This window comes from Rhipicephalus sanguineus, chromosome 10 (genome assembly GCF_013339695.2).
Source record: "Rhipicephalus sanguineus isolate Rsan-2018 chromosome 10, BIME_Rsan_1.4, whole genome shotgun sequence".
In the NCBI taxonomy this organism is placed as follows: Eukaryota; Metazoa; Arthropoda; class Arachnida; order Ixodida; family Ixodidae; genus Rhipicephalus; species Rhipicephalus sanguineus.
Window position 1 is genome coordinate 59674887 of NC_051185.1, and position 72089 is coordinate 59746975.

Genomic DNA, 72089 nt, shown 5'->3' on the forward strand with positions numbered 1-72089 from the left:
AGAGTCTCACTCGTCAATGTCGTCTTCTTCTTCTACTGCATACCAGAACGCGCGGTTCTCACGAACTAGAGGTGGCTACTACAAACAAACAAACGGAGGATGGACAGACCAATGGCATAAGGAGCTTCGCCCCTAAAAGAGGACGACGAGGTAGCTCCTACGATTACCACAGTCTTTTTGTCTCAGTGCCCACTAAAACCACCCTTAAGCTACTCCGGAGTACGTAGCAATGTAATTATTCGTGTGATTTATCTCAGTAAATTGTGGCAGTGAACAAAAAGTAAGAGGCCGTCAACGCGCCGAGCTTTCTGCAGTGCTCGACTGTTTGTATTACCGACGAAGACGAGCGTTGCCTGCTGTCCGCTGTCGAAGAATGAGCTCGGTCGGCTTAGTCGGTCCGTCTGTCTTGTCTTTACATGCGCTGCTGCCACTTTCGTAATGGAATACAACCTAGTGCGTACCCAAACCTTCACTCGGTATGTTCTTAGGTTCCCAGTTTATAAAACTCGGCGCAACAGCTTTGAACGGTATTATGGAGTTATTATGGCCTTGTATCACGACTAGGGTACGCAATGCTTCATGTTAGCGTCGCCACTGCGCATATCCTCTTGCAGGCCCCGTTTAAGTCACGGAAATAGTGGGCGACCGCGACGAACGCTATCTTTGGGTGCGCTATTCTAAAACACACAAAAGGCACAAGATACAGAGAATGAACCATTACTTTTCTCGTTTCACGGCCGCAGAGGACCAGAGATCGTGGACTCTTCGAAAAAACCTTCTAGAGGCTGGCGTCGAGACTAGAACATTACACACACACACACATTCTGGGCCGTCTTCCTGGGTCGTCATCCAACGCGCCTAAACAAGAATGTTAAACTTTAGACAAACGGAAGACGTCGCGCTCACCGCCTACACCAAGCAGATATTATGGGCGGTGCAGGACAGCCCTAATCAAAAAAGGGTCATCCAGTAACGGCTGCGCACACACTCACCGCGCGATAGGCCCATCTCTTCTGAAGCCCACTGGGCCTTCCCGCTGCCTTGTTCCGAAAGGAACACATGCCTCGGCATGCCACAGAGTACTGTCGACACATCTCCATCTGCCCGCAGACCGATGACGATAGAAACTATTTTGGAATGTCGTCCTGAGAGGTCATCGCGGACAAAGGCGACGAAGGCAGAGCTCAGATTCTTGAAGATATCAGTTTTGCACCGGCGATTATAGATCATTGGCGATATCGGGACTGTGGCGCGACTTTGTGCGTGCGTGCTCCCCCTCTCACTCTACATCCATCCCTTTCCCCGATGTAGGGTAGCATACCAGTTTAGAATGGTTAACATCCCTGCCGTTTCTTTTTCTCCTGTTCTTTCTTTTCTCCACCTCTTCTACCTTTGATGAACCTACCTTCGTCCTATAAGCTACAGCAGATGTAAAGAGCACTACGGATACACGCACCTTCCCGGCGATAGAAGTTGTATCCCATCCGACCTTCAGTGTACCCGCGTTTGCCAGCTGCTTTTAGCAGTAAGCCTGTAATGGCATTACGAGTATCTTCCTTTAACGACTATGGTCATTACATCCTCGCACCTATACTTCGATCCAGTACCAAGGCTTCCATTTATTAATGCACTATTGACTCTACTGCCAGCAACGTCACTTTGTTTTAATAGACCAAATGCTCTTGACGTTTGCACAGGCGGAAAAGGTAAGACTAATAGTAATGAATAAATTACGCCAGAGTGATGGCCTTGTATCATCTCCATTTTATAAGTGTGCAGAGAAGGGGCCTTGGGCGTCACCGCTTTTGCATTGCGGCCGCATGGTCGACCCCGCAGTAGGTCAGGCCGCGGGCGTCACAGTCCCATCGCGGATGCCAAGACTTGAGGCGTTATGCCGGGCGGCTGGTAAGAGGCCGCCACGGCGGCGGCCGCAGCCTCGACGGCCTCCTTGCGCGTCACGCTCTTGAAGATCTGCTCGAGCGACGTGTCCGAAATGTAGAAGTTCTCAAGCTTGTGGCGGTGCTTGATGCGCGACATGCGCATGAACATGTCGCTCCACAGCATGTTGACCCGCACCATCCGGAACTCCAGCAGGCCCTGCGTTGTACGTCACAACGCGGCCTCGCATGTGACACAGGCCTACCTTAGCTATTTCGGCTACTGCTTTCGGGGATCGAATGCGCACGTTAGAGTTGTAGAAAATGCTGTAGCTTCTGAGCAAGTTAATGTTAGAAATTTGGGTCGTTTTAGGCTGAAATTAGGGGCAATGTTAGGATAAGGTTGACGTATCTTCAAGGATGCGGGTTTCAAAGATTCCTCTACCTTGTGTGCAGGTTAATGCCAAGAATTAGGGTTAGGTTGCTGGGAGATTAGACGAGGTAACGGTTAAGAAATCTCGAACGATGCGCATACTAGGGCTGCCGAACTTGCTGTAGCTTAGGGTTACGGTAATGTATGTTCAACGTACAAAATTTTAGTAACGGTGTTATTTATTTATTTATTTATTCATTTATTTATTTATTTATTTATTTATTTAGAGATACTACTGTCTCAGAAAGGAAATATAGGAACAATATTGTGCAACATCACCAGCGCCAAAGAGCCAAAAGCTTTGTAAACAGACTGCGAGTGTCCGATGTAGGTTAAAAGTGGCGAATATACCAGCTGAAGATAGACAAATCTAACGACTTTCTTCTGAATAGATTCGAGTTGTTTTATCTGGGAGAAACTGTGAGGTGACCAAACCAACGCAGCGCATTCTAGATTTGTCCCCGCCAATGTTCTATAAGCAGTTGCTCTGCATTCTTTCGTTGGGTGCTTTAGAGTACACTTATGGCTCATTCACACTGAGGAATCCGCCGGCCACAGCGACCGGAATTCTCGTGCCGCCGAAATTCCACATTGTTCACAACACTTAGCAACCGCACCGCCGAAACTAGGGCTCCTAGTTGTCACCGTCGCTTCGCGCGAAGGAACGCTGGCATCGACGCGCTCTGCGTTGTGTACGCGTTTCGTTACGGCGAAGCGCATAAACAGGAGCAGGGTCGTCGAACTGCTGGGCCTGCTGGAAAGCCACTTTCTGGCGATGTCTGACGAGGAGAAACATGCATTCGCCGAACGAGAAACGACGCAAGCAGTTGTGGTTGGTTCGTTCTGATTTGCAAGACGCGAGAAGCTTGGTGGAGCCGAGATAATGCTACCCGTTTTGCAAGATCGCGATGATGTATTGCAAAGATGCTAATCACGACAACACTTGGCAGTTATCGAGAGCTACAGGATGATTACGAAAGACTTCGCTGTTGCTGCGGGCTTCGACGACTGCGATATCAGCGCGCCGACATTTTTCGAATATTCGACTCGCGATCCGATTGGATCGCGGTGAGGGAATCCGGCGGCAGCTGCCGCAAAAATCGGTCCAGGACCGCAAAAATCGGCCCAACGATATAACAAGCACTCAAGAGAGAACGCTGCGAGCCAGTTCAACCTAAATGTGTCTACGCCGTGATGCTGTGCGGTATGTCTGGATGCACTTCATATCCGACTCTGATTTCTCGCTGATTTTGACGCCGCCGATGCTGACGTCACTACGAGTGGAGGCTATAAGGAGGTGCCGCTTACGCATGCGTACCTCGTAACAGTACACCACCTCGGCTTCCCGAAAAGCCTTGCAGACGTCGCTGGTGACAGCCTGCTGGTAGGAGAAGTCCAGCTTCTTGTCGGGGTACGTCTTGATGGTGATGGTGTACCCTTTGCCGAACTTCTCCTTGAGCTGACCCAGACTGCCCAGGCACTGTAGCTTCCCGGCGTCCATGATGGCGATCCTGTTACACAGGAACTCGACGTCCGCGAGGCTGCAGGTCGATACAGCCACGGTGCGCGTAAACGGAAAGGCGAAGACACGTCAAGACGGTCAACACGAGACTTAAATATTACACAGAAAACACGAAACGTTATGATGGCAAGAAATACAGCAAGTTATCGGAGTGCACCCCCTGTGCTCGAGCTATAAGCAGAGACGATGGCGACCGCCGCCAGTACAACGACAACACAATCAAAAGCAACAGCCGGCAACAAGCCATCCGTACCCGGTCCACTGATTTCGCGCTTTTCGGTTACTCACTGTTATCGCCGCTCGCGCATGATAGTCATGCGACAAAAGGTAGAACGGGCGTGCGACTACACGGCAAAGCAGGATAGGAGACATTCACAACTGGTATCCCTCGTATATGAACCAATCGAGAGCTTATTTCCTCGTGACGTCACGGGAACAGACGGCTGGCGTCACGAAGTGCGTCGAAAAGACGGGAAACGCGAGGAGAGAATAAAGCGAGCTTTTTTTGTATTTCCAGAGGTTGTTTAGGCGCTCTCTAAGCTTTTCGTTTGTTTGAACAAGCCGCAACGAGTGACCGGCTTTAGGGCTCATTCACACTGGGGAATCCGCCCGCCACAGCGACCGGAATTCGCGCGCCGCCGAAATTCCACATTGTTCACACCACTTAGCAACCGCACCGCCGAAACTAGGGCGTCTAGTTGTCATCGTCCCTTCGCGCGAAGGAACGCTGGCATCGACGCGCTCGGCGTTGTGTACGCGCTGCGTTATGGCGAAGCGCATAAACAGGAGCAGGGTCGTCGAACTGCTGGGCTTGCTGGAAAGGAACTTTCTGGCGATGTCTGACGAGGAGAAACATGCATTCGCCGAACAAGAAACGACGCAAGCAGTTGTGGGTGGTTCGTCCTGATTTGCAAGACGCGAGAAGCTTGGTCGAGCCCAGGTAATGCTACCCGTTTTTCGAGATCGCGATGAGGTATTGCAAAGACGCTAATCGCGACAACACTTGGTAGTTGTCGAGAGCTACAGGAGGATTACGAAAGACTTCGCTGTTGCTGTGGGCTTCGACGACTCCGATATCACAAGCGCGCCGCCATTTTTCGAATGTTCGACTCGCGTTCCAGTTGGTTCGCGGTGAGGGAATCCGGCGGCAGCTGCCGCAAAAATCGGTCCAGGACCGATCGACGCGGAATGGGCTTTTCCGGCGGATCTCGCTGCCGCCGAAGCGGATTCCGCGCGCTCTCGCCGCCGAATGTCTCGGTGTGAACGCGCCATTACATTTGGAATATATGGACGATGTGTTAGGTTAGCGTCTCGTGCTTGACCCTCTCTGAATGCCCTAATCACTCCGCGCCACGTACAAACGTACCATGATTTCAGAATGGCACACAATCTAAGCTCTTTCTGATTCTTCAGAAGGATTGAAACCTTTCGCGCGTAATTGGAGGTGCCGTGCTGAAATCTTTGCCGATATTTAAGATTGCAGGTTGTTCAACTATACAGTACTGAACCCCGTGCGGCGTCATTCGCATAAAAAAAAATCACCGCATCTCCACGAAGTGAATGATGATGAATGGGCGAAGCATGTGAGGATCACTGCAGCGTGCATTGTGCTGTCACATGCTTGATTGATGGGCGCCTAATGTTGGTGTCTTTACGGTGCTTTGTCATTTATTTTTGTGCTTTATCACCTTTTGTTACCCTTTAGATGTTTTGTTTTTAGTGTTTTGTCATTTTATTTTTGTGCCTGTTCCCCTTTTGTTAACCTTTTTTCACAGATGTTTTCCGTTTCATTGTACACGGTGCTGTTAACTATTTTTCACAGATCTTTTCGGTTTCGACTGTCCACGGTGGTGTCGGTTTCGGTGTCGTGTACCGTAACGGCCCGACGCGGATGGATGGACAAGCCTCTGTCAACAAGAGGAAGAAGACTTCTCCTTGGCGCGAGGGCGCGCTCACTTATCATCAAGGCGCTCGAAGAGCAAGAGGAAGAAGACTTCTGCTTGGCGCGACCAGAGCCTGCGTCGGGAGCGAGCGCTGGCACCGCAGCTCCCCTAGCGGACTCCGTTCAAATGAGGGCGACAACGGAGGGACAAGGCTCGGCCCTAATTGGTGCTTCCCCCTTAAAAGTTTTAGATGTGAAGCTTCTTATAGCGGAGTTCAATCCGGTGGTGGTGGTGGTGGTGGTGTGCGGCGTGACCACTCTTACTGCGCATGCGCAAACCTTCTCCACTTCCCCTCTCCACTCCCCCTCTCCCCTTTCCTTCTCCACATCACCTCTCCCCATCCCTTTCCCCTTCCCTTTCCCCCTCTCATTTCCCTTTCCCATCCCCCTCTCCCCTCCCTTCTCTCCTCCCCTCCTATTTCCCTCCTCTCCCCTCCCCCTCTCCACATCACCTCTCCTCTTCTCCCCCCTCTCCTTTCCCTTTCCCATCCCCCTCTCCATTCCCCCTCTTCACTTCCCCTCTCCCATTTCCCTCTCACCACTCCACCTCTGAAACGCGGGCTCTACATGCCGAAACACTGCTTCGCATCGCCTCATGGTCCCGTTTAGCGGGAGATGGTGTGACTTTCTTGTGAGACATTCCATGGGATCGTACCAACCTGTGCGAGCTGAGGAGTATGGCCATCTTGCTGACTTTCTGGAGCGCGGTGACGTAGTTCACGATGCGCCTGCGCGCGCTCGTGGAGATTTCCGCGTACGGCTCGTCCAGTAGCACAATGCGGGGCAGGCCCATCATCGAGATGCACATGGAGAGCTTTCGACGGTTGCCAGCGCTGCGAAAGCCAAGGGTGTTAGAAGATTAGATAGATAGATAGATAGATAGATAGATAGATAGATAGATAGATAGATAGATAGATAGATAGATAGATAGATAGATAGATAGATAGATAGATAGATAGATAGATAGATAGATAGATAGATAGATAGATAGATAGATAGATAGATAGATAGATAGATAGATAGATAGATAGATAGATAGATAGATAGATAGATAGATAGATAGATAGATAGATAGATAGATAGATAGATAGATAGATAGATAGATAGATAGATAGATAGATAGATAGATAGATAGATAGATTTGTGTGAACAAACAACAAACCTAGACTGACAAATATTACAGACGTAAACTGCAGTCCTGCGCTCAAGTTAGCAAACTACCCTTAGGTGATATTATGTGGCGCAAGATTTCGTGTTGCTAATTGGCCAACGGAACACCTGAAGTAAGCTTAAGAGTCATAACGTTTCGTATAACGAGCGTTTGCTTTTTTTTGCATTATCTTGTCTTTGTTAGGTTCTTAGCCTTTTTTTCTTCGCGCGTCAGATCAGAAGCGACAAAAGAAAGGTCAATAAGTAAGACAGACGTCGCTCAATATTGGCGAAAAAGCCGGAAAAAAAATGGTAGCCCTTCTCATACTCGGAAAATTGGGAAGGGCTCCTATCGATGCAACAATAAAATGGCCACCTCAACAAACGATCATATTGCCACATCAGGAACGGCTGATCGCCAACAAGCCCACGATCGAGACAGCATCGATTATTGAAAAATGGCGCCTATAACAGGCATGCTATCGACGCATCTTCGATGGCCGCATTTCTCTACGCTCGCCCGCTTTTCCACGTGCGACGCCGCGACTGAAATCCGCGAGTCTTAGCTTCGTTCGAAAAACGTTTGTTAGACACGAACCTGTACGTGCCGACGAGGTAGTCGGCAATCTCCTGCAGGCGGAAGATGTTGAGCAGCACTGTGAGGTAGTCCTTCGTAATGGGAATGCCTCGGAGGCGCCCGTAGAGCAGCACCGTCTCGACGCCCGTCAGCATGTCCAGGAGACCGTCCCGTTGCGGGCAATAGCCCATGTAGCGCCAACACTGCGATGGAAGGGCAAGCGCGGGCTCCGTCACATGCGCTCATGGTTTTACCAAGTTACTTTCGGGGAAGCTCTGCGCGACCGAAGCTAGTAGCTACGTCTCGGTACACCTTGACGCCGCTATCAGGGTGCACCTTGATGCAACCGTTTGAAAGGTATACCTTGCATCGAGCTACGATTTGATGCAACTGTTTGAAAAAAATCTCACAGGGTCCCTTATGCATTCGTTTGAGACGACTCGGTAACATTCTTCTTTTTCATCTTTTTTTTTTCTCTGCTGTACCTTAAAGCTACGCACCGGTTAATAAAGTGGCGGGTGTGACGCCCGGTGTGATCCTACGCCTCTCCTACACAACATTATATAGCTGCTGACGTGACTCCCCGCACGACATGACTTTTGCTGGCCTTTTAAATGTGAAGCATTTCTTAGTCAACGAAAGGCACTCTGACCGGTCTATCTATCTATCTATCTATCTATCTATCTATCTATCTATCTATCTATCTATCTATCTATCTATCTATCTATCTATCTATCTATCTATCTATCTATCTATCTATCTATCTATCTATCAACCCGCCTACGTCTCGGCGCTCTCGTGGTCGTCTCCTTAGCTTGATAGACCCGCCACGGTGGTCTAGAGGTAATGGTGCTCGACTACTGACACGAAGGTCGCGGGATCGAATACTGGGCGCGGCGGACGCATTTATGATGGAGACGAAAATGCTTGAGGCCGGTGTACTTAGATTTAGGTGCACGTTAAGGAACCTCAGGTGGTCGAAATTCCCGGAGCCGGAGTTCCTGATACGGCGTTCTACGGCGTTCCTGATAATCATATCGTGGTTTGGGGACGGTAAACCCTAACAATTACATCATTATTATTATTCTTAGCTTGTTAGATACCAAAGTTGATATAGGAGGACATCAGTGTATCACAAACACGATTCGAAGGTCAGGGCATGAATAACGTGCCGTGCAGAATTGATACAGGACATGAGTGTATGACGAACACGATTCGCAGGTGATGACATGAATAACGTGACTTCCCTGTCGCGTACGTCATGAAACCCCTTCCACCAGTCACGTGTGGCACATACCTGCATACCTTGACTCATGGTATGCGGGTACGCACAGCAAGTGATTTACAGTCCATATATCAACCCATACTTAGGAAATCTTAACGCGATAGCGCTAAGGGGCGAGTATCGCGGAAAATGCGGTGCAAGCGTTGGCAGAGTTCTCAGTGAATGAAAATTCACAATGGAAGCAAGTAATACGAATCACGGCTTGAGCCGGAATCGAACCCAGGCATTCTGCATTGCCGTCAAGTATTTGACCACAGAGCCACACCTGTGCTTCGAACTGCTTTGGAAAGAAAAACCAATACAGACTTCGTGTTGGGACAACGCCACTCGCGGTTGCAGTGCTGGCTAATCGCTTTTATAATAAAGTAATAAGCATTTATAGGCAGGCTTAGGACTCCGCAAGCTTTAGTCAAGCGTTGCTGGAATACTACGATGACCGCTACTTATGACATGCACATCACCGCTCCCTAGCGTACACTTAGTTGCGAAAAATCTACGTCTCTGCTTTAACGTGAGCGCTTATGTTACGTCGGACCATAAGCAACCCTCTTGGCGCCAGCGTAGTCGACGTGCCTGGCACGCCAATGATATGCACCAAAATATTCAGTTTACACAAAGGCGTCGATCCACCTGGTAACGCTTGGCTCAAATGAAAAATATGGCATACGCTGCTACTCGTTGAATGATTCTCATGAAATTGATTCCCACAATGCGTGCGATGTGCCGGATGCTTTTCCAACGCAGTTTCAAGCACTCACGTGGAGCGCTGTTGTAGAATACTGGACCGCCACGATGAAATCCTGGGTTCAGTTCCGAACAGAACCCCGATTTTCATTCTCTGCATCCATCGGGATTTTTCACTCACAGGCAACGCCGCCGCCACCGCGTACTCTACGACACAGGCTTTTAAACGCCATCGCGTTAAAACTGTCACTGAAGTCACTTGGGGTTGATATCCTACATATGGGATCAGTTAGAGGACATAGAAACAAAGTGAAGATGCGGAGAAATATAAACGAAACACAATCACCGCTGTTCACAGCAGACCACATCGACAAGGGTGCAACGTCGTCCTTGACGTCGTTGCTTGAGCATGATGGCACACACACAAAAATAGAAACACGGACGAATGAGAAGACACGCCCAGCGCAATGAGCCTTTTACAGTTTCCTGTGATGCCCTCTGCCGTTTTGGTATGCGCTGGAACAACTGATCACCTGAACGGAAGCGTCCGAGACGTTTCGCGGCTTTTCCGCTGGGGGAAGGGCACATGCAGTGGCGTCGTTAAAAAGGCTGATTGTGCTGCGTGTGTCGTCGCCTTCGTCCGTGACTTTTTTTTTTTTGCGCACTCATACTGAAGTAGTGGATTACCAACTTGTCCAGGATGCGGTGTGATCAAGTTGAGAAAAGGAAATTGACAACCGCCCGATTGTAGCACGAAGGCACGAGGAAACCCATACGGATTTCTTAAAAAAGCAAGCTTCTTGCCGAAATTTTTGTTCTGGTCAGGGGATCGAGCCCGGAGCCAACGCCTTTCCGGGTATGTCGTTGGTCCCGGGCTCGATCCCCGGCCCAGGACGAATATTTGGGCAACGTTGCGAGAAATCCGTGTGGGTTTCCTCGTGGCTTCGAGCTACAAACGGGTGGTTGTCGATTTCCCATTCCTAACCCTTCCGCCACCTTGCGGCATTCCACAGAACTAACTCGCAATAATGTGCTCCGATTAACTTTAAGGATGCCAAACTGGGGGGGCCCCTCTCCAGCAACACGTGAGCCGAAGCACTCACGCTCCGCCTGTCGCGGACGATGGAGAAGTTGGCGATGATGGCGTCCCCGTAGTTGGGAAGAATCTCGCCCGTGAGCAGGCGGAAGGTGGTCGTCTTTCCCGCACCGTTTACGCCGAGCAAGCCGAAGCACTCGCCACTGCGCACCGTGAAGGTCAGTCCCTGCGGAGGCCAAACACATCACGTGATCCCACTCGTCGCATACTGGTTCGATGCTCAGATCAAACTGATCAAACGCTTCTGTCAGCAGCTTAGTATTCGTCCAGCAATAAAAAAAATTATTGGAGACGACCATAATCCTTGACTCAGATGTCTGATAGCGACATTTGCACGTCAGGCCTTAGAGGCCACGCAGAAACAAGTGCGTGATTGAGATCGGCTCCGCCAGGTGGCATGACGATCGCAGCTGCTCACGAGCTGCCCGAGCCGACGCTCGGGCCGCTCGTTCAGCGGCAGCTAAGGGACCTCCCACAGTTTGCATCGCTTATTGTTACAAAAACATGGACTTTTACAAATGTGGGACCAAACTAGCCAAACGAACCACACTTCTGGCCTGAGTCTGTTTTGTATTAAGAGTACGCTGTAAGTAGCGGAATGGGCGCGAATAGTGGGGCCTGAACCCGCACCACAACCTTCAAATTGGCAAAGCATAGAACGCGCAATTCGATGGTTGAAGTTTCTGGCCACACCGACGGCAAACACGGTTCTTTTTCGACCACTTTGGTTCATTTCTTTTCATGGCAGAATTACTACTGGGTGATTCCACGTAAGATCGAACAAACGATGGCTGGTCGACCTCTCAAATTTATTTCAAAATTTTATATATTATTGCCTGATGAGTGGAAAGAAGAGATCCGCAATTTGTTTTGCCGCCAAAAATTTTTTCGAACCACAGGAAATCAATAATGACGAAGAGGTGGAGTGGAGCGCTCATCCGCTCTGCTGTTTTGGCCAACTTTCGTTATGAATTGCACAAAATATATTGAAGTTAGGTAGCTGAAATTTATTTACCTAAATATATGCATGTTTTTGCTTCTGCTCAGGTATTTCTAGTTTTTATGTGTAGTGCAGATGTTTTTATAAAAAACCTCAAAAATGGCCCAATCGGCAAAATTTTCTTTACTTTGAAGGTCTTTATTTCAAAAAAGCCACGTAGCAGAGGTACAAAAATTTCGCATTATGTTCTTTGCATGCTTATCTACCAAAGTGCCAAATCTTGTATTTATATAGCTTTTCAGTAAACAGATATGATCGGGCTAAGTTCAAGAAAACACCGAACAATGAAAACTTCTGACGACAATTAAAAAAAAACCCCATTTTTTAAATTTCTTAAACTTTGTCCACTTATTCTCCTCCACATCAGCTTTCACAATCATTAAAAACATGTTGCATAATGTTGTTGCACTAATAGTTACGGCCCCTCCAATGAGACCCTTAGGCAAGGATGCGCAATTCCGACTTCTTGCCCTGCAAGTGTATAAAATGCAGGCAGGGTTGAATTTCTTTTTATTAAACGGTCAGCAGGGTACCTAGAAAGGTGTCGCCGGCACTGAAGACGTTAATTTTGAAATTATTTGGTCACTGCAGCGGCTACGAGCGCGCACCCGAGATGCTCGTTGTAAAAGACGGCGCAGTGAGAGCTCGTTCTCGCGTCCTCAGACCGATTGAGTTCGAAACAGCAACACCTCTCGGGTAACTTGAACGCACGTGCACTGGAGCTTCGCTATTCTATCCGCCCTCTATTCGCATCTCAGCTAGGCGCTGATAATACGGCGGAGATGGAAGCAAGATGAAAACTCTATAAGGGAGCTATGAGCGCTCGCTTCACGCACGCTGCTGCCACAGAAACTGCGCTGCGCCAGTTGCGATCAGTGGAAAGCATGAACGTGGCGCTCCAGTGGCAAAGCAAAATATGGATTGTCAAAGGAAAGAAAAGCAAAACTATCGGTAACCGGATGCGCTTGCCTATATTAGATGTCGGCAGCAGACGGCGTGAACTGGCCGCGCGTTCGGTGCGCTGTTCACACTTCATTCGGCGCGGATAGTTCTTGTGCTTTGCTCTTACTCTGCTCCTCCTGTGCGTCTCATGGCGAGAAACTATAGCTCTGAATGAGTCTATTGTGGAGACTACCTTTCGAAGCACAAGAAGCTTAAAGGAGTACTGACACGAATTTTAAAAAATTTCGTATTGTTGCTCTAAATAAAAATACTGGTGTCGAGAAACCTAAAACGACTATTGTGGTGCCTGGGAATGCATCCTATATATTTTAAGTAGCGCCACCTTAAAAAGACACTTTCGGTTTCGATATCGAGGGGGTGGCTTCTCAGTGTCGTTTCATAGCAGTGTGACGTCACGGAGATACAGAAATTTGCGACGTACTAGCGGGAAATCCGTCATCTGCTCGTGGTGCAATAGACAACAATGAGTGAATTGTCGTTCAGTGACCCTGACAGTGATTTCTACGACTTAGGCTGCATGCAGGACGCAGAACTCGCGAACTCGGGGGAACTGTCTTGACTTGTCGGGATAATGTCCTTGCAGTGTGGCTGGCTTGCAAATGCTCAGCGACGAAAACTTCAAAGTCAAATTAAAATATTTTATACGTGTTCTCCGACTCCAGTGTGTGGACAGCGTGGACACTGCATACCAACGAAGCAAAAATGTCCCTTTTGCGATGTCTAAAAATCGTGTCAGTACTCATTTAATTATTGCAAAGAAGCCAAAATTTCGCAGAGTTACCGACCTAGAATAAATGCTTTGAAGGAACGTTTAACGCCCGAAAGATCAGTGACTGTCAGTGAGACGGACTACTTGTGCTACGCGTGCTGCAATGAAATATCTTCACCACTGCAATGAAAGATCTTCACGGAACGCACAGTTTAACGATGGCATTCTTATGCCCCCTGAAAAAGAAATCGACGCAATTAACCAGATCACTGTGACTACCGGTGCACGTGCGTTCAAGTCACGCGAGAGGTGTTGCTGTTTCGAACTCAATCGGTCTGAGAACGCGAAAACGAGCTCTCACTGCGCCGTCTCTTACAACGAGCATCTCGGGTGCGCGCGCGCCTGCTCGGTAGCCCCGCGCTCGTGGCCGCTGCAGTGACCAAATATTTTCAAAATTAACGTCTTCAGTGCCAGCGACACCTTTCTAGGTACCTGCTGGCCTTTTAAGAAAAAGAAATTCAATCCTGCCTGCATTTTATACACTTGCTGGGCAAGAAGTCGGAATTGCCCATCCTTGCCTAAGGGTCTCATTGGAGGCACCGTAACTATTAGTGAAACGACATTATGCAACATGTTTTTAATGATTATGAAAGCTGATGTGGAGGAGAATAAGTGGACGAAGTTTAAGAAATTTAAAAAATGGGGTTTTTTTTAATTGTCGTCAGAAGTTTTCATTGTTCGGTGTTTTCTTGAACTTAGCCCGATCATATCTCTTTACTGAAAAGTTACATAAATACAAGATTTGGCACTTTGGTAGATAAGCATGCGAAGAACGTAATGCGGAATTTTTGTACCGCTGCTACGAGGCTTTTTTGAGATAAAAGCCTTCAAAGTAAAGAAAGTTTTGCCAACTGGGCCCTTTTTGAGGTTTTTTATAAAAACATCTACACTACACATAAAAACTAAAAATACCTGAGCAGAAGCAAAAACATGCATATATTTAGGTAAATAAATTTCAGTTACCTAACTTTAATACATTTTGTGCAATTCATAACGAAAGTTGGCCAAAACAGCAGAGCGGATGAGCGCTCCACTCCACCTCTTCGTCATTATTGATTTCCTGTGGTTCGAAAAAATTTTTGGCGGCAAAACAAATTGCGGATCTCTTCTTTCCACTCATCAGGCAATAATATATAAAATTTTGAAATAAATTTGAGAGGTCGACCAGCCATCGTTTGTTCGATCTTACGTGGAATCACCCTACTATTCTATTGATCCCCCCCCCCTCTCTCTCCGATAGCTTATTGCACCTCACGCGGTTTAGCAGTGCCTCCGGTTCGGCCCACCTTTGACCAAGCGACGACGACGCTATCACGCGACGTCACAGTGACGTCGACTACCTGTCACGTCATGATGTCTTCGTCACAAGATGATTTTTCGCATCACTCGTCCTGACGCCGACTGTCAGTTTTTGCGTTTGATGAGGAAATCTAACGTTTTCGTCTTAACAAATAATGTCTTATGCTTTCCTTCGCTTAATCGTTCGTTGGACTTATTATGTTGTGTCTAGCAAAGAAACAAGCCTCTCTAACGAATTGCTTCCCCTTTCGTTCCGTCGATATCAGTCACTTCTCTCAACGACCCTCTGCTCCATTCCACCACACACAATATCCCTCATACTGCCCCTACAGTGGCGCCAAGCCCACAGTGTATCACTGTACCTGAAAATGTCCACACTCACCGGGCTACGCCCCTATTCCTTTACCCTCACATTCCTCCTGGGAGACTGCGCTTACCAGCTCAGAGCCGCAGGAGCAGCGTCGGCTGATTCAGCGGGCACGTGGAGTGGCGCGAGCCGATGAGCCCAGAACTAAGGGCTCCACCCTATACGAGGAAGATCTCTCATCCTTGTGCGAATAAAAGTTTGTTTCTTCCTCTCTCTCTCTCTCTCCTGGCGTTGCCGTCCATGATGATGGCAAAGCCCTATGCATGTATCGCGCGAGATCTTACCTGGAGCACGGGATTGCACTCAACGTAGCCGTAGGCCTTGAAGAGCCGATTCACTATCATGAATGGCCGCGAGGCGGTGACCGGCGCCTGAGAGTTCATGAGGTTCTTCACCAGCTGATTCTCCAGCGCCACGTCCGTGTCTTCGTCCTTGTGAGCAAATTGTACGAGGAATGCGTAAACTTACAGCGACACTAGTAAAAGGCCTGGTTCTAACTGAAACATTATACTAAGGGCACTAGCTCACAGAATCGTCATTGTCAACCTGACTGGCCCATTCCAGGGCGAAGGCCTTTCCCATGTTTCGCCAATCAACCCGGTCCTGTGCTTGCCGCGGCCACGTTATTCCCGCAAACTTCTTAATCTCATCTGCCTACCGAACTTCCTGCCTCCCTGCGTGCGCTTGTCTCCACTTGGAATCTAGTCTGTTAATCTTAATGACCAGCGGTTACCTTGCCTTTGCGCTGCATGCCCTGTCTATGCCCATTTCTTCTTGATTTCGACTAAGACGTCCTTAATACCCGTCTGTTCCCTGACCCACTCTACTCTCTTCTTGTTCCTTGAGGTTACACCCATCATTTTTCTTCCTATGGCTCGCTGCATCGTCCTCAATTTAAGTTGAACTCTCTTCGTAAGCCTCCAGGTTTCTGGCCCGTGGATAAGTACCGGTGCAGCTGTTGTATACATTTCTCTTCCAGCTGTTATAGACCTAACTAAGCGACAACGCAGCTACAAATGAAACGAATTTGCGTTCAGCGGTGTGGGCGGCTTTGCCGGTACAAAGACTTTTGTATGCATCAGGCAGTACAGCTCTTTCAGCTAAAGCCCTTATTATTGTAGCAGCTTTTCTGGAGACGGTGATAAATTGTAAAAAGTTCAAATTTCTTTGACTACGAATGTGCACCGATTGGAAGATGACAATGAGAATACACACACACACGCACGGATTATCATGAACCAACTAGCCCCGGACTCTAAGAAACAAAAAGTGTCTTTAGACTCTTCTTTTTGAGTCCTCATTTTCCACGCATATTACACTCTTTAAAGAGACATGTGAACTCTCTTTGGAGATCACTACACTCCTTTAGGAGAGTCGTGGGACTCAGAAGAGTTAAATGTGTCCCTTTAAAGTGTACGTCGCAAGCCAGGTTTCACCGAAAATAGTAACACATGCTGTCTTTTCTTCTTTTTTTTTTCTTAGAGTGCATTCATCGCCTTACTCATGTCCAATTGCTTGGAGAATGCTGGACGGTAACAACATGGCGGGCTTTTTCGTAGAAAATTTAGCATATACTACGACTGGCGAAGTATTGAGCGTACTACGGCGTACTGTCGTCTTATCAAGTCCTATCCGATCCTGGATATTTTTTTTTTCATTTCGCGCGATATCGGTTACGGACACCCGACTTCGGCGGACAACTACGCCACCAAAATCGGCTGTTCTAACATCATACCAGTTTTCGCTGTAAAACCCTTCGAAAATGCATCATCAAAGTTTGCCTTTTTCCCCTCCACAGCCAAATTCTTGGCCACGGCACCGGCGGGTCGCTGTGAAGGCACGGCGCCCTCCTTGTAGGCGGAGGAGTCCAGCGCACTCAAGGCCCGGTCCTGTTTGCGCATGCACGACTCGAGGCACAGCAGGAGCACGAACAGCGCTAGGCCTTCCACCGAGAGAGTGACGAACTCGTAGAAGGCCGAATACGTGTTCACGTCGAGCGGATGGATCATGTACTCGGAGGGGTCCGGAGAGTCCTTGTCTGCATGCACAGAAACGTACCCCACCCGATTTGTTCAGTATGCCTTTGAAAGTTAAGCACCTGCTTAAATATACAGACTTCGTAGCCTTGATTTCTAGATATCCATACAGGACATAATACAGGGCAAGATGAAGATACGAAGTGGCGAGAAATCGTTAAACAGGCAACATCGCTGGAGCCAGTGGCGTAGGCAGAAATTTGCTTCGGTAGGGACACGTCCTTGATCCGAAGTGGTGACCGCGCAGGGAAGTGGGGTCGAGTATCATTTTGTGCTCTGTGTCCCATGGCAGAAAGAAACTTCAGGAGGGGCACGTGCCCGGTGCGCCACCCCTGGCTACGCCACTGGCTGGAGTTGACGTTTCGACAACAGCACCTTTCTTCGTCGGAGGCCCGACGAAGGCACATACTCTTGACATGTTGGCACTGATAGCCAGGGATGGAGCCGGGGAGTGTGGGGTGCGACCGCTCCGAAATTTTTGCCCGTTTCCCTTTGTCCCCCTAATATCAAGCATAGTCAAACTACAGCGCACAAGTTTTTCGTGCACAGGAATTGTTCTAAAGTGTTTGAGCACGATGTGCTTACAACGCAAGTACGGTCGGAGTTGCTATGCGCTAAGGCGCGGTGCGTGGTGGTCGCAGACACTTTCCGCGATCCAGAGTCTTCCGCTAACACCAGGTCTCCAACTTTGTTTCTCTATTGTGATGTACCTTCCAAGTTTCCTTCTTCGGCCATGCTTCATAACATTCGCCCCCTTCTTCCATCATCTTCCAACTACCAAAAGATATTGTCCGTAAAACAAAGCATGACGAATTTACTCACAAATTAAGCGTAATCTTGGTGTTTGTGTGACCCTGCATAAAATTTTCTCTCAGATTCTACATGTGCTTACACTGATTTGTTTGACAGAGTATGTTCTTCACTATCTAGCTTCATTATCTGCTGGTTTTCATAAACGTTGCATCAAATGGAGAATCCAGACCTTCAAATTCTCTTCCTTCATTCATAGTACACGCACGGATTCGTTAGATCACTTGGCTACTCTTTCCGGATGCAAATGTTCAGCCTTGTTCGCTTATTCTGCCATGCTTTTTTAGTTAATAAAATTTATCTTTATGCTAGCTATCGTACGCGTCTTATCTTTATAAATCTTTTTGCGCTTTATCCTTCGTACTGATTTTCTGTGTGTACTAATCACCTCCCCCCCCCCTCGATGTAATGCCCTCGGGCCTTTAGGGTACATAAATAAATGTCTTAATAGTTACCTGTTCTCTACGACCGCGGTAAACACAGTTCAAGAAAACCCAACACACTGGAGCAGCTGCGGCGCACATAGACAGCTATGCCTCGTCTTTCTTATATATACGCACTTCCTCCAGCCTCCATCCCCTCATTTTGATTGTCTTGTCCTCGCTATCAATCAACCAATCAAGAACAGCCAGATACTCACGCATGCAGCACTGCATCAGGGACAGTCTGCCCTTGATCTCCTTGGTCTGGCAGCGGCTCTCGAATTGCAGGCCTCCGTGTCGACAGATGGCGTTCTCCCTGGCCAGCTGGATGATCTTCATCATGCCGCGCGAGTACGAGAAGGAGGGCAGCAGCCGCAGCAGATTCAGAGCCACCTCGATCACCGTGGCGAGACCGGCGCCGCTGACGTCCTCGAAGTAGTGCTCCATGAACACCGAGCCCAGGCAACCGGCGGACGCTGTTTGAGAGACGTTAAGGAATAAAGAGACGACCGGCAAAAGAAGGGAGGCAGAGGCAAGCGCTACCCAAAGACTCGCAACATCTGTAATGAGCGGACAACTATCCCAACAATTGATTCCTCTTTAATGAACAAAAGGAATGCGATATCCCCCCTCCACTGGTGTAGCCAGGAGTGGATCGGGAGATGTTGCAGAGTTCAAACCCCACCCTCTCAAAATTTTAGATTTTGGTTGGACACATATAGACCTTTTCACAGAGGGCTCCTTGGGCGCCGCCATAACCCCCTTTTGGACTGTTCTGAGTACGCGTGACCCCTCGAAGTTGCACTGCCGAGGCTGTGACGTCAACCTTTGTAATCCCGTGCCACAGTCCAGAAATGAGGTGTTTCTTTCGTGTGAAAAGGTCTATAGGCGGTGCGCAGCGCCTATAGGGGCGCCACCGAAACCCGTGTAGCGGCGGCCGTTGGAACCGCAGGCGGGGTTCATGCCGGAGACCCCTGCTTTCATTGCAATCATGGGTGATATGGTTGCGCGCGATTTGCCGCTTGTACGCGTCCCAAATAATTGCTTCTGCGGTCACAGCGTGCGTAAACAGAGGCTTGCTCTCGCGTGCTCCTCTGCTAGCAGATGCACGCGCTCGTTGCGTTTTAACCTCGGACGCTGAGGAAGGGCATTCGGAGAAGCGAACCGACGAGCCTCCGAATGCGTTCGCTGTAAACTCGTGCACAGGTGCAACGCCACAACTATGTTTCGACTTCTGGGTGGTTTAGGGGCACTTTAGCAATTGAATGTAAACGGCATATCTTTCTTTGCAATCTGGCATACAGCATAGAGCTCAGTATTCGTTTTCATAAAGAAAACCACAAAACAGGGATGAAAACCGCGTACTGGATGATACAATAGAACGGATGACGCATGAGGCGCCTGTGAACAATGGGAGCACCCTTCCACGCGTTCCCGGCAAAGATTAGGTTGCAGCTGCTTTGCACTGCACACGAGGGCTTCGAATGACGTCAAACGGCCCTTCCTTCTCCCCGCGAGTGTTTCCCGTTTTCATCAATAAAAGAGAGACCCGTCTAGCAACTTGTTCAGTTCATTCTAAGACTGCCACGGGTTGACCACGGAAATTAAAGTCATAAGAAAAACAGCGTGAATACTGTTGTGGCTACGTCACATCAGAGTACTGTGCATGCGCAGTACGGTTCCTCTTTTCTCCTCTGCTCTCCCCCTTCCCTTTCTATATCAAGCTTATATGTTCGAGCAGTCTCTACCTCGTAACTGCACCGACACGCGGGCCGTGGCTATGCTACAAATAGAATGCTCGACCAAAGGAACAAATACGTCTTGCTGAAAATGGTCGCAGAGCCAATCACGGTCTACCAAAGTGACCACAAAGCTGTTATCATTGCCATTACTCTGAAGTAATACTAAAAACGCCAGGCCTGCGCGGAAAGCGCAGCACAGTCACTGCGAAAGCTGAAAGAGCGGAATTTCTAGAGCTCGTTATAAACTCTCTCGTGGCTACTAATACAAGTACACTAGCAGTGTACCCACTACGCCACAAATCATATTTTTTGTGAAGTTGGGAAGCACCCAACACGACATTATTCATCATTCTGTGGAAAAGCTAGGTACCATCTGTAAGGCATTATGTGCACTTTGTTGATGCGACGGTTGATGACGATGAAGAATTATGGCTGAGCCCTTCGTAATGGTTTGGAAGCTTTAAACGACCCAGTGGCTACAGAATTCGCATTGTGTGTCGCCCGGTCGTTATTTATGTCTCCCACCACACTTTGTAACATAAGTTAACGCGAGAAAGAAAGAGAGAGAGGGGCGGGGGGGGGCTTAACTTTATTGAGACCCTGAGGCAAATGGATCATGGGAGCTTTATGGGCTCCTTGGCAACCAATATAAGTGCACTTGCGAGGAACCAACTACGCTATAAATCATAATTTTTCTGAAGTAGGGAAGCAGCCACTATGCAAATTTTCATTCTACGGACAATCGTGCTACGCGCTTAACACCTGTAAGGCATTACGTGCACTTTGTTGATGCTGTGGCTGATGACGATAAAGGATTATGGCAGAGCCCTCTGTAATAGGTTGGAAGCATTCAACAACCAACTCGTTGCGCAATTAGCATTGTGTGAGGCCTGGTTACAGCTTTCGCGTTGTGCGACGCCCTGGTTGGTATTGTACTCTTCTACCAGACTACATTACATATGTTAATTGTGGTTCCTTCCTGGTATGAAGCCTGTATAGGGTGTTTCTACAACGCAGTTTCAAGAACCGGCATGGCTCTGAGGTGAAATACTGGGCTCCCACGCAGAGGGCCGAGGTTCGAACTTCGTTCCATCCCGGATATTTTTTGCTATTTAGTTTTTTTTTCGGGCGATAGTGGTTAAGGACACTGGCGGCGGCGGCGGTGGACAACTATGGCGCCAAAGCCGACTCTTGTTGTGAGCTCATAAGAGCTTTCGCTGTAAAACATACCTCCCCCCTCCCTTCAGCACGTATGGTGTTTGATACAGCTTCGCTGGGCATTCACTTTCGCAGGGCAGGATGGCAGCCATTTTTTTTTTTTTGCCAAGCACGAGGGTAGGTTCAGAACCCTTTTTAAGCGTCTTGTTTGTCTAAAATAAAACAGTATACGACTGATTGCCTTCGCTGTTGGTTGTAAACTCAACTTATGCGGTAATCACTTACCGTTAATGCTTCTTGATCGAAATTTGTACTATTATTTTACCAATTATTACCGAATTATCAAATAATGCGCTTTTCAACGGAAACATGATGGTTCAAATATGACAGAAGGCGTCGTAGTGGCCTGTGGCTAGCACACTTGTAATCATTTTAGAGCAGCTCTTCGAACGTCAACCCGCCATGGTGGTCTTGTGGTTACGGTGTTTGACTGCCGACGCCAAGGTCCCGGGATGGAATCCCGGCTGCGGCGGCCGCATTTGGATGGACGCAAAAATGCTGGAGGCCCGTGTTCTCAGATTTAGGCAAGAACCCCCGGTGGCCGAAATTTCCGGAGCCCTCCACTACGGCGTCCTTCGTAATCATATCGCTGTTTTGGAACATGAAAAAAACCCCAAAATATTATTACTGTACAACGTGCTTACTTACTTATGAGGAACATGACAATAACGAGCGTCGAGTAGCCCGAGGCCGGGTCCGTGTACACGAAGGAGCAGATGTAGATGAACGGGAGGGCAGCGTAACCGTGGAGCAGGTTCAGCACGAATATCAGCTCTGCGGGTGAATTTCATAGTGAGGGCGCATTACGCCCTGAACAGGACTAACATTCTGCAGCACGGATGCATGGCGCCGAAATTTAACATCAGCGTACATATATTTATATAGTCTGACAGGCTATGAACAGGTTTATTTAGGCGAAAGCCTTATAGTCTGTTACAACCTAAGCAAAAATACACTCAATTTAGAAGACAACTAAGTAAAGAAGATGTGTTTGGCCTTCTACTCGTCTAGAATACATATACGAGGTTAGAATCTGGATTAAATTGCACAATAACATTCTATTATAGTACGAGGAAAGTCAATTTGCCCCTTGCTGCGAAACTGAGTTTTTTTTTGCTGTCGCAATCAGTGTGATAGTAACAAATTGTAACTTTAAACGAAGTAAGGTTAGCAGCTAACCGATCACGCCTAACTCTACAAAACGCTGGCGCAAAGGAATACTGGCCGCTCCAGGGAGCGAAGCGATTTTCGTGCTGTCTGTCACTTCAACGCGATGTGAGCGATGAGGGCACACTACGTACAATGGTAGGAGCCGTCTGTCGGCCTCTGTCACTGAAGACGCAGCTGTTAACATCAACGGTGGACATCATGCCGTAAATAGCGTAGTAAGCATCAGGAAAAACGGTGCAGGAGGCGAGCAGCCACGCAAGAACTACGTAAGCATTGAACAACACATATGGTCTAATGGAGACTTCTAACTTTAACAGTACACTCTAAGAAACAAAACGAGCATTTCGGGAGTATTTCTGTCACAAAACTGGAATCGCCACGTGGCTTGAGTTTCCATTCTTGAAGAGCCGGCTCTCGCCATTTTCTTATTAAAGAGGCCCTGCAACACTTTTTGAGTGTTCAGAAAACGCTGCCGATCGGTAGTCAAGGCTCCTGGGAACACGTGAGCCAAACATTATAGCGCATTATAGCACGCGGCCTGAAATTTACAAATAATTCTCACAATCAGCTAGAAGTCGCTCGCTCTTTCCGGAAATGATGCCATAATCCCAATGTCCAATACAGTATTGGAGTTTGCAATACAGTATCAAAAAAATATAGGATATAGTAACGCGAGTATAGTTATTGTTTCCTGTGCTAAATCAATGTGGACTAAAGAAGAACAAAAATGTCAATGGGACACCAACCTCCGCCTGTCCAGTCATCATGATGGACACTCGACCTTTAGTCGATCAGTTGTGTGAGGCTGGAAGCGAGCCAAGCTGTCTAACAATTCTGACCCGAGACAATGTGCTTCTCTGCCACGCGTGCGGCCAAGGATACACAGCGTCATCCCACCGGTTAGCAGATCCCAACCTGGAGATCGCAAGGGCTAACATCTAGGTGCGCTTGAATCACGCACCCATTAGTTACCCGACTCCCATGACCAATTCGGGACCACCACCTGGCCAGAGTCGTGCGCTGTGCGTTGGTCTCGCGGTCACGGCTCTGGTTGTGAGTTTAGGGGGTCATAATGCTATATGAACCTGAGTGATCACTCCCCAAAAGCATGTTGCAAGTTGCATATTCAGAAACCATCGCCCCATTATTTCTATGCTTAATTCAAATGAAATGAACTCAAATCAAAATGGACTTTGTTAGCCCCTTCGCTAACTGCGTCCCCTTTCATAGACAAATTCTTTAACCATTTGCACAACAGTCAACTGTGCAGTGTGATTGGAAACTCGCGCCTTCGTCGCCAAGTGTGTCTTTTACCTATGCTCCATGAGTGAGCAGCAGAAACCTACATAGGCGGCTGGTGTGCAAACAAAACAAAACGGCTGTGGGCAGATTGCGCAGCTGCTTAAGCCACTGCTGAAAGCTTTCCAATTAACGTTTTTTTTTTTTTCATACGAAGTTGTGTAAACGAAAGTTATGCTCCTAGCCTTTGGGAATCATTTTAAAAACGTAACAGTAGCAATAAATATCATAGCAACAAATTAGAATGTCATGCGAAGAAAGGCTAGCGGCTCACTCTTTTAGCAAACACGGCTGCTGCAACGAGCGATGTGACCTTCGTGCAATCTATGGCTTGGACGCAAAGTTTGCGATAAAAGCACAACACGTGCGAAGCTATGAGGCATCTGTTGACCCCCCCCCCCCCCCCTCTACAGATAAGCGGTTGAGTACGGGCCACCACGCCGCGCAGGTCAAAATACAGGGCCAGAGGCGCGCAAGCCAACTCCGGCGAGAAACAAGTGGGGCGACGCCCTTTAAAGGGGCCCTGCAACACTTTTCGAGCATGCTCAAAAAGCGCTGCCGATCGGTAGTCGAGGCTCCCGAGAACACGCGAGCCAAATATTATAGCGATGCGCACGGCCTGGAATTTACAATAAATTCTCAAAGTCAGCTGAAAATCGCTCCCTCTTCTCTCGACAAATGATGTATTAGTCCGCAAAATATGACGCGATTGTCGGCAGTTCCACCATTGGCTGATGTTATAATCACGATAACACCCTCATTATTACTTTCGTTGTTAATTTTGAGTTCACTAAGTAGATAATATGTATGTTTATATTCTGTTATCGCGTTAGAAACACCGAACAAACATTAATATTAGCACTTCCGGTCTCACCGACAGCTCGTCTGCTCGTAGTTGCGTGGTTCCGTTTTCTTCGCCATGCGCAGTGCCGAAAACGTGAATATTTCTGTGCTTTTGACCATCGCCGGTTGCCGTTGAGAGTGGCAGCCGTTCGAGTGTTGCCTCGTCAGCTGGGAACTGCATCGTCGGCACGTTCTCACGACCGACCGAGGCAGCCGTGCAGCATGTCTCCGATAACAATGCTGGCGTCCGGTAATGGCGGCGCTTCGGGGTCGTCTGCCAGTGCCGTCTTACGAGGCGGTGTATCGGAGTATGGGCCGAAACCGATCTCAGCTGTCATTCGTTCCAAACGAGCGCGCAGGTTTGCTTCCATGGTTGGCAGAGCGATGAAAACACTACGGCGTTCGAGGTGCACACCCAACATTACCAAACCGACGCGCAGTTTTCAAGCACGCGCGATACACATCGGCTCCGCTCGACGAGAACGACGCAAGCCGACCGGAAGTGGCGGCGCAGACCACGTGGTTGCGCCCAGACGTCAGAGAGAAAAAAATGAAAAAATTTCCACCGGCGCTCTTGGGCGGAGCCTCGCTCGTCTGCGCTCCCTCCCTCGAGTCGCTGCCTAGCTCTCCGCGCGCTCGCGGCGTTGAGTTGAGGGAGAAAACTGCGGAACGTGATCTCTATAATTTGGTAACACCACTTAGACTTGACGAATTCGAAAAAATTTTGCGGCATATGACTCGTGAAGAGTCATACGTCAATAATGAGACTATTCCAATATAACTAAGAAAGGTGTTGCAGGGCCCCTTTAAAGCGCGCCCTGTGGCCCTTTGCGCCATCTCGCAGGTGATAGCGAAAGAAGCCCTCTGTCAAGCTGAAGCACCTCAGAGATCTGCGCCCCACCTTCGGAAAATGGTATATATAAATAGCTCGCCGTTAGCATGTTGGAGGATGTGCGCGTTCGTGGCCGTAACGCGTCGCGCAGCTGGGCGAGGGCCTGGAGGTGCTAATCAGCCATGGTTTAAAAAAATATTTTATTTAATTTATTGTACTCTCGTCACCGAAATATTACACAGGGAGTGGTTACAAGCAGGTGAAGAAGTTGTAAACATGGGTTTAGATGCTAACTCTTTGAATTGGGCAATTTTAAGAATTCAAATTCTTCTGAGCCGGACCGCTTAAATTTCGTCAATTTCGACTACTCAATAGGAAATCGGATCTGGAAAATTAGTTGAAAATCGATATTACCTACTTTCCTTGAATTTGTTTTAAGGCTAAGTGGTGCTATGCATAGGGTGAATGAACGTGGCAAGAGCAAGAGCTAAATTATGACATGCAATTAGCAGAGTACAGTACGTTGATGGTGGAGTTTTCCACGAAGGTATCCTTAAGAATATATACAGAGCCATTGTCTGAACGCGTTACGAGATGGAATGGCATCTAGTTCCCTACTAGTGTTACAGCGTAGACTATCACAGTAACTCCGGCCCCCACAATGAAGATGAAGTACGTTTCTGACGTTGAAGCCAGTTTTAAAACCTTAAAGAGGCCCTGCAACACTTTTTCAGCATGGTCAGGAAATGCCGCCGATCGGTAATGGAGGCTCCTGTGAACAGCGAGTCAAACAGTATAGCGCAGCACGCGGCCTGGAATTTACAGTTAATTTGCGAAGTCAGCGAAAAATCGTTTTCCTCTTTTTTCTACATATGATGCCATATACCCAATTTTACGGCCATTGGCTGATTTAGGCATCGTGTGCAGCACAGTTACTGCGGCCGCCGCTGGATGCCGCCACGTTCCCGCGCGTGCGCTCGCGATCGCACTGAAAGTACGCCACGCGCTCGAAGAAAAAAAAATGAAAAATTGCTCAAGGTCACTTCGTGCTACAAACGGATGTTTGTCAGTTTCCTTTTCTTAACCCTTCCGCCACCTTGCGGGAATCCTCAGAACTGATTTGCAACTGTATTCATAACTCTTTGGCATGCCATTAGAAGAAAGGGATAAAGTCGCGTTGAAGCGTTGAGCTCAGTCAATGTATCCTAGGAAACTTTATCTGGTCAATTTCGTGGCAGTGATGCACATACAGAAATACCCAAGAAAGTGGACGGTGACCACCTGATCAACGGCCGGCTCCGTTGATCGATTTGAGCATAGAAATAATGAGGCGAAGCTCTCTGAACATGCAACTGCTTTGGGGAGTGATCACTCAGATACATATGTCATTATGAACCCTAAACTCACAACCAGAGCCGTGACCGCGAGACCAACGCACAGCGCACGACTCTGGCCAGGTGGTGGTCCCGAATTGGTCATGGGAGTCGGGTAACTAATTGGTGCGTGATTCAAGCGCACCTTGTTGTTAGCCCTTGTGTTCTCCAGGTTGGGATCTGCTGACCGGTGGGATGACACTGTGTATCCTCGGCCACATGCGTGGCTGAGAAGCACATTGTCTCGGGCCAGAATGGCTATACAGCTTGGCTCGCTTCCATCCTCGCTCAAATGACCGAACAGTGGTCGAGTGTCCGTCATGATGACTTGACAGACGGAGGTTGGAGTCCCATTGACATCTTCGTTCTTATTTCATCTACACTAATTTAGCATAGAACACAAACCATTGTGCAAGGTTAGAGTTAGTAGTCTCCATTACATTACTTATATCGTTTAATGCTTTCATCATGAAAAATTCGTGAACACGGTTCGCGAATTTGCTACGCTCCAATTTAAAAAATATAGGAGCGCTTTCGGGAAAATGGGTGTGCGTGCCTGGCGTACTGCTTCTTTTTCTTTCTTTCTGTCGCATTGCGCAATGCTTCCTCCTAACTGTTTCCCTTCTCCATGCCGGGAGTGGGACCTTTATCCACGTGTTCAACAGCGCAGCACTTAAGTTGCTGCAGACAACAACGACGGTCACGCGTTCATATCCAGGCAACAGAGAAATGTGGCAACGGAAAATGACAAGTCACCTCGATAATCTCGACAAAAGATCAGATTGCCACATCAGAAACGGGTGATCGCCGACAAGCCCGCGATCGAGAGAGCATCAGTTATTTGAAAACAACGCATACAAATGCGCACGTCAACGGCGCACCTTCTAGGGCCGCATTTCTTTGCGCTCTCGGGTGCCGGGTTTTCTTTTTTAGGGGGGCAGTCACACCTACAACGCAAACGACACTTGCGAGGCAATACAAGCTTCGCTTGAAGACTACAAACAACACACGCTATTGGCCTGGTGTGCGACCGATGGCGGCGCTGCGAACGGCGCCTGCATGACGTCAGAGCGGGGATTCGCGCGCTTTCGTCTGCTACGTAGGCTCAGCGCCGTGTTGAACCCACTGTTGTGGTAAATCTCAACAAAACAACAGTTCAATTGGTTATCTTGCGTATGTTGGCTACTGACGCTGTTCGAACAACCGTGGGACTGCTTTTAACGCTCATTTAGAACTACGGCTCTTTGTTTCTTAGAACTGCGGCCGCTTGTCTCCGTGGCGAGTGCTGCGCAATGGTGACGAACTGCTCTGTGCCTCAGTGTACTTCGTCCGCTCGTGAAAAAGGCGTTAGCTTTCACGAATACCCTAAGGACCCGAAGCTGAAGAAGGAGTTGATCGTCAAGCTCAGAATGGGAATGCGCCCCACGCTTTCATCGACCGTGTGCAGCAAGCACTTCGCGGACAGTGACTTCTGCTACCCACCGTACGCGCCACTCTTAGGTAAGCTCGCGACCATGCGTAAGCGCCTTGCCAATACTTAAGCCATTTATTGCACGCAGGCTATAAGCATAGGCGACTTACAGCAGGTGCGGTGCCGTCCCACAACCTGCCGCGAAGGCCCCTAGACAAGGAGCCGACGACGCGGCCTCCGAATCGCCTCGCGCGTAAGCGCGCCTCGTGAGCAGAGCTGAGCGGCGCAGGATATCTGAGACTACGGCTGCATTTGGATGGTGTACATACGAATTTTACTTATAAAGGCAAGCGCGCGCCTAGCGGACTGCTTATCATAAAGTCATAAGCGAAACCTGTTGCCGCTGTTTAATGCACGTTCTCTAAATGTTTTCACCTGAGGCAGTGCAGACACTTTTTTAAAAGCTGCGTGGCGTGAAACTGGACCCAGCTTGCCTTTGTCACGTTAATCTCTGTGGCCCTGTGCGTGGTAATCAGCGATTAACTATTTGTTATATTCTAATACCCATGCGACGGCCCTGTGTGGCATTAATATGAACTACGACGATATATTGTTCGCAACAACATTACGGGACAAACTGCGATCATGGGCATCAGCAGGGGGGTGTGAAACAAGTCGGCACTGCGCACTTTTTTGCAGGACGAGAGCTGCGACGGTGATGCGATCTCCTTTGACGGCCTCGACCACGCATTCAACAACGTGGCCTGCGTCGTACACAGCCTCGCCCTCGATGAGGCACCGCGACCTTTCACAAGCTTTATCTACATACTTGTAGATGCTGGAGAACGGCACGGTTACTGAAATATCGAAACACCCAAACTAATGAGTATCCTACGGCGGAAACAAGATAACGAGCGAGAACACTCACACATAGTTTCACTTTCTTACCAGCAATGCGGTCGGTGGTGTCGGCGAACTCGTCGGCCATCCGGGGGATTTCTTGGCCCTCTCGATTGGGCCGCAACTAAACAAGTTCAAGATTACACTCGAAAAAATTCGTTGCATGCGTTAGTTGACCGCCGCGAGGCTGTTCGTTCGACAAAGTTCCCGCCTGAAGCAGACCATCCGCATACAGGAACAGCGGCTGCTGCAGCGCGGTTGAGAGCGGAGTCCCCGCTCTAACGTCACACGCGAGAGGGCGCCACTCCAAGATCTCGAGGCCAATACGCTTTCCTTGGCTTCATTATCTACTGACAAGAAACGGGCCCCTCGATCCACTCGCCCTTGTTTGGTTCAAAGCAGGACGTGAAGGCAGAGACTCACTGTAGTCGTCGATGTCCAGCGTCGTGTACGGAACGAGTTGCAGTGGGAGCAGCACAATCATGGCAGTCCCCATGTAGAACATAAAATCGAAGGCGAAGTTCGTGACCCAGTACAGAAACGTGCTCATGCCGGCGATCAGGTGCAGCTGCTTGACCTACGAACAAGGTGGAAGCCTGATGCAGGGAATATTTCCCACTCAAGCGCACGGCGTCCTTAACACGACACACTAACTCGTTCCTTATTAAGGCGAAAGTCTAAAGTGCCTGGATGGATGGATGGATGGATGGATGCTATGAACGTCCGCTTTATAATGGGGCGGGATATGCGCGGCACCAAGCTGAAAAAAAAATTGTTTTAAGTCGATCTAATTTGCTTTGTCTACTTCAATTAAATCGATCTTACAGAAAGAAACACACCATAAATTCGCAGCCCAACTCTCTGCCCCTTACGGCTAAATGAGCTTACTTTTCGCAGTATTTATTATTTTTCATCACAATTTATTCATCAGACGCCGGCAACGTCGTGCGGTACAGCCAACTCACGTGACCTCAATCAAAAAATCAGATAAATGAAAATGAGTTTTCGAGCCGCAATCGAAGCCAGATATTCTGCGTGGCAGTCGAGTGTTCTACCACGCAGCCACGCCAGTTTTTGAAACCGCTTTGTAAAAAGACCCTATACAGTCGTCACGGCGCGCAAGGAGTGCACAATAACAGATATAATATTGCGTGGCGGAAGCGTCAAATCGCACCAGGTGTCACACAACGTGACTTGCGTAACGAGTGGGTGGTTCAAAGCTGCTAACTTATTACAAAGGGCAGCTGTAATTCACCCTAATCGTCACATACAACCACAGCATCAACAAAGCTGTTCGCATCACTCGTCCGTCACATGACCACCCGCGCGCCTCGTCAATAAAGAAAAGAAATAGTCTCAAGAAAGGGTCCTATGGTGGTCAAGCCAGACAATCGAGGAAGGTTTCAGTGAAGGGGCAAGGAAGGTGGAAAGGCTGTCGCCTTGATGTCTCTTGGGAAGGACCTGAGGATACCGACAATACTTGTCCATCGTCCGTAAGAAAGAAGAAAGAATGCAAGAGCTCAACATTAAGACACCGCAGTAATGTTAACGAAGCTTTCGGGTAATTGGCCACGTTTGCACGCATTGCGAGCGCAGTGAATGTTACCCTCTTACTAAGTAATGTGCAAACTCTATCCATGGATGCCGATGTAAGCTGGCTAGCTACAAAGGCTGCGTAACCCGTATGTAAGAATTTAAGCGACGATTGCGTTAGCTTTACGGTCTATCTCCTTGTCAGGAAAATACATTTCTGGTAGCGACCTTTGACGTGTGATATTGCTAGGTCCTCCGTCCGTCCGTCCGTCCGCGCGCGCGCGTGTGTGTGTGTGTGTGTGTGTGTGTGTGTGTGTGTGTGTGTGTGTGTGTGTGTGTGTGTGTGTGTGTGTGTGTGTGTGTGTGTGTGTGTGCGCGTGTGCGTGTGTGTGTGTGTGTGTGTGTGCGTGTGTGTGTGTGTGTGTGTGTGTGTGTGTGTGTGTGTGTGTGTGTGTGTGTGTGTGTGTGTGTGTGTGTGTGTGTGTGTGTGTGTGTGTGTGTGTGTGTGTGTGTGTGTGTGTGTGTGTGTGTGTGTGTGTGTGTGTGTGTGTGTGTTTTGCTGTTTCCTGTCGCACAATCATACGTCGTTCACATGCACGAGAGTTCATGTCACCATGGTGCCATTTTGTTATGTTCTAGTTTTTTCCTGTTGCCCCTGAACTGTTGACCTTTCTTATTCTTACTCTTAAAATATTGGAGTCTGTGCGCGCAGTCAGATTAAGAATCAATTTTCATTCTCTCAAGATTTGGGAAGGATTCCAAAAGAAAGCCACAGTCAGTGACTTGAGACGGTTTGGAGCTCTGGGGCCTTGGTCTAAAGTCCATGTCAAGCCTGCATTTGCTTAACAAAAGACTATGGGGGCACCTAAAAAAAATCTTACGGTGCGTAGCTGCGAGAGCATTACTTGTCGCCGAGGGTCGCCAAGTTATGTATCCGAGTTTAACCTTGAGGCGAAATGTGGCTGCACTCGTAGATGACGTTCTCCAGAACCGCGTGGAGTATGGATAGTGTCGTATGGATTATTCAGTTCGCCCTCTTTTACCCTCTTTCCGTTTCCCAATTGGAGTTCCCATTTGCTTAACTTCTCCGTCCTTCCTTGAGCTTTCAATCTCTAATCGCTTTCAGGCGGCGTGAGCGGAGTGACTACATGCAGGGCTCTCTCGCGTCGGTCACAACGTTGCCTCGCTGAAGCTCATCGTGCCTGCTCCGCAGCCGCTCGCTCTCCCTCGGACGCCAGCCCATCCTACGCCTTCCAACGTTCAGTGTACAGCCATGTACAGACGGGTTCACTCTTAAAGGGAACACTTGCGTGCCGGGTATGTCCGGATTTCGCTCTCCTACAAAAGTATAGTGGCTTAGCTTTGCATAAGGCTACTGGTGGTTGATAGTCCTGACTGGATCCATTTGACAGGCTAAAGACGTCGACGAACATTGTTTCCACATCCACTAGCCATTAGGGGGACAATATGAAACATGCTCATTCGAGTGTTCCCTTTAACAGTGGACCGTACGGTACATACAAACGCTCGCTTTCGCAACATTCGGCTTCCGAATAACCCGGGACACAGTCTCGAAGTGGACGTAATTCAGGTGCCGATTTTCCGCCACCGCTTTCCGATTACAGCGAGGTCGCACACTAAGCCAAGTAACGTTCTTGTATTAATATATTGATGAGACGTACCCCAAGTGCCCTCTCGGCAGTCGGGAAGATGACAAAGTTGCTGCACATCAGGCTCGACACGAGCGGAAAGAAGATCGACCGCAACACCTTGGGCAGCACCACGCGGTACTGGCTGCCACCGCTGGCGTGGTCGAGCATGCCGGGAGTGTCGCGCTGCGCCACCTGCGCGTCTTTCACGCCGCGTGACGTCACCTCGAAGATGAAGTCTGCCGAGTCGTCTTTCGTGACGTTGCGCAATCGAGCTGTGTTGTACAGACCCAGCACGAGAGGCGCCAAGTGCTGTATCTGGCCGTTGTACCAGAGAGCATTCCTGCGAGCAGCGGCAGTGCTGATACGATTGCATAGTGCGTTTTTCTGGATAATACGTTTCAGTTTTGTCTTTTGTTTTTGTTTTCATTTCCCTTTCAACATCCCACAGAATCATTACATCATCGTACGGCTAATGTACTGTTTTATACGTTTTTTTTTCTATTTACAAGCACATTAATATAAATCAGGATAATGAAAAAGGGCCACCTCGTGCAACGACCACGTGTCACGTGACGTCATCTGGCAAGAATAGTGTTCCACACTTGCCGACTTGAATACGAGTGGCGCTGGCGAAAAATTTCATGTATTACACTCACAGAGGCACAAACAAAGTGGACAGGGAACCGTCTCCTATCGCAGCTCAATTGTTAGAGCATCGGACGTGTAACTCGTGGTTTCGGAACCCACCGACGGAAACCGTGCTTTTTCGGTTACTTTAATTAAATTCTGCTTATGTCATATTTACTGCACTGCAGTCAGAAGCAACAAATAGTGTCCCCTGTCCTTTCCTTGGCCAAACTGTCTGTTGGATTCTCTTGCCTGTTAATCGGGATGCCACTCGAAACGATTCTGCACTGTCCCGCTGCAACTTATGGAGGTTTCTATAGGATGCACGATACTAACCCATCTTTCTTGGTCATCTGCACACCGAAGTGGATGTTGAAGACATATTTGCGCAGCGTATCCTTCGCCACGCTGAGCAGAGACGCGGTGATGTCAGCGTCCGGGCTCAACTCCACCACGTAGAACTGTTCCGGATTAGAGATCAGCGGCAGGAACCACGTCTCCAAGAATTGCGCGTCCCTATCCACAGTGATAAATCCCTGTATGGAAAGAAGCACTGATTGACTGACTTGCAGGGGGAAGAAATGTAAGCGCAGAATCTCCTCCGAGAGATGTTTTTTTAACACGAAAGTGTTTTATGCCGAGGTCCATCAAGACTTCTGCGACGTGTTTCCGTAACGGAAGTGACGTCGAAAAAATGCACACGATCAGATGGCAAAGAAAAAAACTGAAGAAAAAAAATTCACTGCCATATCCACGAAGTGAATGATGTTAGAGGAGCTTGCTCGGAGATGATCGGGTAACCCGCGAATGCTCCGTGCACATTCCTCCACCATATACACGTGACAACGTTGTTATACATACATTACATCCACAATGTTTATTAATGTAAGGCTGGATGCTCTATATAGATTTTGATGAAGTATATATACATTTCGATGAACTATAAACATTATATATACACGAGATGTTGTTTTACCAAGTTCGATCAAGAAGGGCGTCCCTCGATGAGTTCGCGGACTGGTTTCCCTTTAAAGATGATTGCTTTATGACGGATGAACTATATGCATTACATATACACAAGAGATGTTCTTTTACAAAGTACAGGAAGGGCGTCCCTCGATGAGCTTGGGGACTCGTTTCCCTTTAAAGATTATTATTACTTTATGATCAGTAAAGTATGTTGCCAAGAGATCACCGATGATGGGACGCAATGGAAAGTTCGAGAAGGCAACATCGATACAGGTGCCCCTGATGGTCGTGGGACATTTGCAGTCGTACGATACGCATCGGAGAGCGTAACGTGACATCATGTGTTGGCTGGTTATTGGCAAGGCGAGATCTTCCCGAGCTGCTGCTGTGTTGCGAGCCCGTCACGCTGCTGCCGTTCATGCTGCGGAGCGGCAACGAAGAGTGTTCACTTAGTGAGCTCCCGGCGAAGAGGAAGGAAGCGAGCCAAACGAGAGGTGCGGCCCTCGAGCAGTCACCTAACTAGCGCTTGCGCCGAGCCTTGATGCCCGCGCGCTCCTATGCCGCCTTGAGCGTCGGCGCCATCTAGTGAGCATTCTTGAAATCACCGGAGAGAGCGCAGCTGCGCCGAGCGTGGTGTGTGGGGCCGACGGTCATGCGTGTGAGGACAAGGCGCGAGCATAAGAAGCTTGGCGAGCAAGCTCCTAAAAAGGTTTCATGAACGGGAGTCGAACCCATGACCTCTCGGTCAGCTACAACAGATGCCGGGCACGCCATCCACTGCGCCAGCGTCTTTTTCCTTGTTTTTCTTTATTTCCGGTTTCTTAACACGGCACAAGCATCAACAGCAGACAATACAATAACAGACACGACTGCAGCAATGTCAACACAGTCGGCACACCTATGAGTAGTTACATTCCTTGGAAAGCCGGTCAGGAACAAAGTCTTGTTGTTTGAGTACATCAACGTACTGACCAATGCTTTCGCGAAAAAGCACGCTCTCCTGTCAGGGTCGCAGTGGAAACCGGCCATTCCAGCCCACCATAGACAATGGACGCCAAGAAGCTTTATTAAATCTAAAGGCAGCCCATCCTCATTTTCTATTGGTAAAAGCCTGATTCTAAGTGAGTGCAAGGGAAGTTCTTTTTTTTTTTAGCGTTCTCTGTAAAACGTCCCAGAAATAGACCTCTTCCCAACAATGAAAATGTACTACATTATCTATTGTGACTGGCTTTCTGCAGATAAAACATCTGAACCCCACGGCATATAAACTCTTCGATCTTCTAAAAAAGTCCGAAACGGCAAGGTGCCCGAATGTAACTTGAAGAAAGAATTCGGCAGATCCCACGCGTTGTGGGAATCGGTTTCATGCGATGCAGTCACCGAGTACTTCTATGCTGTATTTTATGGCTTTAAGCCAAACGTTACGAGGTGGATCGACGTGTTTTTGGAAATACAGTAGCTGTGTGCCCTTCGTGGGCTACCAGGCACGTCGACAACACTGGCGTTTAAAGGGTAACTTTTGGTGCGACGTAACGTCAGCCGTCACGTTAGAGTACATACGTCAGTATTATCGAAACTAAGTGCACTTTATGGTGCAATCATGTGAGTATCATACGTAACTTTCGTTAATGTATTCCTTCGGGGTCGAGCAATGCTTCAATATAGCTTGCTGAATCATAGGAATACAAATGTAATGTTTATTAGACTGCTATAAAAGCAGAGCCAACACTGGAACTAAGGACGTTAATCATATGACGCGTGTATTGTAGGAGTACACATCGTGGAAGTATCATGCAGTGTTTATTGCTTTCTTGTGAAATTAGATAGCCAGCACCACAACCACAATCGACGTTGTACCGACATTACGCCTGCATAGGCTGTTTTTCCAAACCAGTTTCTAGACATCGCGTGGCTCTGTGGTAGAATTCCTGAATGCCACGCAGAATGCTTGGGTTCGATTCCTGCTGGTATCCTAATTTTCGCTCTTTCCATTCGACGGGTCAACGCTGCCGATGTCGCTTTTTCCTAACGCTCTTGCATTTAATGTCTGTTGTCGCCATTTCTGGGTAGATACAAACTGTCAATCACGTGTGGCGCATACCCGTGCACAGCGGCCCGTGGTAAACGGGTATGTGCCACATGTGTCTGGAGGAAAGGGTTTGACGACGTACGCGACAGGATTTTCACGTTATTCATGTCATGACCCGACAGTCATATTCGTCAAATCCTCTTACCCTCTCATGCCACTTTTGGTCTACACCAAGTTAAGGAGCCCCCAGACGTAGGCGCCTAAATAGATACGTAGATAGAACGCTCAAAATGCCAAAGTTTCGCTAAGAAATGCTTCGCATTTAAAAGGTTTTTGCGTTTGGCTGTATTTGCATTTTCTTAACACGCTTGAGAACATCGTTGCCCTCGCCCTCACGATTTATTAATCTATACATAGGTACCGGAAAAATCATGTCGCATATGTTTTCATGCAATTTCTTGCGACCGACTAAAACAGGTATTCATTTGAAAACCTAACTGACAAAAAGCGGACGCTGTCCACAACTTCCTTAAAAAATCTTGCGTGGCTCCGAGCATGCTTACGGTGCTAACAACAAAGTTACACAAACAACAAACTACAGTGAGCTCAAGGCAGGAGAAGATGACAAGCGACAACCAATTATCTCAACCAGTTACGCACGACCAACTAGTCCAATTTTTCTTTTAGGCACGCGTCTGTGCAGCGCCGCTCACCTGCGTGTGTCCGATCAGTTCGTGGAAGGTGTAGCGGACGGTGTTGCCGACGTGCTCCACGTCCTGTCCGCTGCCGCGCAGGCTGACGTACTCGAGGAAGAAGAGGAGCGAGAGGAACAGTGGCGGAAGCAGCCAGCTGAACAGCGGGATCTTCTTCTGGCGCCACACGTACGTGGCCCTCTTCAGAACCACGGCCCAGACGCGGCCGCACAGGGAAGGCTCGCTGGCTGTCACGCTCGCCATCGTCTTCACCATGGGCACTGGGGCAAGAACCAAGTGCGTGCATGAAGGACACAACTACGAATGCATAGGCGTTTGCAAGGCGCGGGAGGGACCAATGACAAGCCTTTGTGAGTAGCACGTCATCGCTTCATTTTTATTTTTGCATCCACTGCGGGGCTCGTTTCCTTTCGGACTCGACCAAAGTGGCGGGAGGGCGCTGCGGTGAACCTTGCCTCACTCCCCCCCTATGGGGAACCCTGCGCACGCGTACGTAGGAATGGCTTAAAGGGACACTAACAGCAAACATTAATACGGCATGTACCGTTGAAATAGCATTCGAGAATCCGTAGTGCTTGGTCAGCGCCAAGGAGATGCTTAGTTTGACAGAAAATCACGTTTTAATGGTCCGCGTAGCGTTGGCTCAATTCAAACGACCCGCTTCCGAGGAGGAGGATCGCGACGTTGCAATCTCTATGCCCCATCTTTACTGCCCGAAAGCCGGCGCTGTGGCGTAGCGGAGTACAGCACGGAAAAAAAAAAACGTTTTGGACATGCTGCGCCGTTCTCAAGAGAACGTCAAGAAGTTCTTTTTTTTTTTCACGACTCGAAATAAAACTCCCGCACTGCATTTTATTCCGTCCCGTGATGGACTGCAGTGTTTCTTTACGATAGGTAGTTCGATTAGCAGTGATGAATTTGTACAGGGGGCTTACTACATCATCGAACTATGGTATCAGAATGTCTCACTGGTGGCACAAGTCGTCTCCTACGTTACCTCAATTTATCGTTCAGGAAAGCGCAGCTGCGTATAATGACGTGTCAGACGTTCTCAAGCATTGGCGTTTCATTCTGACATTAAATTGTTGTGTGCGTTTAGTGTGCCTGTAAACCACTCGTAGAAATGAAGGAGACAGTCGACTAAGGATAGGAAGGACGCTCATTTCTGCAGCCCACAAGGCAACACGGCGCGGCGGCGTCGGGTGAGAAGGGTGACGAGGGTAGCTTAGGAAAGGCGCAATCCATAAGGCACTTTCGCTTAGGAAGGCAAGTTCCGTTGCTGAGGCGTTGACTTCTGCTTTAGAGATAACTTTCAACGACATCGATGATCAAATGAGACGGAATGTTCGCTGCGCAAAAGGATCGAGCTGCAAACACTGCCTTTTATGGCGAAGGCTGTTATGAGATAACAACAGCCGATTTCGGTGCCCTGGTTGTCCACCACCGCCGCCGCTAGTGTCCGTAACCACTATAGCGTATGAGAAAAGGATATCCTGAATCGACCCGCATTCAAACCCAGGCCTACTGCGTGGCGGTCGAGTAGTCTACAACACAGCCACGCCGGTGCTTGTAACTCCTTCGTAGACAGACCCTATACACTGGCGCCATGTCAGGTAAAGAATCACGTTAACGGATGTAATATAGCGTAGTAGATGAATAAAAAATAGCCAAGCTTCACACAATCCCCATTACGTAAAGAGTGGGGAGTTTAAAACTTCCCACCCATTACAAATGGCTCAGCCATAACTATTAAACGTTTTCAGCTACGGCATCAACAAAGTCCACATAATGGCTTGCAAAAGTGTAACGGGTACCTTGCTTCTCTGCCAAGTGATGAATAATGGCACATTGGGTGTTTCCCTAATTCCCAAAATTATGATAATTTAAGGCGTAGTGGGTACATCGCAAGAGTGTAGTTGCCCCATGGAGAGTTTACAACGGGCTCTATACAGAGGCCGCTCCTCCAACTTTCGCTGTAACTGTGCTGCGTGTACCGCGCAGGCCTGGCATTATTATTATTTTTTTTTACTTCTGGAGATTTCCCCACCAATGATATGCGCGGCGGCTTACTCTTGGCGTCGACCGACGGAATATCCTCGTCGGCCATGGTCGCGGTCTTTCCGTGAACGTGCTGGTCTTCGCCCACTCTCACTAGCACGTCCTCCAGGGAGGTCACGGCGAGGCCCACCGACGCTATGCCCAGATCCGCGCTGCGCTGTTCGATGTCCTGGAATGGAGACGTAGACACAGAACGTCACGAGACATCATACAATGGGTGGCTGCTGTCGTCACGCGTCATTGTTTAGCCTTTAAGCTGGCTTTCAGTTTTCCGCGTATTAAGCACGTAATGCTTTAAGCTCCCGCTGTCGGCGACCCTCGAGTGGCATTGAGCCAAAAAGACAGCTTCGTTATCCGGGCACTCAAACTAAACATACGGGCATTCAGACGAGACCAAAACGAGGCATCCAAATAATCTGCTTTACCGCTGGCCATTTCATGCTTACATCTACTCTCGATTACGGGAGGGCCAACCATTCTATCACTGCTACCACGCTGACATTCACCGCGAAAGGCGCCTATAGTCGGGTGAAACTTAAGAAGCCCGGAGAGCTCCGCCCAGACGACCGAAGCGCAGCATGCCAATCGCCTGTGCGACTAAAGAAATAGTTCCGCTGATGCACTCGGCTATGTTCTCCGAAGGCGGAGTCACCGGCCGTCCGACTCATGACGTCAGTCGAGTGCGCGCCGATTGGTGCAGGATTGTGAGCATCCGCCTTTGTGGAGAAAATGCCGCAGATTATTGAATAATGACGTCTCTTCCATAGCGATGAAGGCGCGGCGCGGCTGAATTCACACTGCGAATGCATGGTGGATAGTGCCGCGCATTCTCCGATGTACGCGAGTCCCGCTAAAATTCATTTGGTATGTACAGTTAGATACATACGCCGCAGACAAGCTCGACCTGTGAAACTGCATTCTACGACAACAAAATCTGAGCGCCGTTATATCGTTGCAGTCTTGCTGTTCTTTGCCTTGCTGGGCATAAGTTCAAGAAATAAAGCACATGCTAACTCGCACTTCTCACAGTACTTGCCTCACCTAACTGCAACGTGACACTACTCTGAGTCTTTCAGTTTGTTTCTCCGCCGAGAGGTGACCCACCAATCGGCAGACCTCGGTCTTATGTTCGCATTCTGATACATAGAGCCTACGGCAGGGGTCTCAAACACGCTGCCTGCACATGACTGTCCTCTGCTCATTATTTTTTTTAACTTTCATATTAAGTATTTTAATGAGCTACACAAGCCTGACTGGTCTCAAGCATTTCTTTTCGTGAGGCACCCCATGCCGTCACCATGTATTGAAACTTGGACATGGAACAACAACTCTAGAACCGGCGTCCAGATTTCAGTCATTGTGGATATCGGCACCAATATGTTTCTCGAACCCCGGTGCCAAATGCCCTTAGAAGTGAACCATATATGAGAAATGGGAAAGGCCTCCTTTGAAATCACATCGTTAGCTGATATTTTGTGCAAACTTGAAGGGCTCGTGAAATACCATAAACATGGAGACGGTCTTGCGTGATGAAATGATTTGTCCCAGGATGAAGACGGCCTCGTTGTCCGAGTTGCTCTCCAGACGGGCTTTGGGCGCGTATTGGCGCAGCAGATCCTGAATGCCTGCCACGTTGCAACTTGGAAGCTTTTGGACCTTCATGTGGTACCCGGTACCGAAGCGCTGTTTCAGGAATGACGGGGAGCCCCCACACCTATGGCGAGAAAGAATACAAAAACCCATGTTTGCCGGATATAGGCCTAAAGGAGTACCGATTCCAAATTTTTTAGTTACTTTAACGGCGAAGCTGTAAGCAAATCTTTCCTTGTGAGTTGATCGCAGAAAACTGTCATAATCTTAACGGGTATGTGCCAATGTGCGGCTACCTAATAACGAGTAGAAAGAAAGAAAGAAAGAAAGAAAGAAAGAAAGAAAGAAAGAAAGAAAGAAAGAAAGAAAGAAAGAAAGAAAGAAAGAAAGAAAGAAAGAAAAATTCTTGACCGAGAACCATTCTTCACCAGGCGGGATTCGAAACCGCTTAACCTCAATCCAAGGCGAGCGTCCTAACCCATCGGCTATCAAGGCACGCTAGCAGAGCATAGCCTTGTATAGTATAGTGAAGCAATGGGGTGGGAAAGGGAAATGAGCGTGAGGAAAATGGGAAAGGTTCTGGGAATGGGAAAGGTTCTGTCTGACAATTACATTGCACCTGATATTGCACTTTGCTTTCACTCATTTTTGTGTCCGTGAAATAGGTACCGCAGGCTCCTTGGCTATTTTATTTCGATGGCAGAAATAAACTTAATTGAATTCAATTCAACTGATTTTGCATAAGTATCGCTGTTTTTCCAGTGTCAGATATCGATCAGGGTCAACTGGGTTATGTACCTCTTCGCGGTTCTCAGTCTCTTGCCAGTATCACTACTGCCAGAACCCGAGTTCACAGCGACGTATCGCTCTACGAATAGCGTCATACGCGACGTTCCTGCTCGGAGCACATGCCATACGGTTCACGTGCTCGAGTCATGGACACTCACGTGCTCGGGTCCTGTGACTCACGTGCTCGGGCAATGGGACTCTCTCGTACTCCACTCATGTGACTTACATGCTAGGATCACGTTACGGCGACCGGAAGTTTCGCTACTGCTCTTTTTAAGGCACGGAAACACGCCCCGCTGTCCCTTGCTTTATGATGGGGAAAACCCGAAAGTTGTCGCTCGTCCTCGAAGCTGCTAAACACACGCGCGCACCTGATTTTTCCGTTGGCCATGATGATAACGCGGTCCCCTAGCACGTCAGCTTCGTCCAGCTGCTGAGTGGTGAGGAAGATGGAGCAGTTACGGCGAATCTTCAGAAGCAGCTCCCACATCTCGCGGCGACCGTCCGGGTCCATGTTGGACGTCGGCTCGTCCATGATGATCACCTGAGCGCCGAGAGAGGGCACCAATGCGGGATGCCGTCATTTGTTCGGCTCAGCAAGATAACAACAAATCAGTGCTGTGTGTGCGACTTTTGGAGGCCACTGTTTGATTTCCTCTTAAAGCTGACGCGTGTGGCGTTCCCGCTCCGCAGTGACACACGCCTCCACTGGCCTGGCTGATCGCACTTGACGGATCAACGCGTCCGGTATTTAGCTGGTCAACGATAGGATGCTCCTGAACATTTAAAAGAGATGAATCACAGCGCAACTACTGAGACGAGGACGATATCGAAGACAGGTAAGAAGGCACTTGTTCAACGCCTTTTTCGTCCTTCTTATCGTCCTTAAGGCCAACTCCGGCGATTTTTCGAGGTCGATGGATCTCAGTGAAATTCGCTGGGTACGTTCCTTTGCACGTTTCCGTCATTTATGCCAAATTACAGGCTTGAGACATGCGCAGATTGTTTGCAAATGAATTTTAAAGATTGTCTGCAAACGGCCTCCTGGCTTCCCACAATTATCGGCAACATTGCGTCTGTGACGTCAGTGTTGGCAAGGCGGCGGAAGTGACGCAGCCGAGGGCACCGCTAACTTCGGCGCTTAGGCCGCTACAGCGAGCGTCTGCTGTGCACAAGGCGACAGACAGCGTTGGTTTGGCCGGCGCTTCGCTGGTCGTCCCGGCTGTCACAGTTTTCATACTCCGCGCCGGCGTGACCGGCATGCCTTGCACGACTTCCGGTTCGTTCGTAACAACGTCTACGTCATACGCAGACGGTACACTCGGTTGGGTTTCGGTTTCGGTGTTGCGCTTTTTTGCTTATTTAAAATTATTCTCCAATTTGCCGAGTATTTCTGCTATCGGGCCCAAAACAGGAGCGTCTCAGGAACATAAAAGCACCATTACTTTGACATGGCCGAAAAATCGCCGGAGTTGGCCTTTAACTCGGAACATGCTCTGTGGTTCAGGATGCATCACAAACTCGTCCAAGTCTATAACACATACTTGTTGGATTTTCACGTTTCAAAATCACGATATGATTATGAGGTACGCCTTAGTAGCCGGCTCCGGAAATTCAGACCATTTGGGGTTATTGAACATGCACCTAAATCTGGGTGCACGGGCCTCTATAGGATTTCGCCTCCATCGAAATGAGACCGTCGCGGCCGTGGTTCGATCCCGCGTCCTTCGGGTCAGCGGTCGAGCACCATAACCACTAGACCACCTAGGCGGCTTGAAAACGCGCCCAAGATGTAAAGCAGCTTTAATTAACAGGAGATGGATACAAGATAATAAAGCATTGAATAACGCTGAGTTAAACTTCGCATAAAAGCAGTGCAGTCCCTCGAGTTGGTCTGGTGAAGACTACCAACATACATCTTTTCAATTTATTATTTAGTGGTGTTTTGTGTCAACTTTTGTTTCCCCAGCATTATAGACGGTTTGCTCTAACCTTGGGCGTCGCTATGATCGCTATGGCTGTGCAGAGTCGTCGCTGCAGCCCCGGAGCGAGGTTTGAAGCGACCACCGTGCGGTAGTCACACAGCCCGACGTCGCACAGGAGGCCGAACGTTACGACTCGCGTCCTGGCGAACGGGATGCCTTTGATCTGGTGTAAAAAAAAAAGAAAGACAAAAGCATGACCAATAGCACACAGTCTTACTTCAAAGCTTCGCAGTTATCAGAGTTCGCGCCGCCTCAGGGCAGCTGGAAAAAAGAAAGGAGGACTTCGAGTCCTGTTTTCCAGCGCCCTCTTCTCCGTTCTCCTCCAGCCGTGACACCTATGCTACTAGAGAGCTCTTGTACCACTGCCGAGAACGACCCATGTCCAGCTTCTCTAACCAAAGTGTAGCGATTCAATTCTGCGAGCAAACCTAAAATAAGCCAAGACCTCCTATTCCGGCAGTTTTTGTCGGAACGAGCACCAAGCAACACTCTCGTTTCCTTTCCAAGCACTTCCGGTCGAGAACTTACTTCCGGTTTCCCCAATATTCAAGAAAACCCTTAAAAACGCCCGCCAGCCATCGTCGCGGACCGAGAAGTCATGGGTTCTACTCCTGTCAACGGAACATTTTCTAAGTTATTTTTCTTTACCATTTGATGGCGTTCATTTTGCTGACGTATTTCCGTGACGGAAATACGTCATGAAAATCCTGTGGACCCCGGCATAAAAAACTTTCGTGTTAAAAACTGGTACAAAATCGATGGTTCTAGTTCAAGTTAAAGGGTTATACCGCGTACATGGAACATCAGAGCATAAAGTTTATTTAATAAAAGGGCCAAATAACTGTCACAATAAATATTGAAAATTAATTGGATTAGTTCATTCAAAGAGGACACGACTTCCTTGTGAGAGGAAGGGGTCACTGCGGCACCTGGTGGACCAGATCTCAACCACGTTCTTCCTTCTGCATGGCCTCCGAGATCAGCTTCGGCAGCGCGACGACACACAATCTTAAACTAAGGGTCACACCAGGGAACGGCGACGTCGGAGGGCCACTACCAGACACCTATGTCAAGGATTAAAGTCGCTTCCAATTTCTAGGCGCGGAGCACTTTAGGGGCCTGAGCTCTCGTATGCTGTCGTATGTTGTCATCGTATCATGTAGCTTGGCGTAACGCTGGCAAAATCGCGTTTTGCGTAGCCAGTTGTAGCATATTGAGAGCGCGCTCGCGCCAAGGAGAGGTCTTCGAGCGCCTTGATTATGATATTGTCGACATTGTGGGTGTGATGACAATGTGACAATGTGTGATGATAGTGTCGATATTGTATCAAGTGCGGAGCGGGGCCCGGGCTGTCGTATGCTGTCGTCTCTTGGCGTAACGCAGGCAAAACCACGTATAAAAATAGAAGAAAAAGAGGAAGCAAGCTAAAAATAAAAAGAGAGAGAAAGAAAGAGAAAATAGGAAGAAAATACAAATAAATAAAAATAAAGAGATAAAAAAGACAGAAAAGCTGAAAGAAAGATAAAGAAAGAAAGATAAAGAAAGAAAGAGAGGAGAACAGAAAAACCGAAAAGAAACAAAGAAGGCTGCCTAGCTCCGCACTTCCTTCAGGCTTGGCACCACTAGAGCGAAGCTGCCTTAACTTTGTTTCTTCCTGTTGACAAATGTGAAGCGTTATAGCACGAAAATTGCAAACGGGGGCACTGAGTAAATGCACTCATTTCGATGTGGAAAGCTAGAATTGCAACCACGCCGAGCAGGACAACGTACAATCGCGAAATACATGAGGTGCTCTTCGACGGTCAGGTCGTCGATGAGAATGTTGTACTGAGCGCAGTATCCGATGCTATCGCGCGCGTCTCTGGTGCACATCTTTAGGTCGTAGCCGCCCACGAGCACCGTGCCGGATGAGCAGTCCACAAAACCTGCACCACGAAAAAAAAAAAGAAAAAGAAAAACAGGTCACGTAATGGTGGAATCGCAGCGTTTAAGCAAGAGCGAATCGTTGTTTTCTCATTCGCAAAATGCCCTGTATTACTCACATACAATTTCACCTTGCGTGAACGTTAACGGAACAATTAAGCATTACCACAGCATGGCAGAATATATGCTTCCGAGATTAGGCAAATAAAACGAGTACACAGTTAGTATTGCGCAAACGCGGTGTAAAGAAGACAGTGGTTTTACACTGACGTATCTTCTCTCGTGTAACCCGCGCCGTCAACAATAATTCGCGGAATAATTTTCTTTTGTAGCGTTAGCTACACTTGCCTAGCCAGAGCAGGTTTCGCGGGGGTCATCATGAGCCGTGCTGCGCATGCGCGCGCGACTCGCCGCTGCTGCTCTGCGCATTCGAGAGGGGTGACGTCGTAGCCATGGCACGCGCAGCTATTAGATGCGAAGTATCTTAAGGCGGAGCTCAATCCGGTGGTGATGTGCGGCGTGACCACCCTTACTGCGCATGCGCATACCCTCTCCACACACCTCTCCACTCCCCCTCACCATTTCCCCTGTCATCTACCCTCTCCCATTTCCCATCTCCACTCACACTCTCCCCTTCCCCTCTCCACTTTTCCTCTCCCCTCCCCTCTCCCATTAGCCTCTCCAATTCCCCTCTCCCCTCCCCCTTTCCACTCTTTCTCTGAAACGCGGGCTAGACATGCCGAAATTCTCTCCTGCGCAACGCCGCGATGAGCTCGAGCGCATGCGCGTCCCCTCCCCTTCTCTCTCCTCTCCTACGCTGCCCCCTCTCGCCCGCCTGTCGACCGCGTTCCCCGCTCGCCCTGTGAGAATTAACGGCCAGGCTAGATGGAAGATACGACGCGCGTAGCGTCGCTCTTCGCGTTCCACGACGCGAGCTCGGTAGCATGCCCAACGAACGCCAACGGATCGCGATCGTGCAAGTGCTCCGGCTTCGCATCTACTCATGGTCCCCTTTAGCGGGAGATGGTGTATTTGCCTTCGCTGTGCAGTCGCCGTCTGACATTGCGCTGGTGCCGCTTGATAGCGCCTCTGACTGGCGTTTGGAGGTGGGTAACGGCATGGAGAAGGAGAGCGCAAATGCTGCTCAACGGCGCAGAAGAGTCGAGAAGCTTATGTCATCGGATCCCGAAGTAGTTGCCTGGAAATTAGCGTTTCAGCGTAAGAAGAATGAACAGAGGAACGCTAAACGTGCTGCGGAAATCTGGAAAGCTCAGAATAATCAGCTGAACCTTTGGCTAACGCTACGTATATCTTGGCATAGTCGAGCTAAGCCACTGCAAATTTTTAATGATGTCCGCGTCTCTCTGCCAAGCTAGCTTTTCTTGCATAAGTGCGAAGCAACTGCCATGAAGAAATCTTTAACAGACAGAATTTGCGTTCTTTGTGTTGCCTTTGGCGCGAACATATTTCTACTTTTAGTCACGTTATGTGCCAGAAAATGTGTAACTGCTTTAAATTATTCCTACTCTTTACAAATAATTATATACACAGAAGTCATGTTGAAGCTATCAGGAGGCTTTGAGAATTCAGGCGTTCACTGTAAAGAAAATGATACTATTTGCGACGACTATGCATGCGGGCAGAGACATTTCCTTTCTGGGTTCAGAGAGCCATTTGCTTGGAATTTTTTAATCGTCAAGCGTAATGAACACCACAGTAACGCTTAAGTCGCCGGTACGAATATTATACAAGTTCAACGCTGCTTATCACTTCCGTAGTAGTTGTTCAACCTTAGCCCCAAACTCATGCGGACAGCGAATTAATTCTATGCCTTTACAATGTATTTGTGGCGCCAGTCACCGGCAAAGTTAGCGACATGACATGACAGTTTTAGAGTGAAGCTGTATATGTATGACTATAGGCGAAACGTATGTACGTGGGCAGGTTGTCCCTAGCACAGGTATGTGTCACAGAAACTGGACAATCCCCACTATCCACGACTACGGCTCTACTAAAGATGAAGTGTCCGCGGGCAAAACCAAATGTGCCACAGACATTGGGCAAATCCCGCTATACTAACCAACACTCCAATAAAGTGTCGGGAAACGGAGAACGCGGCAAATATACGCACTCCGCTCAAACGGCTTCACAATATCGCGCACGAAACGCCAAGCGCATGCAGCATGCCAGACAAGACCACGCATGTCGCGGCATAAAGACGTATGCTGCTCAAATGGAAAACATTACAGGAGCATACGCTACATTCAAAATGGACTTTCTGTACCATTAACGAAAATTCTGTGCCTTCCGGACCTTTCATCGGAATTCAGTGTCACCTCTGTGCCTTGTGCTACATAGCTTTGCTTGACATCTACCTTCACAGGGTGGCATCTCCACAGGCTGTAAGGGTGGCGATATTTTTGTGCTGTCCTCGCAAGTAACCATCTGTAAAGCGCCTCCTATTGGAGGAACCGTGTAGGAGCTCTGTTGTAGTGCAATGTGTCGTTCACTCGTGATGGCGCTTCGCTCTGCTCGAATACAGGGAGTTCGCAAAGAACTTGCAGTCGATTTCCTCTTGAAGACAATACAGAGATCAGTCGGCGATTGCGAGCCCTAACTACAGTTGCACTTAACGCTGTGCGAAATCTTGCGGCAGCAGCATGAACGTGCCTTCAAGCAGCCGGGACCACTGGGCATCGTAACGTTACAATGTCTCACCTGTAATCATATTGAGAAGCGTCGTCTTCCCGGCGCCGTTGTGGCCGAGAAGCACGGTGATCTGGTTCTCGAAAACGCGCAAGTTGGCATCCTGGACCGCCACCACGCCATCGTAGTCCTGCAGAACGACGTCGATGCATCCGAAACTGGTACTTCGATGGGAGCGTAAACAACAGCCCATGTGCAGCGATGACACATCGATATTATATTGTTGACAGTGAGCATGGTTGTTTCCATGTATAGTCGGGTACAACTTTAGAAAAAAGGAGAGGCCCCGCCCATATGACCGAAGCGCGGCAGCAGATTGCCTCCGCGGCAAAGAAATAGTCCCGCTTCTTCTCCTTGAGCGGAGCCACCGGCCGTCCGGCTCGTGACGTCAGTCTAGAGCGCGCGCCCATTGGTGGAAGCGCGTGTGCATCCGCCTTTGAGGTGCAAATGCCGCTTTTTTCTAAAGTTGTACCCGACTATAGTCAAGCGTAACATGTTGCTTGCATAGGCGTGCGCGCAGGGGGGGGGGGGGGAAACTGTTGCCCCCCACCCCCTCTCTTAATCATCTAAATGGGGAAGCCAACTCTGCCCCATACGTTCACTTAGTCGGACCTGTCCTCTCATTGCTTAATGTGCAGGGTTATGGCCACGCATGTTTTAACACGAAAGCGTTAAACAGCTCCTATCGCAGAAATTCCCTGCGTCGGCGTCGTTGGTAGTGAGCGAAAAATAGCAAATAAATAAATAATAAAGCAATCTTCGCTTTGAACGGGAATCGAACCCAGGAATACTGCGTGGCAAGCAGGTCTTCTACCACAGAGTCGCACCATTGCTTAGAAGTGCTTCCTAAAAACCCCTATACGAATGTCATGTATTCTGAGGAGTCTCTTTAAAGCATGTAATGTTGTGTGGCAGGCGTCAAGATATGTAAATTGAGCAATGAGTGAGGGGTTTAAAGGCCCAACTATTACAATGCGCTCAGAATTACTTAATGTCATCATCAGCAAAAGTGTCAACAAAGTGGGCAGCTGCGTAGGTTTGCGTGTTGCCTTACGCCGATTCGCAAAAGGGAGAATTGTGGCGTAGTGGGCACTTCGCATTTGTACTTGCAGTAGGCAATGTAGGAGAGTTTGAAATCGGTAATGTCACGCGTACGGGCGTTTTTTTTCTTTGCGGCACGGTTGAGGTGCCCGCCTAGAAGCGAAGCGAGGCTACCTATTGAGAAGGCGATGCGAACGGGACGTAATTACGCTATCGCGTTCTACTACTCTTGTAGGCGACCCTCAAGCGTCCAAGTTTTTTGCATCCCTTATTGCTGACGCTGACCCCGACGACGGCCAATTTCTGTCATTAATGAGGCATCTAAGGCTCTAGCCTTAAAACTTAAAAGCTACATTTCTGTCAAGAGCAGCTCGCACCTTGCTCAGATTGAAAGTCTCGATGGCTGGCTGGTGGTCCCTGGGCTCGTCCTCGAAGTTCTGCATCTCTCCAGCGGTCTTGGGTACCGCCTCTATGAACGAGATGCTCGGAATCCAGTACTTCTTCTGCACACAACAAAAACAACAGACGCACGAGTGCCGTTGACCAATTCCGTACTGTCCTTGCGTACCGCATGCATCATCACTCGGATACTCACGCTGTAGACTCCACACGTAAGAGTATACAGCGCTCAAAGATTGAAGTGCGACAGTTCTAGGGCTAAGTAACGCACCTACTTACTTTCGTTTCGACCGACCTCAGTTCGTGACATATTGGAGTCATTTTGACCCGAGCACTTACAAATAGGAGCATTTACCTTTGGCTGCAAAGCTCACGGAAATAAGGACCTATTCAAAAAGCGCTGTCAGTCAGCTGTCTGTGGAGCTCATGAGGATGTCCTTTTAACGGCCCTCCTAGAACAAAAAAGGCCGCTCACTTTGAACGGGAAAAAGTAGGACTTGGTGACGCCCGGTCCGACGGGTAGCACGTTGTCCAGGTACCACACCAAGACGACTATGGTGCAGTCGCAGAGGAATCCCACGAAAAGGATCTCGGCCAAGGTTATGTTGTCGGGTGTGGCTGCGCGGTCATAGAAGTTGCTCCAGTTCGCACCGTCAGGGACTGCGCAGGGAGAAAGAAGGCCGTTATCGGGTGAGAAGAAATGCGTTTTTTTTTTAACGCACACTTAACGCTAATTAGGCATCGTAACACCCTACGACTGCTTCAGAGATTGCTAGCCTTTGCCTAGCAGTCTGTACATGTCTATAGAGAGACACTTTCGAGCAGCAGATGCAGCAATATACCCTGCCTCTTCTAACTTCTTGAAAATACTCATTCTTCAAACATTAAGCATGTATTCACTGTATGCCACTCGAAAAGAGCGCCGGAGTCACATATTCCTTTTCAACGCTGCCACTCACATAACGCAGTGACATGAACCACCAAATTGTTGCAGAGAAGTCACCCTAAGTGTTTCGGGCTATTGCATTCTGAATTCTATCGGCGCGAATACCTTTGCTCCTCTGCTGTCGTTGCCCTTTCAAGCACCTTACATTGTCACTACGTCACACCAACAAGGCCAAACATCAGTACCACCTTTACTCCGTGCCATGCAAGCATGACATGCATGTCATGTCATGCATTCAATCGCTGCATATGAAACTACAAGTCATATCGCCCTATTGCAAAACCCAGCGCCACTGGGTACCAGCGTCCAGTGCCATGCCTGATTATGGGCCCAGCGTCGCGCTGGATACTGGGCCGCTGGAGCGGCGTTTTACTGGGAGGCGCTGGGTACTCAAGCTCAAAACGGCTCTACAGCGTTAAAACGGCGGTGCGTACGTTCCCTACATAAATAAATTATTAAAAAAGTCATATAGAAAGCATTAGTGCAATAAAAAAAAGAAAAAAAGCCTACGAAAAAGAAAACTCTCCATCTCCAAGCGAGTACTCTACCACTGCGCTACGCTGAAACACGTCAACACCGCTGTAAAAGAGCTAGTCAACACAGCAAGAAAGCGTTTCGTTTCATATTTCGGTGTCGTGCATTCAAGGAAGCCGCGATCTTCCTTTCCAGATCACGCTTCAAGGACGTCCTGCCTGATGTATTGCACTCTAGTTCTATCGCGAACATGCACATTCTTCAAGTCATGCATGAAAGTGCTGCGTGTGAGAGTGCACCTCATACCATCCAAGGATACACGGCATTAATTAAAGTCCTGTCACGTCAAGCACATAATGTTGTTCACCATCATCGTCATGAACCTGACTGCGCCCAGTGTAGGGCAAAGGCTTCTCCCCTGATTCGCCAATGAACCCGGTCCTGTGCTTGCTGCGACCACGTTATCCCCTCAAACTTCTGAATGCCATCTGCCCACCTAACTTTCTGCCTCACCCTCACACGCTTGCCGCCTTTTGGAATCGAATCTGTTACTCTTAATGACCAGCGCTTATCTTACCTACGCGCTACATGCCCTGCCCATGCCCATATCTGCTTCTTGATTTCGAATAAGATGTCCTTAACGCCCGTTTCGACAGAGTCTGAGTGGGCTAAAGAATTCTAGAAACTAAAACGGTTCCAGCCAAACTTCGTGTTAATGAACAACATGCCTAATGAAGCGAACAGTGAAAAAAGTGTGCGTTCCGTGCAACGTCGTACCGAACTTCTCGAACCGTTCCAGGACTCGGAAGCTCCAGTGGAGGCTCATGCCGGGAAAGACGGAAGTCCACAGCTTGTGATTGCGCTGTATGTAGTAGTAGCCCTCGCCGTCCGCTTGCTCCAGCGTCAGGAAGGGCATCACGCAGCTGAAGGTCCAATAGATCATGGCGCCTGCCACGGCGTACTGGGCTGCAACGCGGGAGGAACGGGCATTGTGGGAAGCCGCAGCAAAGCAGGAAAAACTCGAACATTTCCAATGTTTGTTTGTTTGTTTGTTTTTCATATTAAGAACGTGCAGACCTAAAAGCGCAACGTGAGTAAGAGGCACACACAACGGCTTGGAAGACAAAGTGCGCCTAGCAAATGACTATAGTCTGTCACAACCTTAAAAAAAATGCCCATATCTACCGCTGCCTAGAAAATTTGCATAAGTGCTGCATCCAGTAGCGCTTACTCATCTTCGTGACGTCAAGCACTTCTCGAGTGCTTCAGATAGTTGCATGCCTTTCCCATAAAGACACACGCTTGTGTCGCTGGCTTTAGGTCGGGAAGTTGAACGTCGTGGTAAATTTTGTCAGGGACTCTTAACATCACTGCTCCGCCAAATGTAGAGAATTTTAGGTAGTCACGACGAACCTTTAACTCCTAATATGCACTAATACGCGTTTGTTTACATTAGCCGAGAAAACGTCTTACGGCTCGAACGGAAACCGCCTATAGCACGACAGTCTCTCAGAGTTGAATGGCAGGCGCGACGCGGTTCTGTGGGCGGATCTGCCATTTTTTCTTAGGCTTAACGTATACTATAGCACAGACCAGCACAAGTTGCTGTAATCGCGCATTCTCCTGTAATGTTTGTTGGGTGTCCGTGTTATTCCTGTTTTGCTTCAGTGTCAGCGAGTCCAAATTATCTCTTTCACCAAAGACCTGCGTCCTGAAGGGACTTGCGTTCATGTTCTGGAAAGCTATAGTGGCAACGTTATTAGTTATGCTGCTATGGGGGCTAGTTGGTGTGAATACATGGCCTGTTCGCTATTAAGACATTATTGGACATTATTAAACAACGTTATTAGACATGTTTAATTGGGCGTCTTTTGAGGATGCAGGCTGCCAGTCGACTGAGAACAAAAAAAAAAAAAGATGGCTTTCGTCTTCGAGTCGTCTTAGGCGAATGTATAAGGGATCATGTGAATATATTTAGAAACGTAGTCATAGTTCGTAAACCCGCTTTGCGAAGAGAATCACTTTCTGTAACTGCAGTGCCCCTTCTGATTCGCAGCGTCGAGCTGACTCCCACCGAGCGGGAGAATGAGCTAAGCGTCTTCCTCGCCTACCGCCATGCCCGCAGAGTGTGCCATCAATAACCGCAACGCTGACATCAATCACCTTCCTGTGGGACTATGCGGCGGTGTCAAGCGCTCGACAGGAGCATCTGAGGCACATCGTCGGTGCACTCGAAGAATGAATCCTACCGCGCGAAGACGATCATGCATGTCTTCTGGGATTGCTGGACCTCCCTCGCCCGAGCGACCAACCTACTTCATCTCACGAGCCTTATGGATCAAGGGAATTGATCGATCCAAAGTCGTTTATTGTGAAATGGGGAGGCGCAGGTCCCCAGTAGGGATAGGCGGGACGTTGCCAGACTACCAAAATTGTTCACAGTGTCTCAGGGCTTACAGTCATTTAAGTAGCAGTCACTTGTACTGAGGCGGTGTGCGGTCAATACTGCGGTTTATCAGTCCCCCTAAACGACGGGTCGGAAACCTTCTGAGGCGGAGGGCCGAGTTGCACGAAGCCGACACGGCCGGGGGCCGCACGGTAAATCGAGGGGGTGCTTTGCAGGCAAAGAAAATTAGGTGAATTGACAATGATATACAAAACTAGAATACAAATCATATTTATTTTTATTTTTTCCTGTCTAACCCCATTTCAGGTCTAAACTGCCATGTCAGCTTTCAGGCAGGAAGTGACAAGGAGAGGAGGCCGGGGTTCTGACTTCGTGCCGGGGGCCGCATAATACTGCCCCGCGGGCCGCATGCGGCCCACGGGCGGCAGGTTGCCGACCCCTGCCCTAAACCATGCTGGTTAGGCCACTTCCATAGTGTACAAATATTAGCTGCGCGTTCAGATCCGTAAGCAGCGCTTCACGTGAATTCGTGCATCGCAAATCCTGTATACCATTCTCCCTTCATCAAATGCAGAATATTGCCATAATGAGTGGTGAAGGTCAAGGCGTCAGCCCAGCTCACAGTGCGTACACGTCCCTGTCGTAATGTTCGGCTATCGTCACTTTGCTAGGGAGTACTGTTGTTTTCACAGCGCGAAAGAGGAGGCTCGCTCGAAAAGAGGAACCGCGGGGCAACTTGCGTAACACGTTTTTTGAACTACTTTGCAAACCACTCTCACGTGAGATGGGTTCGCTAAGCTGTGTCCAGTCCTCTTAAAGGCACCTGAACTTTCCAGAACGCGTGAATAGATCCTGCTATAAATTAGATCCTGCAGGATTAGATGCTCCTGATTAGATCTTGCTGTGATTAGTTCCATCCGAGAAAAAGTACTTACGGCTCAACTGGAAAGAAGCTAGCACGTCTGTCTTTTACATCTGAAGGGCCGGCGGTCCGCGTTCCTGACTTTATTTTTTTAGGTCTTAACTGACTTTAATCACGCGCACTTGAAGGAGCGCCACAAACGACGCGGTGAAGACACATTCCAGCCACTCACCGCTGCCGAAGAACATGGACAGGAATATAGCGTGCATCTGGCAGTTGCTGCAGAAGCACAGGAGGATGGTGAACAGCAGGGAGGGGTCGCTGAACTGGATGAAGGCACGGCCCTCGTCGTTCCGCTTGACGCTTATGAACAGCATCATCAGGGTGACGGTGATGAGGTGCATGAAGAAGCCACTCAGGTAATGGCTCACCCAGTACACCCAGTCACTCAACCCCATCAACCGGTGCATCTCCTTCATGCCTGCAAGTTCGGCGAGCGGCGTTAGTGCGGAGGAGCAAGGTTACAATGCCCCTCACTGATAACCGCTAATCGGCTAATTGGGATCGCTCCTATAATGTATGTTATATTTCTTTAATGGCGTGAGCACCAAGTGACACTCTTGTTTAAACACCTTTCAAGCATGTCCAGTCGAGCACTTACTTGAGGCTTTCCGAAATTCATAAAAAAAGTCTTCTAAAAACAGAGATCGATGGTTAAGGTTTAAGCTATTGTATACATATGATATCGGAGCATAACATTAAGTGAGATAAAGGCCAATTAGCAGTGGGGATAATTAATGATAATTGAATGAGTTCATTGAAAAAGTGTGAGCATCTGGGATCACTTAGGCACCTGGCGGAGCAGATCTCAACCACGAGCTTCTTTCAACGTGGCCTCCGAGATCAGCTCCGGCAGCGCAACGAAACGCAAAGTTAGCCCAAGTTAGTCCAAGCTACGTATCATAGCTCCAAAAATGGAAGCGAGCTATAGATGTAAGCACCGCGCAATAAATAACAATATTGAAAACCTATAGACAATCAGGACAAGGAAAGTGTAGGCGAAAGTTGTAGTAATTATGATATAAATATGAAGAAATAAAGTGGACGAAAACACAAGTTGCCGCCGGCAGGGACTTTCCTTGGCTTGACTGTCTGTTGGTTTTCAATGTTGTCTGTAACAAAGAAAACGAACCCTTAAATTTCCCTTGTCTTGTTCTGCATTAAATAACAGCTCACGCTACCGCTACATCTGCTCTAAAGAGGGAAGATGATGCAAGTAAAACATCGCCCTCGCTATCACGTTGTCACATTGTATTAAATTTGAATGTCCACACGTATTCCCTCAGTTCGTCTTTCTCTAGACACCATATGCATTGAGATGGGCGGGGGGTCGCTTTACATTGTATTAAATTTGAATGTCCTCACGTATTCCCTCAGTTCGTCTTTCTCTAGACACCATATGCATTGATGGGGGGGGGGGGGGTCGCTTTCCTGAGTCATCTAAATGGGGGCGCCAAGTGCCATGTCTGCCCCATGCTTTCACTCAGTCGTTACCTGTCCCGTCATTGAATTGTATAGGTTACTGCTAGCAGGTTTTAGATGCGAAGTATCTTAAGGCGGAGCTCAATCCGGTGGTGGTGGTGGTGGTGTGCGGCGTGACCACCCTTACTGCGCATGCGCATACCCTCTCCACCCACACACCTCCTCTCCACTCACCCTCTCCACTCCCCTCTCCACTTTCCCTCTCCCCTCCCCCTTCCCATACCCCTCTCCCCTCCCCCTTTCTACTCTTCCTCTGAAACGCGGGCTAGACATGCCGAAATTCTCTCCTGCGCAACGCCGCGATGAGCTCGAGCGTATGCGCGTCCCCTCCCCTTCTCTCTCTTCTACGCTAGCTGCCCCCCTCTCGCCCGCCTGTCGACCGCGTTCCCCGCTCACCCTGTGAGAATTAACGGCCAGGCTAGATGGAAGATAGATACGACGCGCGTAGCGTCCCTCTTCGCGTTCCACGACGCGAGGTCGGTAGCATGCACAACGAACGCCAACGGAACGCGATCGTGCAAGTGCTCCGGCTTCGCATCGCCTCATGGTCCCCTTTAGCGGGAGATGGTGTAATTTTTAACGATAAATGTGGCAGAGGACTACTGATGCTGCTTTCAAACACCTATTCACTTCGACACTTTCCTGAAGAACAGCGACGACCAATGGCAGGCCGTTGTGAGAAGCACGTCATCACTTCATTCTCATTATTGTATATATGATCAGAAAAGAAAAACAACCGCCGACCAAAATGAAGAGGTTTAAAAACAGTAAGGAAATCTCCAATGATTTCCTTCGGTGTATGCTGACGACTGCTTTTGCGTCAAGAAGGAAGCTTTGGGGACATTATCAGCGCATTTGAACCGCATAGAGACATCCATTCAGTTCGCAAAAGAAACGGACATCTCGGGTCGTCTTACTTCTGTGGGTGTGCTTGAAGGGAAAAGGATAACAAGAAACGCCGACAAAAATGGAGACGTTTCAAAACAGTAAGACGTCCGTGGGGAATCCGAAACGTCTTAATGTCTTTAAACCTATTTCATTTTGGTCCGAGTTTCTTGCTTTCCTTTTCTCATCATGCCTCTTCCCGAGCAGAGGATTCATCGTCGAACCATCGATTTCATTATTGTATCCACTGCGAAGCCCGTTTTCTCCAGGATTTAACCAATCGGTAGTAAAGAGGCGGGGGGGGGGGGGGGGTAGAGGGGGAGGGGGGGTAGGCGTTGCGGTGAAACATCGCTCCCCAGAATGGAGAACACCGCGCACGCCTACGTTCGACGCCCACTGTGAAATTCAGCTGTGCCGTCACTGACCGCTCGCTTTCTCGTCGACGAGAAGGGCGACGAACAGGGAGAAGGGCACCAGCATGCCGATACAGAAGCGAGTGAGCACCAGGGCGTAGTTCTTGGTGTCCTTGTACTCGAAGTACGCAGGGAAGGGAAACCGCTGCAGCTTCACCTCGTCCAGCTGGTACTCGTAGCCAGAACGCTTCGCCTGGAGTAGAAGGTGACGATGCTGCAGCGCTCCCAGCACCGGCAGCAGTACGTTCATCTCGGGGAACCGCTCCTCGGCGACGGGTCCTTCGGGCTGGGAGATCAGTCGCTGAGGGTACAGCACCTGCGCAGTGTATGAGGGAGGGACACTGTCGGTGGTCGCACTTAGCAGCCTTCCACTGAGAGCTGGGAATCCGCGGAGCTGTTCTAGGCTGGGCCGGACTAGAGTCACTGTATATGCTACCTTTAGGTAGCAGAGTTGCGCATAGGTCCGGCTAGCAACCACAGTTATGCGGTGAAGTCGCACTCCGTTTTTGCAGGCGACATGCTTACCGTGTCGCCGATTAACCTGTCTGGCGTGTCGAAGATCGGCGATAAAACATTGGCTGTCGATGACTAGTGTTAATTCATTTCGCTGCAGCGGCGGCGTCGAGAAATACAAAAATTGGCCCCAGCGTCAGTTTCTCCGCAATGCATGGTTGCTAGCGGCGTTTGGAAGACAGATGCGCCACTCTGCTACCTAAAGGTAGCATACAGTAACTCTAGGCCGGACGTCAGATGAGAGTGCGCGTCGTCACGCTCCGTTTCCCAAATAGACCCATAGACAGCGTAACTGCCTCGGTCGCAGTAGTGTCCCTATATAGGGAACCCAAGCTCACGTTTGGGCGCGACGCTCGCGCGGCTGAAGTGTACAAACAATACACTGATAGCGGCAAGCACTGTCGTCGGTCGTCGGATAATCTGATCAGCGCTAAGGCCCGTCGGCATTCACGTATGCATGTGGCATCGAAGATTCCAGGCTTATCGTTGGCAGCCGCGTTAGTTTCAGAATAAACTACTGTTCGCGTTAAGCGCTCAAGCCTATCCAAACAATCCAAAACAATCGAGAATGTTCCATACTCCGGCACGGTGCGCGCGAGATAGTGCATGGTTACACATGCAACGGGCCTGGTCGCATCAAAAATGAAAAAAAAAGCGCGCGTGGCAATATGGTGACCACACGGAGTGACTAGAAAAATAAACACAAAAGCGTACGCATTTGGGCAAGTTGGTTCATGCTTATGAGAAAACGGCGCCAAAGCACGGGACACACACAGCGACCACCGTGGTCTATGTGGTCTACAGCGTCGCTATATTCTGTTCACAATAAGCACATGTTGTTCTACAGCGATTGTATAATCAGAATGTCTCGAGCACTTGTGACGAGCAGTGACCAACCCCACCTGCAAATCAAAAGGCAGGCGTTCCGCGAACAGGGACACGTGCAGGGTCACGGGGGGCGGCGTGGTGTCGTTGATGCCGACGTGATTGACGTAAAGCAGCTTCACACTGGTGGCCGGCAGCGGCTTCTTGGCGTCGATGCGGACGCGCTCGAGTAACTGCTTCTCGGTGGGCACCGCGATGACGTTGTGCACACCCAGCTCCGCGAAGGCGGAGCGAGTGAGTGCGGACAAGTACGAGTTACTGGGCGCGAAGTACACCTGCGAAGACACCAGCGAGAACAATGATCCGTGACATGAACGTCGTGGGAGGAGGTGAAGTTTGTTCATTATCATCATCATCAGCCTCACTACGAATATTGCAGGGCAAATGTCTTTGCCATGTTTCTCCAATCAACCCGGACCTGTGCTTGCTGAGGCCACGTTATCCCCGCAAACTTCTTAAAGGGACATTGAAGCGAAAAAATGAATCGGTTTAGATTGATGAATTGTACTGTGATAACTCTAATGTCGATCATTTCACCACCGCATGTTTATTAATAGAGTATAAAATCAAGGTGAAAGTTTCACTTGTAAACTTCGCGCCGAAATCTCCGCGCGTTATGTCACAGATGTCAAATATTTCAAGGTTTTTTTTTTTTCGCATTTGGGCCACATTGGCTCAACGAAATTTTCTGAAACTTGGTATGGTAAAGTCTCTGGCTCCCTCAGAAGACAAGGTACTTCATTTTTACCGATACTACGGTTACCCCTAGAAGACGCCCTAAAAATTTATGACGTCACGGATAATGGTGTGGTAACTTCAATGTGGCGTCACCACCCGCATTTTCTTTTTACGCGTTTTCTCGCTTACTAAGCGTCTTCTCGCAGTAAGGTGTCTTCGGTATTGGTGTCTTCGGTATTGTGAAATTGTAATTTACTAACACGCGAAAAATAGTTCTCTTTAGGGTCATTCCAAGTGAAACGTCCCAGCCCAAAATTCGACCACCAGCGATGCTATTGAAAAAAATTGAGCTAGAAGGTATTTATGTGAGAGTGATTTTGGTAGAGTATTTTCGTTCAGAAAAATTATCTGGTCACGTGACGGCCTTTTGAAAATTCCGGCGAGGTGGAAAAGTTTGGTGGGAATATATTACGCGTGCTCACCCTTGAAACTAGGTACAATGGCACATTGTGTTTTAAACCATTCTATTGTCATTTTTCTTTCACGTGACGTCACAAGAAAAACCATATATTAATTTTCCGGCTTAAATAGGCTTAGCAAAGAAGCAAGAAAACGTGCAAATTCAGACAATTTTCGTAAAACCGGCGGCAATGTTTCAGCCGCAAAAATTTTATAGCTGTTTTACCAGTCAACGTAGTATCTGCTAAAAATATTTTTAACCTTTGTAAGCTAGCGTTTATTGAGATAAATGCTTGCAAAGTTGACAAAAAATGACTTTTTGGGGAGATTCACTCGTAAATTAAGCATTGAGGCCCTCGTGATAAAAATATGTGAAAGGGTTCTTTATATGCTCCAACGTCTTCTCTTGTGATGTGGAAATTTTTATTCCTGTAAATTTTGTTTAAAGCGAAAAAATAATTTTTGATGTCCACAACCAATGTCACTGGTAGGCGCTGGCAAACAGAATCGTTTTCCGTGATTTTAGGTAAATAATTGCGATTGATACTTGGTTAGTTCTGTAGCTCATATTATTTAAGACCTTGTTAGCTTATTTGCACTGGTTTTTGAGCATTGTCAGCCTTGTTTTAGGTATGTATATATTGACCATGAGGCATCAGACAGTAGATGGACGACAAGCCGAGCCCCTAAAGGGCTACATGCTTAAAATAGAAATAACGTTTTGAACTTTTGCTACCACGAGGAGGACCACAACCTATAAGCAGAGTGGAACTTCCTTGTCACTTCCCATGTCAAAAGCGCATGCGACGATGTTGGCGGCCCACTGAAACATCTGGCAGCAAGAGCAAGTCTACGAAGGCCATATGGTGGTCAGATTCCGCCACCACATGCTTTGTTTGGCTGGACCAAAAGTAATGTAAAGAGTGTTACAGTGATTTGGTTGCCACATTGCAAAATTCAAGAAACGAGAACCCAGCTCGCTCAGAGATTCGCCATGGTGATCTCTGTCAAAGGGACCCGACAACTGTACCATTTCGAACCGCCTACTCCTTCAACACTGTCCGCCGCGGTGGTGTAACAGTTACGGTGTTCGGCTGATGACCCGAAGGTCGCGGGTTTGATCCCGGCCTCGGCGTTCGCGTTTCGATAGAGGCAAAATGCTAGAGGCCGTGTACTGTGGGATTTCAGTGCATGTTAAAGAACACATGGTAGAAATTTCCGGAGCCCTCCACTATGGCGTGCCTCATAATCATGTCTTGGTTTTGGCACTTAAAACCCCAGATACTGTTATTACTTTTTCAGAACAATGTGTTGGGATTACATCATTCTCCAACACTCATGAACTTCAAGTGAGAAAGCCCGTATGTATGACAAGGTGGCCTACTTTGACATTAACGATTAAGGTGTGGAAAATGCGACCAGAGGACGGCACATCGGAAAGCAATAGGCCTGAACAACAAGAAATGTACGTTTTCAAGCCATAATTTCCTTTTGCAAGTGTTGGCAAACCATGAAACGCTGTTCTCATGCTAGTGTGAAACACCCGAAAGCAAGAAATCATGTGATTCAGACATCCGTGTGGCATAAAATGAAGCAGAGTCAGCCAATAAATACCACTGCCAAATGCTAATGCCCATGCTGTGCTCGTCTGCCTGACTTCCCCCTAGTGCCAGTTATGAAGGCACGAAAGTAAGCTAATTCCGATATGCGTATACACTGATGCGAAATAACGCTGCCATAGTTTGCTTGAAACACTAACGGAGCCCTCATGCAAGCCCAAAAAATCGCTGAGAAAAAGCACGCGTTCTGCAGAAAAGACAGACATCGGTAGTGCATTCCAGTGACATTGGTTGTGGACGTCAAAAATTATTTTTTCGCTTTAAACAAAATTTACAGGAATAAAAATTTCCACATCACAAGAGAAGACGTTGGAGCATATAAAGAACCCTTTCACATATTTTTATCACGAGGGCCTCAATGCTTAATTTACGAGTGAATCTCCCAAAAAGTCATTTTTTGTCAACTTTGCAAGCATTTATCTCAATAAACGCTAGCTTACAAAGGTTAAAAATATTTTTAGCAGATACTACGTTGACTGGTAAAACAGCTATAAAATTTTTGCGGCTGAAACATTGCCGCCGGTTTTACGAAATTGTCCGAATTTGCACGTTTTCTTGCTTCTTTGCTAAGCCTATTTAAGCCGGAAAATTAATATATGGTTTTTCTTGTGACGTCACGTGAAAGAAAAATGACAATAGAATGGTTTAAAACACAATGTGCCATTGTACCCAGTTTCAAGGGTGAGCACGCGTAATATATTCCCACCCAACTTTTCCATCTCGCCGGAATTTTCAAAAGGCCGTCACGTGACCAGATAATTTTTCTGAACGAAAATACTCTACTAAAATCACTCTCACATAAATACCTTCTAGCTCAATTTTTTTCAATAGCATCGCTGGTGGTCGAATTTTGGGCTGGGACGTTTCACTTGGAATGACCCTTTAGTGTCCCTTCAACCTCATCTAGCTGACCACCCATCTCTCCCCCTATCCCTCGCGCGCTTCCCTTCTCTTGGCCCACTCTGTTACTCTTAATAATGTTGCCTTCCTGCTGCATACCCTGCCCATGCCGATTTCTTCCCGATCTCGACTAATATGTCCTTAAAACGCGCCTGTTCCCTGACCCAATCCGCTCTGTTCTCGTGCCTTAAAGGAGTACTGACACGATTTTGAGTCATCGCAAAAGGGACATTTTTTCGTTTCCTTGTTATGCAGTGTCGACGCTCTCCCACCACCAGAGTGAGAGAACACGTATAAAATATTTTAATTTGTCTTTGAAGTTTTCGTCGCTGAGCATCTGCAAGCCCCACTGCAATGGACATTATCCCGTCGAGTCAACACAGTTCCCCCGAGCTTGCGAGCTCTGCGTCCTGCATGCAGCCAATCGCAGAAATTACTGTCAGGGTCACTGGACGACAATTCACTCACCGTTGTTTATACACACCACGAGCAGATGACACCCGGCTATAGCAAGTGTACTGCTTTTTCTCTTTTTTTTTTTAGTCGTCGGTAGAACGCATTCGTATGCATCCGTTCAGTACGCCTTGGGCAAGCGCGAGCGCGTGGCATAGTGGTCAAGGCACTAGCTTTCGGACAGAGAGTACCCGGGTTCCCATTCCAGCCCCGGAAAGAAGACTTAATTAGCTTTATTTATTATTTCTTTAGTGCACACCTTTTGTGGGTGCAGAGGGTCGTTGGGTGACCGCGTCACCTACTTTTTCCGCGGCGGTGAGTTTTTGTGACACCACAATCACCAGCTTCACAGGTCACTCAATACAAGCTCCGCTTGCAAACTTGCATTTGCTAGCCTAGCGCCGCGTTCGTCGGTGCCCTTCCATCACGCTCAAATTTAACTCACCGTGTCAATGAGAGCCAAGTCGCGCTGTGTGTTCCAGAAGGCCTTGTATCCGATGGGACTGTACACAGTGTCCCCTCGGTGAATCAGAGGCTCCCGGACGACCGCGTCCTCCTGGATGCCGAGCAGCATGGCCACCATGAAGGCCACCTCGAACACGGTGAGGAGGTAGTGGCGGCAGATGCGCTTCAGGTACACGTTCTTCCACAGGATCACGAACAGCTGCCGGCACCACAGCAGCGGCACCGTGCGCATGGACTGCGCTCCCACGTGAGGTGTGGCGTCGCCCGCGTCTGCGTTCGTGTAACACAACCCAGGTGAAAATGCTGCAACTGGGAACAACCATTTCAAGTTTTTTTATGACGGCATTCCCCGTGGTGACCAGTTGGGACTAAAGTGCCTAGATTTTTCCTTTTTACTTAAGTACCGACAACTGCCTCCTTTCACGGCCCTCTCTCACGCGCAGCTGGCGTCCGACGCCATTTTCTTCCTAACTTGGAAGATTTACAAAGCCATATGTGCGTCTAAGTACATTAGCCACGCATCTTTCAGCGGACAATATGCTACCGCGACGCACCTTTCTCCTCCCGTCAACCTCCTGTCATTAGTGAATGGGGGACGCGTTTCACCAGGTGCTGGAAAAGAGTTAGGAAGAACATGGCTACCGAAAACGAGCGTTAGCCAATGAGATTCGTCGCCGGCGCTTCAATGGTTGTCGGTACTTAAGAAAGAACAGGGAAAAATCTAGGGACTTTAGTTGGGACAGTTGGTTGCAAGTGGGTGCCTGCTAGCACCAGTTGCCAGTTGGTCTCTGCTGGGACCATTTGCCAGTGGATCCCAGCTGGGGCCAGCTGCCAGTGGGTATCAATAAGAGCCAGTTGCCGGTTGCGACTGGTATGTCCCTTTAGGAACTGTCGGCTGTCCCATTAGGAAATATCGGTTAATGGTCTGCAGCTGTCTCAGTAAAAATGCGACCTGATGAGCTTTTCTCCCCCTAGGGAACACCTGTACTGAGCCACCCTACCTGTACTGTACTGTCAGGCTACCGATTGAAGCCTTTCCTGCTGTTGCGTACAAGATGCCACGTGCGGACTGCGAAAGTGTTTACATTGAGGAGACCAGCAACTTTGGACAACGTCTGCGCCAACGTCGGAACGATGTGAAAAAGAAAAAAAATCACAGCATATCCACGGAGTGAATGATGATGAGTGGGCGAAGCTGTGGAGGTTCATCGGTAAACCGTGAATCTTCCGTGAATTCTGCCCAGTACATCATCACCGACGTGAGATCGGGCGCGTTTATACTAAAGGTTCGATGAGAGTTATGACGACTTGCAGCTCACTTTAATTTTACATGTACGCTGTGAATTTTCATTGTTTAGAAAACCATTGCTTTAGAAAACATCTGGCGTCTTTCGTTAAGCAGCTGGCGTCTATTCGTTTTGCTTTAGAAACATCTGGCGTCTTTTCGTCTTGCTTTTAGAAAACATCTGGCGTCTTTCGTTGGTTTATTTCATCAATCAACGGCGTTTTGAACAAAATTTTTATTGTTTAATCACGCACAGGAGAAATCTCACCAGGCACTACCTTGGAGGTAAACAATGGCTGCTAATGGGAATGAGAGACAGAAGAAGTCAGCTTTTAGTTAACGCGCACGCTGCGAATTTTTTATTGTTCAACAACGCACAGGAAAAATCTCCCACCGGCACCACCTTGGAGGTCAAGATCTGGTACTAGCGTTACGACTGGTTACGCGCTACTACGAGGGACGAACGGGTGCCGCCTTAAGGAGCTTCGCCCCTAAAAAAAATTCACCCACGATTACGATACTCCCTAGTGCGAATTCTGAGCGCGCCTTTGTGTTGGGGCAACGCCAACTGGGTTTCAAGTTTTGGCTATCCGCAGTCGTAGCAATGTAATATATTCGTTACATACTGCCGCACAAACTGCCAGCACTCGAGTGCTACGCGCACACCACTCTGTGCATTGCAGGCTTCGCTAACCAAGCGAAACGCCGACAGCCCTGTTACGACAAGCGAAGCCAGTCGCAGTGCACGTGCCAGCCCTGCGTGCGCACGAGCTGCGACCAAGGGGCCACCGTGCATTACAGAGGAAGAAAGCGACGTTATAAGCCAGTGGCTCGTGTTAACGACAGACTCCGCATTCGCTCTTTCATCCTCGTTCGCTCTATCGGTTACATCGACAACGCCAACGGCGACGCCGCTCAACGCAGGAACGGGCGCCTAAGAGCTGCGCTATAAAACGGGGGCGTCAAAATGCACAGGCGGTGCACGCGGCTACGACTGATCACACGATAGACTGGATTAATGCTGGCATAATCACGGCAAGGAAAGAAACTGGAAGTCACGCCTCTCGAGTCCCTCGATATAAAATCTTCAAGGCACACACATAAACGGATGGAAACGTTCCCTCTTCCTACACGCGGTGCTTTCGTCACGTGCTGAAGCCTTTTCAAGAGACACTTCTAGCTGTTTGACCTTATTGTACGACGTTTCTTTTCACATTCTTATTTGATCGGTGCACTTTATTTCGCCACCTGTACTGTTTTTGGTGTGCAATAGTCATATTGATCCTACTTCGATGTGCGACTCACCATTATAGTAACAGCACGAGGAGCCAAGACGAACAAAGCAGCCGCAAGCTCCCTGTGGTGGCTTAGTAGCTACGCCGTTGCACGAGGGCGGCACGAGGGCGCGGCTTCGATAGCCGGTCACGGCGGCAACATTTCGACAGGGGCAAAAAGAAAAATGCCCCATGTCTTTCGATTTAAGTTCGCGCTAAAGAATCTCAGGTGGTCAGATCAATCCGGATTCCCCTACGGCGAGGCTGATAACGACATCGTGGTTTTGGCACGTAGAACCCCGGCACATTTTAAGAAGCGATCCCCCCATCCTTCCCCTCCCTAACTTCCCCTTGTAATGTACTGAAAAAAAAAATCACAACGGCTTCCATCGGTATTCAGCTCAGTGCTGCCTGGAGCAGTGCAGGTGGAAGAATGCGAGCTTAGGGGAGCGCGGGAGCGCAGGGTTCGACATGAGGGGGAGGGGGCCAGGTCTCATGGCAGCGTACCGCTCTCCCCCCCCCCCCCCCTCCCCGGTGTTGGTGGAGCCTAAAAGACAACATGCTTTACAATTGATTTTTAAAAAATGAAAATTAGGCGATGACGTGTTCCTCACAATGGTCTGGCTTTGGTCCCTGGCTTTCCGGGAATAAAGACGGGAAGTAAACAGTTATTGGAACGCAACATCAGGGGCCTTCGGCCGCCATTATAGTCAAAAACCTGCGTGGCCATAAGCCTACTCGTTAAACAATGACGGGAAAGGTTTAAAAGTACGGGGTAAACTTTGCGACCCCCCTTAGGTGACTATAGGGGGCGCCGCCTGCCCTCGGTCCCTAGAGTTACTGTCTATGCTACCTTAAAGGTAGCATATACAGTAACTCTAGTTACTCTGTCGCGCGAGCGCGGCTCCTACGCGGGTGGTGAGTGGCTTTCCCGCAAGACTTCGGAGCCCAAGATGGCGTACCTTGGCGCAACTCTGCTACCTAAAGGTTAGCATATACAGTAACTCTATCGGTCCCCTCCTCCGTGCGCAAGCCTATGCGTGTGAGGACTACCGTCATCATGGCCGAACCGGCAGGGTCGCCTCACGCCGATTCCTTTTAACATCATTGGTCTTTCGCAGACACGTACAGTTCGGAGGAATAGCAAGCCTCCATCGTCTACAGCTGCATGCCCGCAATGGCGAACGCCATGTATACGCTCCCGCGATCATGAATGCATGCAGTTAGCGGCCGGCTACAATATAACGAAGTAAACGCAGTGGGAGCTGCGAGAGCTGCGACAATAAACGCCACTCACCCATGGGCATCCTGGTCTGAGCTGAGTTGTCTCTTGCCGAGTAAATTGACTGAACCGAGGTCGCTTTCCTCGCTGCTTGGCGATGCTTTGGAAGGATCCGGAGGAAGCCGATGATCGCGTGCTCAGCACCCGGCTTGTTCTCGCGCGCACGGCACACGCGCCACGCCACGAGGTAGATGATGACGATGGTGATCTTAAGAATAGAGGCACCTACCCGCCCACGGGTATTGGCCAAGAATCGGAGGGATGTAAATACGATTTTGGAGATCTTAACGTAAAGTCTGGAAAGAAATGCCCAGTGAAATACAAAAGCATTCGTAGCCCGTAAAAGGACCTGAAACAGAACAGAAAATGGCAACACTAGCAGCAAGGGCTACTTCATGCATTGTAACTGCCAGGCCCGTAGCCGGGAATTTTTTTCTGCGGGGGGGGGGGGGGGGGGAGTCACTTGCTGAAACCTTGACTATTTGACAAAAACACCTACATTTATTATTTATTTTTGGTAAGGACACCGACTTCACCAAAATTTCGGGGGGGGGGGGGGCTAGGCTTCCCCCTGGCTACGGGCCTGGTAACTGCGTATTAGAAAGAGCGAAACAGAAGGCATTTTATAGAAAAAATACAAGGTGTTTCAGTGAACTCCTGCCTAGTAGTAAAAAAAAAAAACAGACGCCCATCTTGTGTCCAGTTTTCCCGGTATTGTTCTGAGCCGTATCAAAGCCACCTAGAACAGGTTGCGCTGGCCGTATGCAGCCTGTCATGATATTTTTCCACTTCAACAACATGGGTAATTAACGAAAGTTGCTTAATTACCTCTTTAATTAGAAATTCTAGCGAAATAACTGTAATACAAAATTTGTTGCACTTGTTCAGAAACGTCGGAATATACCGTCTATGCTAATTGCCAATCCGCTAAACTGGGTAGTTAACGAAATCTTGTTCTAGCTTAATTAACCTCTTGAATAGTAACTTCAGGGGAAAATCTTCAAGAGAAGAGTTGTAGTGCTTGTTCAGCAACGTCGGATTATTTCACCTATGCTAAACTAACTGCCCTATTTAATTTCCTTCCTAGTTTTCTTTAGAGCGCGAATTGGGGGTTTACTGCACCGCATTGCGCTGTCGAGTTCCAGAATAATTTTTTAATTACATAGATGCTAAAATAACTGCCCTATTTAATTTCCTTCCTAGTTTTCTTTAGAGCGCGAATTGGGGGTTGGTTTACTGCACCGCATTGCGCTGTCGAGTTCCAGAATAATTTTTTAATTACATAGGTGCTAAAATAACTGCCCTATTTAATTTCCTTCCTAGTTTTCTTTAGAGCGCGAATTGGGGGTTGGTTTACTGCACCGCATTGCGCTGTCGAGTTCCGGAATAATTTTTAATTACATAGATGCTAAAATAACTGCCCTATTTAATTACCTTCCTAGTTTTCTTTAGAGCGCGAATTGGGGGTTGGTTTACTGCACCGCATTGCGCTGTCGAGTTCCGGAATAATTTTTTTTAATTACATGGATCGGGTGACCATGACAACTTTTGCAATGAACTCGTATCAATAGACAATTTCTTTTTATACCTTCGAAGATTTCCCCAACCAGAGAAAAAGGTGCCTTGAAACTATACTTTAGAAGTTGAGATTAGAATCAAATATTCAGTAGTTCTATCATTTGGAGACACTCTACACGCAACGAAGGAAGTCTTTTGACTCATCCTTCCTGTGCGGCCTGTTTGAAGATCATTGTTTGAAGATCATTTACTCTCATCGGAGCGTCGTGGGACACCCAAAAGAGAGTAAATGTGTCTCTTGAATTAAGCAGTCATATACATGGCCAGTAGGTACTCGCCGACAAGATTAACATACTTTTTTTTATTTTTTTTTTTGTTATGTGTACGTTGTAGCCACGCTGATGTCTGCTCCGCTGGGTTCGGGCCCAGCGTACATGACCCGGGCCCAGCCCGAGCCCGTGGTCCCAAGCCCGGGTCCAGGCGTTCATTACTAATCTTATCCAGGGCGCGCGAGTTCATGACCAGGCCCGGGCGGGGTGCTCTATTCGCGATGCGCAGCGCCTATAGGGGCGCCACTGAAAGCCGCGTAGCGGCGGCCGTTGGAACCGCACGCGGGACGCGTAGCGAACGCCTCCTTTCACTGCAAGCATGACGGAAGGGCGCGCGTGCGAATTGCCGCTTGTGCGCGTCCCTGACAATTACTTTTGCGGCGATAGTGTGCGCAAAGGTGCCGCGCTTTATAATAGTGGACATGTGTCCGATGTAACAGCTGTGTGGGACGACACTGTCACTATACGCGCCAAGTGTTTGCCACAGACAAGCGTCAACAAGCTTCCTTACGAAGTGGAGCTCATCGTAAGTACACCGCTTTCTTTACAACGTCCCGATCACTAATGCCTGCATGCGTTGACGCATGAACCAACGTTTTTTCTCGACACAGTAGCTTCGTTTACGTGCCATGTGTTTATATAGTAGATTTTGAGGGAGCGCTGTCGCGCCGGCTCATGGATTTCACGGGTGCGGCCACACGAATGGTCAGCGTTGGTTAAACTTTGAAACCAGCACGATAAACTTGCGAAAAAATATCTCGGCAGCTTAGTGGCGCGGGACTGAGTCACTGCGGAGCTGGTGGTCACCTAGCTTGTCATAGCAGCTTGGCTACGTATTTGCTGGGTGTCTTCAGAGAAGAACGTCGGTGCATGTCCGTCGACCCCCTGTAATTTCGCTGAAAAAAATATATTTTGTTGTCTTCACGAATACGTGTAGCTCTTCGACAGCAATTTGTTCGGGAACAAAATTTTCGTCAGAATGAGATGCATCCAGAGACTCTACGGCGATCTGTTTGAAGCGGTTGAAACAGTTCTGGCACAAAATGTCGGTTTCTCTGATGGATGAGGCTTCTTCTGGCGTGCGCCTTCAGGAGGAGTGGCGTCTTAGCCGCGCCAGACAGACAGATGGGGCAGAAGGGGCAGATTTTGCGCCCCCCGCCCTCTTAGGCAAATAGGAAAGCCCCCACGCCCCGTGAGCACGCCTATGGCCCCACTCATAACACAGCTTGTGTAAAGCGAATGAGTGTTAGTGGGATACATCAAGTGTGTTTTTTATTAGCATGAAGTCATGTTACGAGACATTCAAAGGGAGGTTGAATCGGTTGAATGTCCAGTCAAAAGCCTTCAGTGCGAACAGGTGCCATGTTTTACAGCCAATATGCATACAGTTGAGGCGAGCGCACAGCGAACATTCTGCACCGGTGATCGCATTCCAGTGCCATCATTAGGTAGAATGCAGCCCATTTCGTGCAGCACACGTGTGATTCCACGGCGCTTTTGTAAAGTAGCCGCCACCTGCCCCACATTCTCTGGCATAGCGCTTCGCGCCATTCATTTTTCAAGAGAGCCTAGGCATCGCGTCTTATCAGTGATAACAACCTCATGTGCATTGTAGCGTCTACAATGCAGGCGAGGCGACCAAATGTAAACGTAGTAGCGTTCGCTGAAGACGTAGCGACATAAATGGAGAAATAAAAACACGGTAATCGTTCTAACACTGCCTAAACAAAGCGCGATTGCTTACCTTTTGCGTCGGACAGCCGCAATCCACCGTCGCCGTCGCTCTCGCTCATGAAATAGCACCGGAAACGTGTAGAAGTGCGTTCCTGGCGAGTTTTTGTACGTGTTTGAGCAGCCGACAACGCAGCAGTTGTTTCTCGACATCGCTGAAGCCCGAGAGAGTCGTTAAATCACGTTAAAAAACACAAACATCCGTGCACTCGCGTAGACGCTCGCTGAAACACTGTTCGCCGGGTCCCGCGAGCGCTTCCGAGCCATGGCGGCAGATGGCGTGGTCCCCCGTTACAAAGGGTGAGGCCATAAATCCTAATCCTAATCGCCTATAGGATATCAGTTGTTGATGATTATTAATGATGCCTTGCGCTTTGTAGCGGGCGATCGGACGGAAAATGCGGTGTGTACATGCATCGAAATTTTGCTTTGCACGCGGTGGTAGCTCAGCGGTTAAGCTGTTAAGTCCTAGCACGCGGGTACGATTTTGGCCTATCAGGTCATCTAGCATACGAATATATATATATATATATATATATATATATATATATATATATATATATATATATATATATATATATATATATATATATATATATATATATATATATATTATAAAGACGTTTATTTGCGGGCACTCGGCGATGATAAACGACTGCGACAGTCAAGGCGGGTGCCGACTCTGAGCGCGAGGAGCGTGCTGTCCGAGAAGAGCGGAAGAGGACGACCCACTATAGTAAGCGCTCGAGAGGGCGACCCATTACAGGCTTCCAACGCTTCGCTACAATTACCCCGGGTACGAAAAGGGAGCCGCCTGGCGACCTGACTGCTTGTCACTATGAGCGGGTCATGGTAGGGTTTCAGGCGCTCCACGTTGACAATGTCGCGCCCTCGACGGCGCATGTCCGAAGATGGTTCAAGGGGTTCGATCACGTAGTTGACCGGGAACGTGCAGGGGCCGTCGTATTTCGGCAGTAGTTTTGAAGAGAGGCCAGGTGCAGTGGTAGGGACCGAGAGCCATACGAGTGCTCCAGGGAGGAACGTGGGCGCAGAAGTGGTGGTGTCACCGCGAATGCTCTTCTGCCGCTCTTGGTCATTCGTAGTAAATGTCTTGGCAAGCTCCCGACACTCCTCAGCAAGTCTTGCTGTGGCAGAAATAGGCGCACACTCAGACGGGTGCGGCTTGTATGGAATGATTGTGTCGATTGTGTGCGACGGGTGCCTGCCGTACAATAAGAAAAAGGGCGAGAAACCAGTAGTGCTCTGCGGGGCGGTATTATAGGCGTAGGTGACAAAAGGCAGAATGGCATCCCAATTTGTGTGATCGGCGGCGACGTACATCGAGAGCATGTCGCCGAGCGTGCGGTTAAAGCGTTCGGTGAGGCCATTCGTCTGCGGGTGGTAAGCAGTAGTTTTCCGGTGAACAACGTTGCACTCTTTGAGAATGGCTTCGACGACTTCGGACAAGAAGACACGACCTCGATCGCTGAGCAGCTCCTGGGGTGGACCGTGGCGCAGCATGAATCGGTGCAGCAGGAAGGAGGCAACATCGCGCGCTGTAGCCGCTGGGAGGGCGGCAGTTTCGGCGTATCGCGTAAGGTGGTCAACAGCGACGATGGCCCAGCGGTTACCAGCCGACGTTAGAGGAAGTGGTCCATACAAATCGATGCCAACACGCCCAAACGGCCGGTCAGGGCAAGGTAGAGGTTGCAGACCTGCCGGCGACAGGTGCGTTGAAGTTTTGCGGCGCTGACAATCGATGCAGGAGCGAACGAACTTCTGCACGTAGCGGTACATCCCTCGCCAAAAGTACCGTTGGCGAATGCGGTGGTAGGTTTTCGATACCCCAGAGCCTCTGGGGTATCGAAAACCTGGGGTATCGAAAACCGACCCGCAGTGTGCACAGTGTGCACACTGCGGGTCAGAGTGGAACGACTCGCATATGTCAGAACGCAGACTGCGGGGTATTACGAGCCACTGGCGGCCGTCTCCGTAATTGCGTCGGTGGAGGAGGTCGTCGCGAACGGCGAAATGGTGCGCTTAACGACGCAATGCGCGAGTGGATGGTGTCGCCGATGGATCACTCAGCAAGGCTATCAGTGAGGCAATCCAGTGATCCTTGCGCTGTTCAGTGGC

At 48.8% G+C, this 72089-nt stretch overlaps 1 protein-coding gene across 1 annotated transcript; it reads right to left on the reverse strand.

The window, feature by feature from the left end:
- Positions 1-1668: 1668 nt before the first annotated feature.
- Positions 1669-56976, reverse strand: LOC119406419 (phospholipid-transporting ATPase ABCA3-like). The gene is made up of 24 exons (XM_037673165.2): positions 56575-56976; positions 53955-54203; positions 51231-51419; positions 49509-49693; positions 49012-49137; positions 47606-47723; positions 44735-44889; positions 42972-43127; positions 41351-41523; positions 40104-40314; positions 38613-38769; positions 36543-36802; positions 33168-33367; positions 32235-32544; positions 29443-29596; positions 21840-21965; positions 18450-18707; positions 16745-17001; positions 15248-15394; positions 10573-10731; positions 7522-7703; positions 6434-6607; positions 3629-3851; positions 1669-2097 (listed from the first exon to the last, which is right to left on the reverse strand). Exons 1-24 carry the CDS (start codon positions 56810-56812, stop codon positions 1855-1857), a joined length of 4650 nt encoding a protein of 1549 aa, XP_037529093.2. The 5' UTR covers positions 56813-56976; the 3' UTR covers positions 1669-1854.
- Between the last annotated feature and the right edge of the window lie 15113 nt (positions 56977-72089).

Coding starts and splice junctions, on each gene's coding strand:
- LOC119406419 (XM_037673165.2), bottom strand. CDS start 56,812: ATGAACGTACTGCTGCCGGTGCTGGGAGCGCTGCAGCATCGTCACCTT. Junction 32,545..33,167: donor CAGATGACCAAGAAAGATGG/GTTAGTATCGTG, acceptor CGCTGCTCGCAG/GAATGCTCTCTGGTACAACG. Junction 3,852..6,433: donor ATACTCCTCAGCTCGCACAG/GTTGGTACGATC, acceptor ATCGACCTGCAG/CCTCGCGGACGTCGAGTTCC.